This window comes from Theropithecus gelada, unplaced genomic scaffold (assembly GCF_003255815.1).
Source record: "Theropithecus gelada isolate Dixy unplaced genomic scaffold, Tgel_1.0 HiC_scaffold_16072, whole genome shotgun sequence".
In the NCBI taxonomy this organism is placed as follows: domain Eukaryota; kingdom Metazoa; phylum Chordata; class Mammalia; order Primates; family Cercopithecidae; genus Theropithecus; species Theropithecus gelada.
This window is the reverse complement of record NW_020257849.1, coordinates 1-64,836: the sequence shown is the minus strand read 5'-3', so window position 1 is coordinate 64,836 and position 64,836 is coordinate 1. Positions and strand designations below refer to the sequence as shown.

At 52.1% G+C, this 64,836-nt stretch overlaps 5 protein-coding genes across 10 annotated transcripts; 3 read left to right on the top strand and 2 right to left on the bottom strand.

The window, feature by feature from the left end:
* Positions 1-2,052: 2,052 nt before the first annotated feature.
* Positions 2,053-5,516, top strand: LOC112617350 (U4/U6.U5 tri-snRNP-associated protein 1-like; the record flags this gene model as incomplete). Its single annotated transcript, XM_025374112.1, has 8 exons — positions 2,053-2,226; positions 2,306-2,416; positions 2,665-2,752; positions 3,243-3,333; positions 3,444-3,579; positions 4,250-4,339; positions 4,443-4,564; positions 4,670-5,516. Coding segments are annotated over 8 exons (831 nt in total), but the record flags the coding sequence as incomplete, so codon positions are not given.
* A 20,082-nt stretch (positions 5,517-25,598) lies between these two features.
* On the bottom strand, positions 25,599-28,824 carry LOC112617346 (probable RNA-binding protein EIF1AD). 3 transcript variants are annotated; one of them, XM_025374105.1, is made up of 6 exons: positions 28,569-28,824; positions 27,482-27,660; positions 27,238-27,346; positions 26,742-26,850; positions 26,526-26,573; positions 25,599-25,917 (listed from the first exon to the last, which is right to left on the bottom strand). In XM_025374105.1, exons 2-6 carry the CDS (start codon positions 27,566-27,568, stop codon positions 25,773-25,775), a joined length of 498 nt encoding a protein of 165 aa, XP_025229890.1. In that variant the 5' UTR covers positions 27,569-27,660; positions 28,569-28,824; the 3' UTR covers positions 25,599-25,772. The 3 variants fall into 3 exon arrangements, with proteins under 3 accessions (XP_025229890.1, XP_025229889.1, XP_025229891.1); XM_025374104.1 differs by having other exon boundaries at positions 27,482-27,684; positions 28,569-28,813; XM_025374106.1 differs by having other exon boundaries at positions 28,699-28,813.
* A 97-nt stretch (positions 28,825-28,921) lies between these two features.
* LOC112617348 (barrier-to-autointegration factor) lies at positions 28,922-30,838 on the top strand. 4 transcript variants are annotated; one of them, XM_025374108.1, is made up of 3 exons: positions 28,922-29,240; positions 29,924-30,062; positions 30,315-30,838. In XM_025374108.1, the coding sequence occupies exons 2-3, from the start codon at positions 29,940-29,942 to the stop codon at positions 30,459-30,461; spliced, it is 270 nt and encodes an 89-aa protein (XP_025229893.1). In that variant the 5' UTR covers positions 28,922-29,240; positions 29,924-29,939; the 3' UTR covers positions 30,462-30,838. The 4 variants fall into 4 exon arrangements, with proteins under 4 accessions (XP_025229893.1, XP_025229894.1, XP_025229895.1 ...); XM_025374109.1 differs by having other exon boundaries at positions 28,930-29,183; XM_025374110.1 differs by lacking the exon at positions 28,922-29,240 and adding an exon at positions 29,251-29,757.
* Positions 30,839-39,007: 8,169 nt separating this feature from the next.
* On the top strand, positions 39,008-40,505 carry LOC112617347 (cystatin-M). Its single transcript, XM_025374107.1, has 3 exons — positions 39,008-39,295; positions 39,826-39,951; positions 40,317-40,505. Exons 1-3 carry the CDS (start codon positions 39,032-39,034, stop codon positions 40,398-40,400), a joined length of 474 nt encoding a protein of 157 aa, XP_025229892.1. The 5' UTR covers positions 39,008-39,031; the 3' UTR covers positions 40,401-40,505.
* Positions 40,506-43,420: 2,915 nt separating this feature from the next.
* Positions 43,421-52,911, bottom strand: LOC112617345 (cation channel sperm-associated protein 1-like). Its single transcript, XM_025374103.1, has 12 exons — positions 51,618-52,911; positions 49,350-49,562; positions 48,240-48,353; positions 47,970-48,117; positions 47,570-47,661; positions 47,288-47,431; positions 47,041-47,104; positions 46,795-46,867; positions 46,618-46,678; positions 45,376-45,451; positions 43,720-43,834; positions 43,421-43,585 (listed from the first exon to the last, which is right to left on the bottom strand). The coding sequence occupies exons 1-12, from the start codon at positions 52,777-52,779 to the stop codon at positions 43,559-43,561; spliced, it is 2,289 nt and encodes a 762-aa protein (XP_025229888.1). The 5' UTR covers positions 52,780-52,911; the 3' UTR covers positions 43,421-43,558.
* Positions 52,912-64,836: the final 11,925 nt, after the last annotated feature.

The window sequence follows — 64,836 nt, the reverse complement described above, 5'->3', positions numbered from 1 at the left end:
CCCGCCTCGGCCTCCCAAAGTGCTGGGATTACAGGCTTGAGCCACCGCGCCCGGCCTAGTTACTGTTTTAAGAAGCACATCAGCGACCTGGCGCGGTGGCTCACGCCTGTAATCCCAGCACTTTGGGAGGCCGAGGCGGGTGGATCATGAGATCGGGAGATCGAGACCATCCTGGCCAACATGGTGAAACCCCGTCTCTACTAAAAATACAAAAAAAAATTAGCTGGGCATGGTGGCGCATGCCTGTAATCCCAGCTACTCAGGAGGCTGAGGCAGGAGAATCACTTGAACCCGAGAGGCAGAGGTCGCAGTGAGTCAAGATGGTGCCACTTCACTCCAGCCTGGCCAACAGCGAGACTCTGTCTCAAAAAAAAAAAAAAAAAGCATAGCAGCTGGGTGTGATGGTTCATACCTGTAATCCCAGCACTTTGGGAGGCCAAGGTGGGTGGATCACTGGAAGTTGGTTTCGGGACCAGCCTGGGCAACATGGTGAAACCCTGTGTCTACTAAAAATACAAAAATCAGCTGGTCGTGGAGGCATGTACCTGTAGTCCTAGCTACTGAGGAGGCTGAGGCAGGAGAATCACTTGAACCTGGGAGGTGGAGATTACAGTGAGCCGAGATCACGCCATTGCACTCCAGCATGGGTGACAGAGTGAGATGATCTCAATAAATAAATAGCATATGATGCATTACATATACCCCCTTTTATGTTTACAATGAAATTCATTAAAAAAATAAATGTTCCTGGATGTCCTGGAAGATTTTTTTTTTTTTTTTTGAGACAGTGTATTGCTCAGCCCAGGCTTGAGTGCAGTGGCAACATCACGGCTCACCCTAGCTTCGACCTCCAGGCTCGAGCGATCCACCCACCCCAGCCTCCCAAGTAGCTGAGACTACAGGCATACACCACAATGCCTGGTTGATCTTTGTATTTTTTGTAGAGACTGTGTTTCACCTTATTGCCCAGGCTGGTCTCGAACTCTTGGGCTCAAGTGATGCTCTAGCCTTGGCCTCCCAAAGTGCTAGGATTACAGATGTGAGCGACCACACCCAGCCCCTGGGAGATTTTTTTTTTTTTTTTTTTTGAGACAGGGTTTCACTCTGTTGCCTACTCTTGAGTGCAGTGGTGTGATCTTGGCAGCCTTGATCTCCCAAGCTCAAGCAGTCCTCCCACTTCAGCCTCCAGTAGCTGAGACTATAGGCGTGTGCGACCACAATGGCTGATTTTTATATTTTTTGTAGAGATGGGATTTGGGCATGTTGCCCAGGCTGGTCTCGATCTCCCAAACTCAAGCAGTCCACCTGCCTCAGAAGATTTTTTTAAAAAATGAATGTCATATAAAATGGAAGAGGGATGCAGAAGTGGACATAGTGACTCGAACCTTCACTAAGGAGTGAGGAGTTTGCTGTTGGGGCTGCAGGGTTGAGGAAGGAGTTTTTTTAAGAGGGGAGATAGTGGGTAATCGTTGCGTGTGGCTGGGCATCTGTGACAGGAGGGAAAGCAGAGGGTGCTGGTGCCTGTGTGGGGGTCACTGGATTCAGTGCTGGCAGCACGAGCGAGTTCTCTTCCCATGTCACGGAACCTGCTTTCTTGGTGAAGCAGGAAGTGAGAAGCTAGGCTGTGGGAAGTCGAAAGAGTGGGCCACCTCACCGCCCTGCGGGTTCTAGAAGTGCTGTCTAGAGAGTCCTGAAACGAGTTTGTTGGGGGAGGGGCGAGTGGCAGGAGGGACCCTGGAGGAAGGAGCTTGAGGCTGAGGTAGTGTGCGAGGGGCTTTGGAGGGGGATCGGCACAGGCCTGGTCAGGAAGGCCCTGTAGGATGTTGGGTGTTCATTTAAAGGGCATCCAAACCCATTGACGGGTTTGGAGCAGAACAGTGACCCCAGTGAAAGAGGTGCAGAGTGGAGTCAGGAGGCAGAGAGCAGCTGGGCCTGCATGGGCTGTGGGCGTGGCCTGTCTTGCTGCTGCCAGGGAGGACCCTTGGGTTCTTGGGTCTCAATGGCATCACCCCAGAAACTGCTGGGTTTGCCCACAGCTGCTCCCTCCCCCAGGTGGTGGAGATTGTGAAGAAGCTGGAGTCTCGCCAGCGGGGCTGGGAGGAGGATGAGGATCCTGAGCGGAAGGGGGCCATCGTGTTCAATGCCACGTCCGAGTTCTGCCGCACCTTGGGGGAGATCCCCACCTACGGGCTGGCTGGCAACCGCGAGGAACAGGAGGAGCTCATGGTGCGTCTGGGGCGGCCCCACCCTGCGCTTCCCTGGGCTGGCTGGGCGCCTGCACCAACCCTGGCCTTTTGTGCCCCAGGACTTTGAACGGGATGAGGAGCGCTCGGCCAACGGCGGCTCCGAATCTGACGGGGAGGAGAACATCGGCTGGAGCACAGTGAACCTGGACGAGGAGAAGCAGCAGCAGGATGTGAGGGCTGCGCCGCTGGCGGGTGGGCATGGGGGTGGCGCTCAAACTAGAGATGAGCACTGGGCTCAGTGTCCAGAGCCTCAGCCTCCTCATCCGAAGTGGGCTCTGTAGACCTCTCAGGGCTATCTGAGGAGTAAATGAGGAAATTAAATGTTGTGGAGGCCTGGTGCCTGGTGGGTGGTGACCAGTGGGTGGGGCTGAGAAGAGCCGGTGTGGCCTGCTAACCACTTCTGTCACGTGTCCCCTAGTTCTCGGCCTCCTCCACCACCATCCTGGACGAGGAACCGATCGTGAATAGGGGGCTGGCGGCTGCCCTGCTCCTGTGTCAGAACAAAGGTAGGGAGCTCAGGGCAGCCCTAACTTGGGTGGGCCTGGGTGCTGCAGCAGGAAAAGGGCTGGTGAGGGCCTGCGGTGCGGCAGGTGCAGGCAGGGCCCCCTCCGGTCCCCTCTGCTGCCCCTTTCAGTCCCAATGCTGGAGCCAAGTCCCTGGCCCAGAGCTACTCCTTCCCCTCCACCCCGGCGTCTGTCCGTCTGCTCTGCCTTTGAGGCTCCACACCTGCTCCAGGAAGGAGAGCGGAGTTGAAACTGGTCCAGCTGTGGCACAGAGAGCCCTGGTGTTAGGACCCCAGCTCTGCATTTCCCTGGCCAGTGGCCCTTGGCATGGGGCGCGTTTCTGGCATCTTTGCTTTGCCTGTAGAACAGGCCTGACGGCTTTCCAGAGACAAGGAAAGGGAGGTGCCCCCGCAGGGCCTGCTCTACGTTCTCAGGCGGCCCTGGAGCTGCGGCCCTCAAGGGGTTGGGAGTCTCACAACCCCTCCGTCCCTAGGGCTGCTGGAGACCACAGTGCAGAAGGTGGCCCGGGTGAAGGCCCCCAACAAGTCGCTGCCTTCAGCCGTGTACTGCATCGAGGATAAGATGTGAGTGTGGCGGGGTGTGTGCAGGGCTGATGGGCCTGTGCCAGCTCGGAGCTGCAGGAACACAGCAGGCAGCAGCTCCTCACACTAAGGCCCCCTCTGTCTCGGGCCAGGGCCATCGATGACAAGTACAGCCGGCGGGAGGAGTACCGAGGCTTCACACAGGACTTCAAGGAGAAGGACGGCTACAAACCTGATGTTAAGATCGAATATGTGGATGAGACGGGCCGGAAACTCACACCCAAGGAGGTGAGCAGGGCCTTTTGCAGGCGGAGGCCCAGCCTGCCACAGGGAGGCCAAGCCCAGGGCCGTGCAATGCCCCAGGGTCCTGGCTCCATCAGCCTCTGGCCGGGGGCCTGGTGAAGTGCCACGGATAGGGAGGGGGCCCTCAGGGCCGAGAAGGGCTCTGCCTCAGTTTGTCTCTAGTGGGCACAGCAGTCCTTTCGCAGGCCAGGCAGGAGGGTCCAACAGGCACTCGGGACCTCTGCCCTCCTGTCCTCACCTGTGTGAACCCTTCAACAGCTTTCCTGGCCCGCAGGGCCATTCCAGCATCCAGACCCTTCCATCACTCTTGTAGGCTGCCCGACCCTCCTGCCCCACCACTCAGCTGCCCCCATGCTCTCTGGGGTTTGTCTCCCTCCAGCCCCAGCGTCCAGGCCCCGCCCCTGCGTGGCAGGTCTCCAGGTTCCCTGTACTCTGCCACCATGGCAGCACATCTGCTAGCCAAGCTGGTCTCCCGGCCTCTGCTGGGGCCCTGCAGAGTGCCAGGGTCTGTGCCCTTTTCCTATCCCCTTCCCATCACCCCAGGCCTGGCATTGGGGTGAATCAACACCCGCCCTGTTACTACACACCTTGTGGGCACAGGTGGCTCCGGCCCCAGCCAGGGCTCTGCAGCTCCCCTCATGCCCTGTGTCCCCAGGCTTTCCGGCAGCTGTCCCACCGCTTCCATGGCAAGGGCTCAGGCAAGATGAAGACAGAGCGGCGGATGAAGAAGCTGGATGAGGAGGCGGTGGGTGCTCTTGGGGACGTGGGGGGCCTTGCGCCTGGCGGGGCAGGGGTGGCTGGTGTGTGGGGCCTACTGCAGCCCTTGTTGAGTGGCCCTGACCCCGCAGCTCCTGAAGAAGATGAGCTCCAGTGACACGCCCCTGGGCACTGTGGCCCTGCTCCAGGAGAAGCAGAAGGCTCAGAAGACCCCCTACATCGTGCTTAGCGGCAGCGGCAAGAGCATGAACGCGTGAGTGACTCGAGGCTGGTGGGGTTGGGTGTGTGGGGTGGGGAGGGGAGAGGTGGCGTGGCCTGTGCCCGCCTCTGCAGCCTCACGCCCTGTTCTTCTCTGCAGGAACACCATCACCAAGTGACAGCGCCCTCCCTCCCCAGCCCCGCCGCAACCTTCATATTAAATAAAGCTCCCTCCTTATTTTTTCCTCCCTGGTCGTGGTACAGATTCCAGGGTTAGATCCTTGGTTGGGTGTGGCACAGAGTCTGGCTCCTGCTAGGTGAGACCCGGCCATCAGATGACACAACTAAACGACGGAAGAGAGAGCGAGAAGGGTCCTCTGAGGCTCCTTCCTTCTCCCCTGGCTGTCGGTCACATCTCTGCAGGGCCGGCTCTCTGATAGAAAGTGGAAGGCGGTTTTAGAAACTTGTCACCCTGCTCTCTCCTGGCCTCGGGGGCTGCACAGGTCACTGTCCTGTAATCTCTCCCTGTCAGAGAGCCCAGGGCAGCCCAGGACTGCCCAGCCTGGTGGGCTGGGGATTGGGTTTTGGGCAGGGCACAGGTGCCACCTTCTGTCTTGGCTGTCCTGTGCCACTCTGGTCTGTGTGTAGAGGAGTGAAATTCCCAAGGTTGGGCTGGGAGTGTTTTGTGCACGCGGTACGGGGAGGGCTGGGAGTGTTTTGTGCACGCGGTACGGGGAGGGCTGAGCCCAGTGCCTCCTGGGAGACTTGCCCACGTGCAGTGACCCAGAACGATGGGATCCTTGGCCTGAACTCTGTGATAGAGCTTGACCGAGCTGCTGGGGGACATGTGAGCCTCAAATCCATAGAAAGACAAACGGCCACCTTGGGTGCCCAGGACACTGGTGCCCGGCCCCACGTACACTCACATACTTCCCAGGTGGCTCCCACGTTTTAAGATTTTAAAAATGAAACCAAAAAATAAATTGATGAAAACTGTGAACTTTAAAAAATAATCAACTGGGCACGGTGGCTCATGCTTGTAATCACAGCACTTTAGGAGGCTGAGGCAGGAGGATCGTTTGAGCCCAGGAATTTGAGACCAACCTGAGTAACGTGGCAAAACCCCATCTCTACCAAAAATACAAAGATTAGCCAGGCGTGGTGGTGAGCGCCTGTAGTCCCAGCTACTTGGGATGCTGAGGTGGGAGGATCGCTTGAACCCGGGAGACAGGCTGCAGTGGGCCCTGATTGAGCTACTGCACTCTAGCCTGGGTGACACTCAGACCCTGTCTCACAAAAAAAAAAAAAAAAAAAAAAATTTAAAATAATCTTGGGGTGAGAAAACTGTAGACAAGGTGCAAAACCCAGTAGCACGGTTGGCACTGACGCTATTGCTTTTGTGTGACTGGAGCTGCAGGGCTGAGTCTTTGGGTGCCCTTCCTTGAGCTCTGTATTCTCTGTAGTTTGACGTCTGACTCTTGATTCTGTTTTCATCTTGGCTGCTTCGTGGGCTTCTTCAGGAAGGGTGTCCTGGGGTGTCTAGGCTGGGACTAGGACTTGGGGCAGTTTCAAAAGCCTAGGAGGAAGCTGGGAACAGTGGCACACGCCTATAATCCCAGCCCTCTGGGAGGCTGAGGCGGGTGAATCACTTGAGGCCAGGAGTTTGAGACTAGTCTGGCCAACATGGCAAAACCCCATCTTGACTAAAAATACCAAAAAAAAAAAAAAAAAAAACATGGTGTGATGGCGGGTGCCTGTAATCCCACCTACTCAGTAGAATCGCTGGAGCCCAGAATGTCGAGGTAACAGTGAGCCGAGATGGTGCCACTGTACTCCAGCCTGGGCAACAGAGTAAGACCTTGTTTCAAAAAAAAATAAAGGAAGCCTAGGAGGTGCTTTCAGGGTTGGGACCGGGCAGTCAGTTGTCCCTGGCATGGACCCCAGGCCCCGGCCTAGTGTTCAAGTCACACCTTGACATCTGCAGGAAATGGTCCTTTAGGAGGCTGTCAAAGCTGCTGGCACAGCTGAAAATGACCGCAGCCTGGACTAGGGCCCAGGTGGAGCCGGGGTAGAACAGGCTGGCGTCAGCTCTGAGGCTGACTCACTTTCTGGCGCTAGTAACGGGGCAGAGTACGTGGTGAATCAGGGGCCTCCTCATTCGCGCCATCTTGCTTCCTCTCTGCATCTCTGGCTCTTGGTCCCAGCCCAGAGACTTCCCTTCTCTGCCCTGGCATACTCTACTCCGCTCCCCAGCTGTGTCCTGCCCGTGTGCCCAGGGCTGGGAGTGGCTGGGAACTACCAAATCCCTGGAGGCCTGAGTGCCCGGGGAGACAGAACCCAAGGAGGCTTCCCAGCTCTGCTGCTCAGTAGCCAGACACCAACAGTGCTTCCCCTGCCCTCAAGTACCTGAGGGGCAGTGGTGGCTCAAAGGCTGCCCTGAGGGTCAGTGAGCCCTCAGCTAGGACCTCAGGAGCCAGGCGGGTGGCACTCAGGGAGGAGAGGGTGCTTATGTTTGTCCTCTGTGTTTCCCTTCACTGGGAAGGATGACCTGGGGCAGGTCATCAAGTCTCTGTCTCACCTACAAAATGGTGGGGGGAGGGGGGCGTGAGCTCAGACTTCTAGGGCCACCCTACTGTATAGTTGAGGACCGATCCTTCCACAACTTCAACAAAAATGTGCTTAGCATTGGCAAGCACTGTCCAAGACCCCAGAGCAAAGCCGGACAGGCTACCTGGGCCTGTGGGGCTTGGTCCCAAGAGCAAGCAGCCACTGCGCAAGGGCATAGCCAGGTGTGAAGGATGGGAGGAGGCCCAGCTCCTGCCCTCCCAGGGCCCATCTCTCCTCCGGATGGGATTTCCGGGTTGGTGATGCTGACCCCAGCCCACAGGCCAGTGGTCCAGTGCTGTGTGGCCTTGGTTTTGAGCAAGGCCAGGACAGGGTCCTCCTCTTGCTCTTCGGGCCTGCCCCTTCCTGTGCCCACATCCTACCCGGGTCCTCCAGGCTCCTCCAAGCCTCAGCCTGTGGCCCCAAACCTGCCTTACCCAGCCCCAGGCAGGGCCCTGCCTCTTCCTCCACAATTCAGAGATGCTCTGGAGGGCCCAGGCAGGCCCTGCCAGCACGGGCTCCCTGTGGACCTGGGAAAAGGTGCCCTTCTGTGCAGTGGACGCAGGCCTCAGGAGCACGGCCTGGTAGGCAGATTCGCCCCCATTCATCCTACAGCGTGGTCCCTGGCGCCCCTCAGTGCCAAACCCACGATTGCCCCAGGGCTTTAATTTCCTGCCCTGCCTTCCCCAGCTGGTCCTGTCATTGTCCCTTGGCTTCCTCAAGAAGGGCTCAGCCCAGGTGTACATTGGGCAGTGGCTGAAGGTGACAACCAGGGTGAGGACCTGGCTCTGCTGGTGTGGGGTCTCTGGGCTCCAGTGCCATGGGTGGGAGGGACAGGCTGGTCCCAGGAAAGTGGGGATTTCGCAGTAAGAGTCCCGGAGGAGCAGGACTAATTGGCTGGAGTTCCCAGAGAGATCCACCAGCAGCCACGTGGACAATGGAGAGCAGGGTGGGGCTGAGGACCCTGACAATGCAGAGATTGCTAAAAAGAGTTTCCAAAACTGTGATACTGTTTAGAACCCACAGAAAAAGTTGCAAGCAATACAAAGTGTTCCCCTTGAGGCATTTGACAATCATTGGACAAGGGGATTCTGTACTGCCCCAACTAAGTGTGTGTTTCGTGCAAACAAGGGCGTTCTCCCACATAACACCACCCAGGACATTGGGAAAAGTACACTGATGCATCACTTCCACCTCATTTTAGACCCCAACTGTCCTAATGTCTATTTTTTTTTCTTTGAGTTGTGGCCTTATTTATAAGCACTGGATGAGTCCCTGGCCACCCCAAGGACAGAGCAACCCTACCCAGCCCCAGCCCAGTTAAATGCTACAGTTGGGAGCTAGGGGGCTTGAGGGAGGAATTAAGGGAAATACAGGCCTAGGGACATGTACTCTGTTAAATGGTCACATATAGGCCAGATCCTGTGGTCTGCAGAGCCACGGCTGTCACCACCCCCACACCAGGACGTGGAAGGTAGGGAGAAGAGCCTGAGGGAGCCGAGGCAGGCCCAGGGGTGCCCACCCGTCGTGCTCTGGAATGTGGAAGGGACAGGAATGGCTCTCAGGGAGTGTATGGGAAGGACGAGGTTAGAACTGTCTTCTTGTGGGACCCAGTGTTAGGAACAACACCTGGTTTGCTTCTCTGTAAACACAGCAGCCTTGAGGGAGTGGCTGGCCAGCAGAGGCTCTGCCTACCCCAGACCCAAACACAGCCCGGCTCCTTCCCACCTCTACCCAGAAAGGATGGCAGCTGCTGGCTCCCTGCTCCCTTGAAGGGGCCAGGCACAGTCTGTGAATCCTCGAGGGGCTCAGGAGAAGCTCTGGACAGGGTGGCTGACCTTCAGGCAGGCCCAAAAGAGGGCCAGGCCCAAACAGCACAGCCGGCAAGATGACAGACACCAGGCTGCGTGGAGGCCTCTGTGTCGCCCTGCGTGCTTCCTTGCACCAAAGTAGGCAGCAGATACGTCACTTCCATGGATGTCTGCACCCGTAGGTGACACTTTCCTGCAGCGAGGGTGACATGTGAACTCTGTCCACAGAAGAGTACTCCTGCAGTGCCCACGGATGGCCCTGACACCCACCTGAGGTTCTGGACCCCACAGTGATGATTCCTTTGCAGTAGGGCCGAGGTCAGGTAACCCTCCGGGAAGTCACTTTGCAGACGAGACAGCTATGGTGACTTCAGACATATTTCTCCCCTGGGTGCGTTCTGGATTGGAGCAGCTTTGTTGCAGGCACTGCATTGACTACAAGCTAATGAATCCTGCCTTCCACCTTGATAAGCAGTGGGCACGCTTGCTCGCCGGGCTGGGCAGTACCTCATAGAAGGGGGTATGCCTGGGGTGGGGCAGGTTTACTGGCTTCACTCAATGGTACAAAGGGGGTCAATTCCTCTGGGCCCAGCCCCACCTCCATCCCACCCCACTAAATCATTGCTGAGGGAAGCCTCTCCATCTGCAGCCACCACTAGCAGGTCACCAGCCTAGTAATGTCCTTTTTACTTTTTTTAAGACAAGGTCTCGCTGTGTCGCTCAGGGTGGAGTGCAGTGGTACGATCATGGCTGGCTGCAGCCTTGACCTCCTGGCTCAGGTGATCCTCCCACGTCAGCCTCCTGAGTAGCTGGGACCACAGCCACATGCTGTCATGTCTGGCTAATTTTTGTTAATTATTATTATTATTATTATTATTATTATTAGAGACAGAGTCTTGCTCTGTCGCCCAGGCTGGAGTGCAGTGGTGCCATCTTGGCTCACTGCAAGCTCCGCCTCCCGGGTTCACACCATTCTCCTGCCTCAGCCTCCTGAGTAGCTGGGACTACAGGCGCCCGCCACCACACCTGGCTAATTTTTTTGTATTTTTGTAGAGACGGGGTTTCACTGTGTTAGCCAGGATGGTCTCGATCTCCTGACCTCGACATCTGCCTGCCTCAGCCTCCCAAAGTGCTGGGATTACAAGCATGAGCCACCATGCCTGGCCAATGTCTGGCTAATTTTTTTGCAAAGATAGGGTCTTGCTATGTTGCCCAGGCTGGTCTAATTCCTGGGCTCAAGCAATTCTCCTGCCTCAGCTTCCCAAAGTGCTGGGATTGCAGTATAAGCCACACCCAGCCAACTGTCTGTTTTAGCAAAAGGATTCAGTTCAGGCAACTGCACCTATTGCAGTTCTGGCCGTGAGCCACCACATCCAACCAGAATTATTTCAAAAGACTTTACAATAGAATGTTTTGACCTCACATCCCTAGTAGGATGTCTATAGAATATTTTGACCTCACATCCCTAGTAGGATGTCTATTAAAATAATTTTTTAAATTAACATAATGAATTCTTAAACACATTTAATAGTCTTATTGTTAGTAATAATGATGATGATATTGGCTGGGCATGGCGACTCGTGCATGTAATCGCAGAACTTTGGGAGGCTGAGGCAGGAAGATTGCTTGAGGCCAGAAGTTCAAGACCAGCCTAGGCAACATTGTGAGATCCCCATCTCTACAAAAAAATTTAAAAATCAGCCAGGCATGGTGACATGCACCTGCAGTCCCAGCTACTCATGAGGTTGAGGCAGGAGGAGTTGGAGACTGCAGTGTTCTAGGATCATGCCACCTCACTCTAGGCTGGACAACAAAGCACGACTGTGTCTCAAAAAAAATCCCCAAAAGATACAAACAAAAGAAAACTGAAGCTACATAACAGGTACAATGGGGTTCATTATTCCATTCTATCTACTTTTGAGTATGTTTGAAAATTTCCATTATAGAACTTTGTTTAAAAAGAGAGAACAAGAACATGTTGGCTTAGCAACAGAAAAGTATACATATGTTCAGCCAAAGACATGAACAAGAATGTTCTTAACAGCACTATTTATAACAGCCCCAAACTGGAAACAACCCAGATGTCCATTAACAGAAGAAGAAATAGCTGGGCATGGTTCTTTGTGCCTGTAATCCCAGCAACTCGGGAGGCTAAGGATCCCTTGAGGCCAGGAGTTCAAGACCAGCCTGGCAACCACCTCTAAAAATATTTTTTAAATTTAGCTGGGTGTGGTGGCTCATGCCTGTAGCTGTAGTCCCAGCTACCCAGGAGGCTGAGGCAAAGGATTGCTTGATCCTAGGAATTTGAGGCTACAGTGAGCTATCCTCACACTTGTGAATGGCCACCGCACTCCAGCCTGGGTGACAGAGTGAGACCCTGTCTCTAAAAAAAAAACAATCAACAAAGGGTAGACATTCATATAACCGAATGAGTAACATGGATAAACCTCACAGATATGAAATTGTACCTCCTGTCTGCTTCCATTTAATACAAAAACTGGCAACATTATTTTATTCTGTTAGAAGCAGTATAGAAGGCCGGGTGCAGTCACTCATGCCTGTAATTCCGACACTTTCAGAGGCTGAGGTGGGAGGATTGCTTGAAGCCAGGAGTTCTAGAGCAGTCTAGGTAACAAAGCAAGACGCTGTCTCTACAAAAAAATTCTAAAAATTAACTGGGCATGGTGGTGTGTGCCAATAGTCCCAGCTACTCAGGAGGCTGAGGTGGAAGGATTGCCTGAGCCCAGGAGGTTGAGGCTGCAGTGAGCTCTGATCACACCACTGTACTCCAGTCTGGGTAACAGAAAGAGACTCCAGTTCTTAAAATAATAATGATGATGATGATGATAATAATAATAATAATAGGGGTTTGGGGCAATAGTGCAAAACCTCACGGGGCTTTCTTTGGGGGGCTGTTTTGTCTCTTGATCTGGGTGCTGGATAAGGGAGTGCTCAGTTTGTGAGAATGTATTATTTGTGCACTTTCTTGTATACATAACAGTATTCAAGAAAAAAAATTGATGTTGAGTTCATGTTAAGATATAACAAGCATTGGCTGGGTGCAGTGGCTCACGCCTGTAATACCACCACTTTGGGAGGCCATGGTGGGCAAATCACTTGAGGTCAGGAGTTTGAGACCAGGCTGGCCAACATGGTGAAACCCCGTCTATACTAAAAATACAAAAATTAGCCGGGCTTGGTGGCATACACTTGTAGTCCCAGCTACTCAGGAGGCTAAGGCATAAGAATCACTTTAACCTGGGAGGCAGAGGTTGCAGTGAGCCGAGATGGTGCCATTGTACTCCAGCCTGGGCGACTGAGTGAGGCTCTGTCTCAAAAAAAACATCAAGCATCATTTTACATAATGACATAAATATAAAAAATGGCCAGCATGGCTGGGCGCAGTGGCTCATACCTGTAATCCTAGCACTTTGGGAGGCAGAGGTGGGCAGATCATGAGGTCAGCAGATCAAGACCATCCTGGTTAACACGGTGAAACTCCATCTCTACTAAAACTACAAAAAATTACTCAGGTGACGTGGCGGGCGCCTGTTGTCCCAGCTGCTCGGGAGGCTGAAGCAGGAGAATGCTGTGAACCCGGGAGGCGGAGCTTACAGTGAGCTGAGATTGCGCCACTGCACTCCAGCCTGGGCGACAGAGCAAGACTCCGTCTCAGGAAAAAAAAAAAAAAGGCCAACATGAGAATGAGTGAAAGTTCATAAACTCTTCCTATGGTGACTCACATATGGCATAAGGAACTAGCTCACTGGTTTTGCCTTCTCCTTCCTCTCTTCTCTAAAGTTCTTCATTTCCTAGGCCTGTAACTTGCTGTCTTCCCACTACGGTGCCTTCTAATAAAGAGCTATCCATTTTCCAAAGCTAAAAACAATGTAAATCTTTGCTGTGGTTATTTTTTGACACATCAAAAAAGGCACCAAGCCTAGATGTTTTTAAAACTTCAAAAGTTTATTGATCGGCACGGTGGCTCACACCTTTAATCCCAGCACTTTTGGAGGCAAAAGTGGGCAGATCACCTGAGGTCAGCAGTTTGAGACCAGCCTGGCCAACACGGCGAAACCCCGTCTGTACTAAAAATACAAAAATTAGCCGGGCATGGTGGCGGGTGCCTGTAATCCCAGTTACTCAGGAGGCTGAGGCAGGAGAATCACTTGGGGTCTGGGAGGCGAAGGCTACAGTGAACTGAGATTGTGCCATTGCACTTCAGCCTGGGTGACAGAGTGAGACTCCATACCAAAAAAAAAAAAAAGTTTATTATCTAAAGGCTTTACCTTTAGATAATACACCATTCAAATGCTATTTAAACTACTCCAGATCAGATAGAAAGATGGTAAGCGCTCTTAACGTATTTTGTGATATTAATAAAATACTGATAGTCAAATCTTTTCATTGTTTCTGAAGTTTGTTCCCTTCTGTCTCTTGGTGATTAACTCCTATATTCTGTTGGTCTGAATGTCTTCACTGTGGTGTAGGGAGGAGACAGCCATCCTGGCCCCCACGGCTATGGTGAGAATCAGTGCTGTCCTGCCTTGGGCATGTCTCCAAAGCCCAAACACACTGGGAAGACGGAGTTGGCCCTACTCAGGGTCTCCACTCAGGCCAGGCTGGGTCCCACTTCCCTCTCCCTGAGCCCCAGACACACCAATGCTGTCATTGCATGTTGATTCTCTGAGTCCCTGAGCCCCGTACCTCCTGGCCTTAGCGAGCCTTGCCAGTGTTCTCCCCACCTCACCACTGCCCAACAGACACAGCATGCCACCTGCTCTGCCTCGGGTCCCAGACCTTTCCCTCCCCAGGCACCTGTTCAAGGGGAGTGAGAGAAGCAACACAGCCCTTCTGTGCCAATGCACATTCCACCTGGGGGAGGAGGCAGAGAGGAGGGGTCCTCAGAAACGGCTGATTTGTCAACCCTGGACAAAATGAAAGGGAGAAGAAGCAGGAGGAAAGATGGACAGGTCTTTCTGCGGCCCCGCCCCCACAAAAGGAATGTGTGGGCTGGGTGCAGTGGCTCATGCCTGTAATCCCAGTACTTTGGGAGGCTGAGGCGGGTGGATCACCTGAGGTCAAGGGTTCAAGACCAGCCTGACCAACATGGTGAAACCCCGTCTCTACTAAAAATGCAAAAAATTAGCTAGGCGTGGTGGCGGGTGCCTGTAATCCCAGCTACTCAGGAGGCTGGAGAAGGAGAATCTCTTGAACCCAGGAGCTGGAGGTTGCAGTGAGCCGAGATCGCGAAGCAAGGAAGGAAGGGAGGGCAGGAGGAAGGAAGGGTGTGGCCACAGATCATGAGTAGGATCAGTAAGACAGACCTCCATTCCCAAAAGCTAAATTATGGCAGACATGAGGTGGCTGGGGGACCCACATGAAAGAAGGCACTTGGAGCCTTCAGAGAAGAATGCAGGGAGGCAAAACCCCCAAAGGCCTGAAAGCTTCAGCAGTCACTAGAAGGGGAGCTGAATACATGTGCTGAGGGGCGCTGGGGAGAGGACCCCTTCAGAGGCCACAGTTCTTAGGTCTCACCAGCCCCTCCTTGCTGCCAACCTACCAGGTCCCAGGCTCCCTGAATCCTCAGACAATAACTACAGGGGTACCTCATCCTTGTCCAGATACCGATACCGCCATGTGAGTCCTCCTGCACCTCAATTTGGGTGCTTTCTAACTGAAAGAACCAGGGCAGCCAGGCGTGGTGGCTCACGCCTGTAATCCCAGCACTTTGGGAGGCCGAGGGAGGCAGATCACCTGACGTCGGGAGTTCAAGACCAGTGTGACTAACATGGAGAAACCCTATCTCTACTAAAAATACAAAATTAGCCAGGCGTGGTGGCACATGCCTGTAATCCCAGCTACTCGGGAGGCTGAGGCAGGAGAATTGCTTGAATCCAGTAGGCGGAGGTTGCGGTGAGCCATCGCGCCACTGCACTCCAGCCTGGGCAACAAGAGTGACAATCCCCCAAAAAACAAAACAAACAAACCAGGGCAGTTCCCCACCACCCTCCAAGCACTGTACTCCAGCTTATAAATGCTGCTGGGGAGGAAGGCCACTTCTGACCATGCCTGGTGAGTGAATCCATCTTTGCAGGCATGGAGCTTCTGTTCACAGTGGTCTACCAGCGTCCTAACTGCTGTTGGGGCATGTGGACCTTTTGATTGGACCAAGAATGCAGTTCCTTTAGGAGACTGTGTTACTAGGTTCGATGTTTTAGGGTTCTGTAGCCCGAGGCAAGGTGCTGACTTGCTGGTTTTACGTGCTTAGGGTGACCTCTGCTGGTGGCTTCTCTAAATGTCAGTTGAATACACAGCCAGCAACTGCCTGTACCTTCTTACATCAGCCAGTAGTTGGAGCCACATTGCTACCAGGAGGAAAAGACAGTGCTCTTCTCATACAAGAGTTATTAAAACAAAGTGATGCCCCAATGCTGTTCAAGAATGAACAGCCTTGGCCGGGCGCGGTGGCTCAAGCCTGTCATCCCAGCACGTTGGGAGGCCGAGACGGGCGGATCACGAGGTCAGGAAATCGAGACCATCCTGGCTAACATGGTGAAACCCCGTCTCTACTAAAAAATGCAAAAAACTAGCCGGGCAAGGTGGCGGCGCCTGTAGTCCCAGCTACTCGGGAGGCTGAGGCAGGAGAATGGCGGGAACCCGGGAGGTGGAGCTTGCAGTGAGCTGAGATCCGGCCACTGCACTCCAGCCTGGGCGACAGAGCCAGACTCCGTCTCAATAAAAAAAAAAAAAAAAAAGAATGAACAGTCTGGTCTATTAGTAACAAAGGATTCTGGTACTTGGCAACTTTTTGTGGATTAGCAAGGGTTAAATAACAAAGTGAGTATTTTATCGTCATGAGAATCTATCACAATAACTGAAAGAATTGCTGCCAGTACTGGCACCTGGTGTACAGCCCTGGGCACTGCTAATATATATATTTTTTTTGATGGATTCTTGCTCTTGCCCAGTCTGGAGTGCAGTGGTGCCATCTCGGTTCACTGCAACCTCTGCCTCCCTTCCTGGGTTCAAGTGATTCTCCAATCTCAGCCTCCCGAGTAGCTGGGATTATAGGTGTGCACCACCACACCTGGCTAATTTTTGTATTTTTTTTAGTAGAGACAGGGTTTTACCAGTTGGGCAGGCTGGTCTCGAACTCCTGACCTCAGGTGATCCACCTGCCTTGGCCTCCCAAAGTGCTGGGATTACAGGCGTGAGCCACCGCGCCCAGCCTCTACTGCTAATTCTTCATTCTTCAGTGTCACCAAGTGAGGCACGCGGCATGCCTCCACACCTCCCACAGGGACTTTTGGATTCTCTTGCAAATGTCGCCAGTGGATCAAACACATGCACAGCATGAACTGCTGGTGGTGTCCATGGTGTCCTGACTTCTTGCTTTATCAGTGATTTTCTGAGAGCGGCTCCCACTGAGGAAACCACCCAAACTTCTCTGCATGCTTCTCAGACATAGGTCAGTAGAGATGGTTGGGCCTTGAATGAAGACAAAATCCAGGGTTCTGTGATCCAAGTCACTTTCCTGGGGGACAGCTGGGCAACTACTGAAGATGAAGCACCAGGCTGGGCACGGCAGCTCACACCTGTCATCCTAGCACTGTGGGAGGCCAAGGCGGGTGGATCACCTGAGGGCAGGAGTTTGAGACCAGCCTGACCAACATGGTGAAATCCTGTCTCTACTAAAAATACAAAAAAATTAGTCAAGTGTAGTGGTGCGCACCTGTAATCCCAGCTACTTGGGAGGCTGAGGCAGGAGAATCACTTGAATCCAGTAGGTGGAGGTTGTAGTGAGCCAAGATCACACAATTGCACTCCAGCCTGGGTGACAAGAGCAGGACTCCATCTCAAAAAGTAAATAAATAAACAAACAAATAAGTAAAATAAGGAAAAATAAAGCAAACCATGTAAAAAGAAAACAAGTGCACATGGAACTCGGACGATGGTTGCCTTGGGTGGGACAGCAGAGAATGGGATGGTCAGGGTAGGTTGGGAGGCAGAGTATGTTGCTTGGGTTATTGTTAAAGTCCTAGCTTTTATTTTGTGGTGGTGGGTTTGAAGCTGCTCACATTATTAAAAATAACCAACTAAATATTTAATTATTCTTGACTTTTAATTTTTTATAGAAATGGAGTCTCACTATGTCACCCAGGCTGGCTTTAAACTCCTCAAGGGCTTAAGCAATCCTTTCCCTTCAGCCTCTCAAGTAGCTGGGATTACAGGCATGTGCCACCACGCCCAACCAAAATGTTTAAATATAGGCCAGACTCAGTGGCTCATGCCTGTAATCCCAACACTTTGGTAGGCCAAGGCGGGTGGATCACCTGAGGTCAGGAGTTCGAGACCAGCCTGGTCTCGAAACCCCGTCTCTACTAAATAAAAAAATTAGCCAGGCATGGTGGTGGGCGCCTGTAATCCCAGCTACTCAGGAGGCTGAGGCAGAAGAATGGCTTGAATCCGTGAGGCAGAGGTTACAGTGAGCCAAGATCGCACCATTGCACTCCAGATGGGCAACAAGAGCAAGACTCTCAAAAAAAAAAAAAAAGTAAATAATTTATAGACCAAAACAGGAACCATAATCGAAATTAGAAAATATTCAAAACTAAGCTATAAGTAAAATACTAGATACTCCATACACATCAGAATGGCTATTGTGAAAACAAAAAACAGAAAACAGCAAGTGTTGGCAAGGATGGGGAGGAACTGGAACCCTCGGATGGGGAGGAACTGGAACCCTTGGATGGGAGGAATTAGAACCCTCGTGCGCTGTTGGTGGGAATGTAAAGCGGTGCAATTGTCATGGAAAACAGAATGGTGATTCCTCAAAAAATTAAAAATAGAATTACTATATGAGCCAGCAATGCCACTTCTGGATCTATACCCACATGAACTGAAGGTAGGGTCTCAGAGAGATTCGTACACCCATGTTCACAGCAGCATTATTCCCAACAGCCAAAAGGTGGAGGCCACCCTAACATCTATCAGTGGATAAATGGATAAACAAAATGTGGTCTGTATGAATTATTCAGCCTTAAAAAGAAAGGAGGCCAGGTGCAGTGGCTCATGCCTGTAATTCCAGCACTTTGGGAAGCCAAGGCGGGTGGATTACCTGAATTCAGGAGTTTGAGATCAGCCTAGCCACAGGTGAGATACCCTGTCTCTACTAAAAATACAAAAATTGGCCGGGCGCAGTGGCTCATGCCTGTAATCCTAGCACTTTGGGAGGCTGAAGCCAGCAGATCACGAGGTCAGGAGTTTGAGACCAGCTTGGCCAACACAGTAAAACCCTGTTTCTACTAAAAATACAAAAAATTAGCCGGGCATGGTGGCAGGCGTCTGTAATCCCAGCTAATCAGGAGGCTGAGGAAGCAGAATCACTTGAACCCAGGAGGCAGAGTTTGCAGTGAGCTGAGATTGCACCACTGTACTCCAGCCTGGGCAACTAGAGCAAAACTCCATCTCAAAAAAAAAAAAAAAAAGTAAAAACTGTATGCATGTGTGCATGTGCAGAGAAACAGAACACGGCAAAATGTTCGACTGGTGACCCTGCTGAAAGGCAAACAAGACTTATTTCACAATTCTTTCACCTTTTTCTTTAGGTTTGAAAATTCTCTAAAACAGTTTGGGGTGAGGGGGAGGTAAAGCTGAAAAGTAACCGAAAGGGATAAAAAAAGAACTACAGGGGTTGGGCACGGTGGCTCACGCCTGTAATCTCAGCACTTTGGGAGGCCGAGGTGGGCAGATCACCTGAGGTCGGAGTTCGAGACCAGCTGGCCAACATGGTGAAACCCTGTCTCTACTAAAAATACAAAAATTAGCCGGTGTAGTGGCAGACGCCTGTAATCCCAGCTACTCGGGAAGCTGAGGTAGGAGAATTCCTTGAACCTGGGAAGCAGGGGTTGCAGTGAGCTGAGATCACACCACTGAACTCCAGCCTGGGTGACAGAGCAAGACTCCATCTCAGAAACAAAAGAAAAGAAAAGAAGGCCGGGCGCGGTGGCTCAAGCCTGTAATCCCAGCACTTTGGGAGGCCGAGATGGGCGGATCACGAGGTCAGGAGATCGAGACCATCCTGGCTAACACGGTGAAACCCCGTCTCTACTAAAAATACAAAAAACTAGCCGGGCGAGGTGGCGGGCGCCTGTAGTCCCAGCTACTCGGGAGGCTGAGGCAGGAGAATGGCGTGAACCCGGGAGGCGGAGCTTGCAGTGAGCTGAGATCCGGCCACTGTACTCCAGCCTGGGCGGCAGAGCAAGACTCCGTCTCAAAAAAAAAAAAAAAAAAAAAAAAAAAAAAAAAAAAAAAAAAAAAAAAGAAAAAGAAAAAGAACTACAGGATAAACCCAGAGGGATTGGTTTGTTTCCCATTGGTTATGAGAGAAAAACAAAAACAAACAAAAAACAAAGGGAGTATAAGTGGGAAATACGGTAAGAGCAGCAATTAATGAAATACCAATGACAAAGAATGACAACAAAAAGCTGGTGCTTAGAAAAGACTAATAATGACCTTCTGCCAAGATTGACCAGCTATAACAGAGAGAAAGCACAAATAAACAATATTACATATAAAAAGGGGGACATAACTTTGGATACAGCCAAGATTACAAACATAAGGCAATCATACAAATATCTCTGTACTAGTAAATTTGAAGCCATAGCAAACATGAGAAAATATGGGGGCTGAGTGCGGTGGCTCATGCCTGTAACACCAGCAATTTGGGAGGCTGAGGTGGACAGATCACCTGAAATCAGGAGTTTGAGACCAGCCTGGCCAACATGGTGAAACCCTGTCTCTACTAAAAATACAAAAATGAGCCGGGCATGGTGGCACACACCTGTAATCCCAGCTATTCGGGAGGCTGAGGCATGAGAATCACTTGAACCTGGGAGGCGGAGGTTGCGGTGAGCAGAGATGGTGCCATTTCACTCCAGCCTGGGTGACAGAGCAAGATCCTGTCTCAAAAATAAATAAATAAATAATATAAACATTTTTTCCTTGAAAATATGACTGAAGAACAGAACACCTGAGTAATCTATCACCACTGACAATTTAGTTCCAACCTACCTACCCACCCACCTAAAAAAAAAACACCAGGGCATGGTTGGTTTTACAGCAAGCTTTACCAAAAATTTTAGAAATGCAAAATTCCAATCTTATACAAACTTGTAATTAAAATAAAGGGAAAACACTTTTCAACTTATTTTATGAAGCTGGTATAACCTTGATACAAAACAAAGGGTGGGGGCACTACAGAAAAGGAAAAGTTTAAACCATTTCACCTACACACCTGGATGCCAAAATACCAGAGAACCAAATCTGGCAGTATAATAACAAATCCATCATGACTATCTTCTTCCAGGAATGCAAGGATATTTTAACGTGAGAAATTTATGATATTCCATCACATTTACAGATTAGAGGAGGAAAACCATGTGGTGAGCTCAGATTGCCATCTGTGCTCCTTGGCACACACACAGGGGTGGCTGGGTGGCAAGGGAGGAAAGTGCACTGGGCCACACGGGGAAGCCGTGGTGGAAATGACCTGGCTGTAGAGGTTAGTCCTGAAGTGACAGAGGTGCACAGTCTGAAGGGCCACAAAGTCTCAAGCATAACTGCAAGAGAAGCCAGTAAGTACTATTAGGCAGCCAGTCACAGGGACTGGCCATGACATCAGGACAAGGGGCTCTTAACGTCAGATCTCAGCTCACTCTGGGAGATCTATTCATACATGGTTGGATCCCACCATTCAGTTGGGAGAACAGAGGTGGAATTCAGCTTCAGAGAATGACACAGGAAAGTATCGTGCAGAATACAAGGACCCTACCTCCATCAGGACCCTTAGTTACAGCCCATAGAAGCTGAATGGCTGGTAAGAGATGAAGAAGTGGAAACAAAAAGGTTTTAGGGGGAAAAGAAAGATGTTACTAGGTAGATCACAGTATCACTGAGAGAGCTGAAGAAAAACATAAGACCAAGCTTACAGATACAAGGCCAAAAAAAAAACACACACACAAAGTGGGCAACAAAGGACTATTTAGAGGAAAACGTATAGCCCTGAATATATTAGAAAACAAATTGAAATTAAATTAGCTAAGCCCACATCTCAAGAATCCAAAATGAGCAAATAAACCCACAGAAACGAAGGCAAAGGCCAGTAAGGAAGACCTCTTGCAAAGCTAGCCAAATAAAATACACAATATAAACATGTGTTTCTTGATTTCACCTGCCCTCACCCCTTGCCCCACTTTTTCTGGTAAGAGAACCTCTCTATTCCATGGGAAACATATAAGAATTACTTGTGGCTCATCCTGCCCCACCCCAGTCCTCCACACCCTCCTACCCCCAGCCCTGGCTGCAGTGACTGCTTCAGCACAACAAGTGACCTGAGGAAGACCCACTGCTCTTCACTGAAATACAGGGATCCTCAAGAACAGGCTCTGTGTATACACTCAAGCTTCCTACAGAAAACGTCTGTAGGAGGGAAAGACATTGATCAGCTGGGAGCAGAGATGACAGAGATAAATGAGAGAGCCTGAGGAATCGTGCTGCTGGCATTGGCTTACCCTGTCCGAAGCGTGCCACTCAGAGACCTCAGGTCAACAAGCCTTGTTTACTTCTGAGTTCAATTTTGTCATTCATAAGAAAGTTCCATATAGGCCAGGCATGGTGCCTCACACCTGTAATCCCAGCACTTTGGGAGGCCAAGGGGGGCCAATCACCTGAGGTCAGGAGTTCGAGACCAGCCTGGTCAACATGGCGAAACCCCATCTCTACTAAAAATACAAAAATTAGCCGGGCATGGTGGTGGGCGCCTGTAATCCCAGCTACTCGGGAGGTGGAGACAGGAGAATCACTTGAACCCGGAACATGGAGGTTGCAGTGAGCCAATACTACACCACTGCACTCCAGCCTGGACAACATGGCGATACTCTGCCTCAAAAACAAAACAACAACAAACAAAAAAAGAAAGTTCCAAATAATACAAATATTATGCAAGACCTTTTGCCCAAAAAGTTTAAATATATATGAAATATGATCCTAGAATGATATGAATTATCAAAATTGACTTAAGGATAGAAAACTGTAGACAGAACACAACTGAATAAACTAAAAGGCAAAGATCAACCCGTGAAAAAAGTATCCAGCACAGATGTTTTTGTAAACAAGTTCTACAAAATGATAAAGAAACAAATACCTGGTCTATAAACAATTCAAGCCTGAAGAAAAAGACGTCTCCAAACCCATTTGCAAGGCTAGCATAAAGCTAATATCGAAATAGAACAGGAAGGTCATTTTTTAAAACAAGGGAGGGGACTGGCACAGGGACAGAGACAAAACTCGTAAGTTAATAAGTAATATACTGTAAAACTAAGCAAGGTTTATATCAGAATGCAAGGTGTGTTCAACATTAGGAAACCTATTACTGTAACTCAGTACAATCACACAATAAAATCTTTTTATTTTCTCCATAGATGTCAACATTCATCACTGTTAAACAAAAGGGAAGGGGAAAAAAAGAAAAAACCCAATAAGCTAGAACAGAAGAAAACATCTTCAGCCTAATGAAGATCATCTACTGGAAGCCCAGAGCAAGTGTCCTACCTCAGGACGCAACGTGAAAACCATTCCCACTGAGAAAGGGGCAATCAAGGGTGCCATGCAACATCACACTGGAGGTCCTGGCCTCTGGGAGTCACAAGAAATAGACATGAGTGTAAAGGAGGAGATGAAACTGCCATTAGTGGGATACAATTTGGCTATCTAGAAAGCCACAAGATCAACTGAAGAACTGCGCATTCGACAAGGTGGGCAACACAAAGATGGACACACAGGTGGATGCCAGGGATGGGCAAAGGTGATTTCTGCAGATCCTTCACTACCAGTAACTAGGACTTTCATAAAACTCCTAAGACTAAATCAAATTGGAAGTAAAAGCCCATGTGAAGACCACACCACCTTCCCAAAGAACATACCTCATTTCTGGATAGGAAGATGAAAAACTGTTAATTTTTCTACAATATTTATTTAAAAATAAAATAAAAAACAGGGACGGGCATGCTGATTCATTCTTGTTATCCCAGCACTTTGGGAGGCCGAGGCGGGCGGATCACAAAGTCAGGAGATCGAGACCATCCTGGTTAACACAGTGAAACTCTGTCTCTACTAAAAAAATACAAAAAATTAGCCAGGCGTGGTGGTGGGCGCCTGTAGTCCCAGCTACTTGGGTGGCTGAGGCAGGAGAATGGCGTGAACCTGGGAGGCGGAGCTTGCAGTGAGCCGAGATTGTGCCACTACACTCCAGCCTGGGTGACAGAGCGAGACTCCGTCTCAAAAAAAAAAAAAAAAAGATATTTCCAGTGAGCAAAGAATGAACCGTCCAAGAAATAGTATAGGGACAAGTGACTTTCCCTTTAGGAGAAGTTTGCTACCTCTCAGAAAAACAACTTCAGATGAATTATAGATACACACACATACGTATCTTTAACCCATATTGTCTATTTTTGGTATATACATCTATATATTTTATACATGTATATTCATACATACATATATACAGATGTATATATGTTTAAAGCCACACTATAAGAGAAAGCAAATGAGAAACAGATAAATGAAGTGATAGCTGGAAGACGTGGGAATCAGTACAGGTTTTCACGCCTGTTTCTGAAATGGGAGATTCTACAGCACGCTTGGCACTAACACATCATATCCAGTAGACAGGACGGCCAAAAACACAAAACAAAAAAACAAAAGAATCAAACACCCAAACCCAAACAGAACAAAACCCAACAACACATATACCCGACCAAAGTCTTTAAGAAAGCAAAAGAGGTCGGGCACAGTGGCTCACACCTGTAATTTCAGCACTCTAGGAGGCCGAAGTGGGTAGACCACTTGAGGTCAGGAGTTCGAGACCAGCCTGGCCAACATGGCAAAACCTTGTCTCTACTGAAAATACAAAAATTAGCCAGGCATGGTGGCACGCACCTGTAATCCCAGCAGTTTGGGAGGCTGAAGCAGGAGGTTCACTTAAGGTCAGGAGTTCGAGACCAGCCTGGGCAACATGGCAAAACCCCATCTCTCCTAAAAATAGAAAAAGTTAGCCAGGTGTGGTGGTGCACGCCTGTAGTCCAAGCAACTTGGGAGGCTGAGGCAGGAGAATTACTTGAACCCGGTAGGTGAAGGTTACAGTGAGCAGAGACTACACCACTGCACTCCAGCCTGAGCAACACAGGTAGAATCTGTCTCAAAAAAAAAAAAAAAAAAAAAAAGGGGCTTCGAAGCACAAGAGGTAAGGTTTAAGTCCCACTGGCTTACAACGGGAAGGTATGTGAGCACATCTGCAGAGTTGGTAACGGGGAGGCAGGTGTTCCCTCTGATAGCTGCTATTTCTTAATGAGGCATGGGTTGTGGTAACTACCACAAGAAGGGGGAATTGATAGATAAGAGAAGTTTTGAAATAGACATCCCAGAGTAGATCCACTGGGCAGTGCTTAGTGTCCATCTGAGGTTTGTAACGATAAACTTAAGGTACAACGGCTGGCCAGGCTGGCTGTTTTCTCACCTAATGACGGTGACTTGGGTTTGGGCAGAGTTGAATGACTGGGTTTACCCAGGGTTAGGGTTTTACTAGCTGAACAGAATGGAGGGACACGGGGGTGTAGGGTGGACCATGGAACTGATGCTATGCAAGAGGGAAGTGAAGACAGAAGGTTAATCATGAGAATGTCAGGGCTGGTTAGAAGGATGAAGGGTCAGGGTGGAAAAGCAGCCTCCATTTAAAAGGTTACAAGACAATCAATGTCCTCAGGGAATACTCAGGTTTCAATTAAAGTCAGATGGCCGGACCATTCAAAACAAAGGTAAGGGCCGGGCGCGGTGGCTCAAGCCTGTAATCCCAGCACTTTGGGAGGCCGAGGCGGGTGGATCACAAGGTCAGGAGATCGAGACTATCCTGGCTAACATGGTGAAACCCCGTCTCTACTAAAAATACAAAAAACTAGCCGGGCGCGGTAGCGGGCGCCTGTAGTCCCAGCTACTTGGGAGGCTGAGGCGGGAGAATGGTGTGAACCCGGGAGGCGGAGCTTGCAGTGAGCCGAGATCGCGCCACTGCACTCCAGCCTGGGAGACACAGTGAGACTCCGTCTCAAAAAAAAAAAAAAAAAAAAAAAAAAAACAAAGGTAAGGACAGAAAGATTTGCCAGCCACCTTCTGGAGCTGACGGATGGTGAAGAGTGGTGGGAGAGACGGGATGGCATGTGGGGATGGACACAGTAGCTGGAGGTGAGCACTCCCGTACGCAGGGTGACTAGAAAGGCGGGGAGAACAGCATGAGGCACCATGGGCTCCTGAGCGTCTCTTAGAGGCAGGTGGGTGTTAGGTCCTAGGGCTGTCATCCTGAATGCTTGAATCGGTATGAACTGCAAGCAGGCAAGGAAGCAGGAGTGCTCCCAGCTGTTACACACATGCAAGGAGGCCCAGCGCAGGGCCTGGCACTTTCTAAGTGCCCAGTAAGAAAGAACAAACAACCGGGGAAAGACTCCAGCCATTTCCCATTTCCTTCCCATTCAGCCCACCCAGTCACAAGGTCTCTTTACCAGGGAGCAGTTCTTCACCTCACCACAAGTCTCCGTCCCCCGAGAGAGCCACTCAGACACCAGAACAAGTCACCAACCCACCAGGGGTTTAATTCTCCTAATCAAAACATCAGTTCAGAGAGGGGCCCTGCTTTGTCCCCATCCAGGGGTGAAGATCTGCAAAGCACCCTGGGAATGTCCAAGCCCAGAAGAGCCAGGGGCCCATCCCTGAGCAAGTGGAAAAGTGGGTCCTGGAGTCTCAGGCGGCCTCCTCCTCTTCGCTCTCCTCCTCACTCTCATGATACTGTCTGCGGTTTGTGTTAACAAACAGGTCAGAATCATCTTCTGAGCTGGACTCCTCTCCTGATAACTGTGGCTCAGCTGGGAGTTCTGGCTGAGTTTGTCTGCACGAAGGGAAGAGAGCAGAGTTAGCCCAGCACCTTCTGAGAAAACCAGATCTACAATCAAGGAGTTCCAAAAAAAGGAGGACCATCCGGCCCAGCAGTCAGGGCCCTACAGGACCCTTTAAAGACTAAAACAAGGGACAGAGGCAGAGCAAACAGTGGGGAAACTTGGCTAGAGAAACAGGCTAAAGACTGACCCCACTCCCCAAACATGTGCCACAGCCATTTGTTTCAGTCAGGAATAATGATTCTACGACCACCAACTAATGCTTAATGAACCCGCATCACACACCAGATGCTGCACTAAGCAATTTTACAAGCCATCCACTTCTTTAATCTTCACAATGCTCCCATTTTATATATAAGGAGAATAGAGTTTGAAGGAATTAAATGACGTGCTTAAAGTCATTCAGCTTTAAGTGACAAAGCCAGGATTTTAACCCAGAGAATCTGACCTTCAAGCCACATTCATAACTATGTACCACATACGTAGAAGCTCTCAACAGATACCCTATGTAAGGAGGAAAAAAGGCTCTATTTTTCCCTCAAGGCACCAAAGCATGAACCCCTTATTTTCCATGTGTCCCACCGCAAGGCTTGTTTCTCACCTGTTCCTGTTGTTGTGTTTCTCAGCCACTTCAGAGAAGGCCTCAGGCCTATGCCAAGAGATAAGCAAGGTCAGGGAGGACAAATCACTTTCTCACAAAAGAGCTGTTTCCAGCTGTCTCTGCCTGGGATGCCATGACCTTCCCTCCCCTAATTCCCAAGCTAGGAAGGCAATGCCTTCAGAAGCCAGAGAGTCAGTGATCAAGGGGACCACTTACCAAAAGCCCTCCTTTTGCAGGGAGCGCACGTGGTCCTTGCAGAGCACAAACGAGATCTCAGCCTTCACCTTTTCTCCCTCTTCAATGGGGTCAACAATGAGAAAGTCTCCTGTAGGTAAGAAGAGAAAAGGCAAAGTCAGGCCTGCCTGCAATAAGGAAAGCCAAAGCCATAAGAAGTGGTTCTATCTCCTAGAGAGGGCTGCCTCTCTCACCTCCCTGTCTCTCTTTTTTTCTTTTTTTTTTTGAGACAGGGTCTTGCTCTGTTGCCCAGGCTGGAATGCAATAGCATGATCATAGCTGACTGCAGCCTCCACCTCCCAGGCTCAAGTGATTCTCAGGCCTCAGCCTCCCGAATAGCTGGGATCACAGGCACGTGCCCAACTAATTTTTTACTTTTTGTAGAGACAAGGTCTCATTATGCTGCCCAGGATGGTCTCAAGCGATCCTCCCACCTCAGCCCCTCAAAGTGCTGGGATTACAGGAGTGATCCTCTCACCTCTTTTGATCCAGATGTTCTTGCGGTATTTAGAGGGCATGCTCACCAGGAAGCGCTGCCCTTGGGCTGTCTCCACCTCATGCAGATTGTTCCCTGGGGTCCTGAGTACCTGGTTCAGGAGAGACCAAGAATCAGTCTCATCGGTCAAACACTCTCTCAGCCACGCGCACCCTGCCACCACCCCAGGGGCCCTCCAGGGCCGGAGGGGTGGGGAGCAGAGCAGCTTGTGCCCAAAGCCACTCACCCTGACAATCTGCTGCTGGTCGGAGGGCACGATGTGCTCCCCCAGCACCTCCTTCACCACATGCTTCCTCTTGGTGGCCTGAGACATGCTGAAGTTGTCCCAGGGCGGTTAGGAACGAAGAGACTGTCAACTCCTCCTCCTGAGTTCCTTGGATGGCAGGCTCAGAACCCAGGACTGTTCTGAAGATGGGGAGGGGCCTTTTACTGAGGGGTGACACGGTGTCTTGGTTAAGAACATGGGCTCTGAAGTCTAACTGCCTGGATTCAAATCCTACCCTCATTTATTTCCTAACTATTCAACTTCTCTAGGTCCCAGAAAAATAACAGCTAACTCAGCACTGTTACAGAATGGGACAACAGTGCATGTCATGTAAAAGTAACTCTGGCAGGGAGCTGTGGCTCACGCCTGTAATCCCAGCACTTTGGGAGGCCGAGGCGGGCGAATCACGAGGTCAAGAGATCCAGACCATCCTAACACGGTGAAACCTCGTCTCCACTAAAAATACAAAAAATTAGCCGGGCGTGGTGGCGGGCGCCAGCTACTTGGGAGGCTGAGGCAGGAGAATGGCGTGAACCCGGGAGGCGGAGCTTAGAGTGAGCCGAGATCGTGCCACTGCACTCCAGCCTGGGGAACAGAGTGAGACTTGGTCTCAAAAAAAAAAAAAAAAAAAGTAACTCCTACAATCTTAAGTCCTGGTGTAATGTAAAACTATAGGAAAGTTCCAGAGAAATCATCCTGGCAACCTCTTTGGAAGGAGTCTGAAATAAACCGTATCTTTCTCAACACGCTTGTACACCCCAAGTCTGGCATAGTCACACAACAGAGAAGTTCAGTCTGGCAACACACTACAGCCGGAGACAAATTAGGTGGCCACCGTGATGGTCCAAGCCAGGAATTAGTTAATTAAAGGTTGAGGTGAGCAGGCTTGTCTGCGACATCTGCATTTTTCTGACTTGCGTACTTAGAAGACGAGGGCCAGTACCCTTAAGACTGATGGTTTCCGAAGGAAACACTGTCATCTCTAGTTGCCGTTCTCCTTCCTCCTCCCTGTCTATCCCGGAGAAAAGACCCTCAGAGAAACACCCACACTCAGTCTCTGGCCCTGGGCTCCCAGGGATGCTGCCGGAGCAACCCCGCTGTCCAGGCTGGACGCTGAGAGAGGATCGTCCACGACTCACTTCAAGGCTGAGCCAAGAAAACACAGTAAAGGAACTTGCCGGCGGCCGCGACGGTAGCGTCACCTCGAAATCAGGTCTCCAGCGTTCCCAGTTCCCACCAGCCCCACTGCGAGGAGTGCGACGTGAGTCTGAGTCGGATCCCTCCGAAAACCGTCTTCCGGCGCTGTCTCAGAGGCCTCCCGGCCACCCGTCCCCTCCCTTGTCCGTCTTCTAACTCTTCCCTACGCCAGGTCGGTCAAGCCTAAGTCCTTGAGTTCCGGGTCCGGGCAGCACAGAAAGGAAGTTCTCTCCCTGTAGGCCTCTCTCCCTCAGAACTGCTCGAGGAGCGACACCTTAGAAAACAGGGCTTCCCGCGAAGAACCGGAAAGGAGCGACTACTAAGGACGCCCTCGAGGTCCGTGGCGCCTCAACTCTATAGCTCTAACTGGCTAGAAGGGCCCAACGTGGAAGGTTTTTTTTTTTTTTTAAAAAGGCGGCTGAGGCGACCCGGAAGCGGAAGTGAAAGAAAGTTCTAGTGGCTTGAGGTATCCGCGGGAGCAGCAGGGTGGCGGGAGGAACCGTTACGGGAACTGAAGCTGCCGGTGAGCGCGAGCCGCGGAGCAGGGCCCTGGCTGGAGGCCAGAGGGATTGCAGGGAGAAGGGGAGGAGAGGGGCGGCAGGCGCTGTGGCTGGCCCTGGGGGAGAGCTTGGCCTTGCTGCGGGGAGGGGGCGGGGTGCGGCGCGTGGAAGCCGGGCCGCGGGAGGGGGCGGGCCGCGGGAGGGGGCGGGCCGCGGCTGCGCGCGGTGGGGGCGGAGCTGGGTGCGGCGTGTGCCCCGTGGACGCGTAGCGGGTGTTTCGTAGCGCTCGGTGTGCGCTTCGCCCTGTAGGTAGAGAGACCCTTTGGTTAGCTTTCCACGCCAAGTGGCTGTTCCAGGCAGTCAGTACCTTCTTGGCTCAGCCAAGGTCACAGAGGGAGTGACAGCTTCCGGGCAGCCCTGGCTACTGACTCTGGGAATCTTCCCACTGCCCCGCTTGCGCCACCTGTTAGGCAAGATTGTTTTTCTTCTGGGGCAAGATCAAAATCCAGGTCCTGCAGGAAGAAACTCCTTTTCAGAATAGTAGGGAAGGGTCTCCCTGGATCTCGGTTTTCTCCTTTCAGGATGAGGGGGATAGAGCAAGCCACCGGAACCCCTGGCTTGGCTGCCTCTTACTGTGAGATTGCTAGTGGGCTCTTAGGAGTTCCAGGTCTTCAGCCCTAATCTGCCTTTCTTTTGGGATTCCTAGATTAAGCCTGATCAAGATGACAACCTCCCAAAAGCACCGAGACTTCGTGGCAGAGCCCATGGGGGAGAAGCCAGTGGGGAGCCTGGCTGGGATTGGTGAAGTCCTGGGCAAGAAGCTGGAGGAGAGGGGCTTTGACAAGGTGTGGGGTGGCCGCCTGTACCTGGTGCAGGCGGGGGTGGGAGGGAAGTGAGTCCATCTGCTAGGGGGTGGACAGTGGGGTATAATCTGAAGAGGCTGCCAGAGCCTGGGCACCTGGTGGAGAGGAGATGGGGGCAAAACCCACGCTGCTTCTTGGGCTTGTGTACTCTGAATGGCACAGGAATGGCCGCCTTGCTCTTATCCCTCACTGAACACTGAGCAGCACACCCCTTCCTTTTTCCCTGTTTTGCAGGCCTATGTTGTCCTTGGCCAGTTTCTGGTGCTAAAGAAAGATGAAGACCTCTTCCGGGAATGGCTGAAGGACACGTGTGGCGCCAACGCCAAGCAGTCCCGGGACTGCTTCGGATGCCTTCGAGAGTGGTGCGACGCCTTCTTGTGATGCTCTCTGGGAAGCTCTCAATCCCCAGCCCTGATCCAGAGTTTGCAGCCGAGTAGGGACTCCTCCCCTGCCCTCTACGAAGGAAAAGATTGCTATTGTTGTACTCACCTCCGACGTACTCCAGGGTCTTTTGGGAGTTTTCTCCCCTAACCATTTCAGCTTTTTTGGATTCTCGCTCTTGCATGCCTCCCCCGCCCTTTTTCCCTTGCCAGTTCCCTGGTGACAGTTACCAGCTTTCCTGAATGGATTCCTGGCCCCGTCCCTCACCCACCCACCCTCACTTTCAGTCCGTTTGATACCATTTGGCTCCTTTTTGGGCAGAACAGTCACTGTCCTTGTAAAGTTTTTTAGATCAATAAAGTCAGTGGCTTTCATGACTGGGCTTTGTGCACTGAAAAGCAAGTGGGCTGGGAGTTGCCTCTCCTCCAGGGACGGACCATGTTTCCCTCACTCCTTATCAGTAGAGACCGAAACTGGCAGCTTCCCTTCCATTCTCAGAGGGCAGTCATGCTAGCCATGTAGGCCTCAGGCAGGTGACTTGTGTCTCAATCCCCGAGTGATGTGGGAGAGGGTGTGGGTGGATCTTTTCCTGGGAGCCAGATGGACTGTGTTCCAGATGTTAGTTAAGTCAACAGCTGGGCTAGGCAGCACCTGGTGGAAAAGTCAGTGGGAGTCAGAGGTACCAGGGTGGGCCAGATGTGGGTGAGAGTTCACCTGCCAGTCAGCATATCATCTGCTCCTCTGACCTCGGCAAGGGTGGGCAGGGCGCTTGCCATCTTCCATGATCTCTTAGGTAGGAGAAGGAGCACAGGCATCACAGCTGGAAGGATGTGAGGGGAGTACACCTCAGTACATTTTAGTCCTATTCTTTTTGTTTACTTTTTAACTTAATAGAGACGGCCCTTCTGTGTTGCCCAGGCTGGCCTTAAGCGATCCTTAAGCCTCTCAAAGCGCTATGACTATAGGTGTGAGCCACCATACGCGGCCAGCCCTGTTATGTCTTGAACACTTAGTATGAACCAGGCTTGAAGCTAAAATCTTTGCAAACATTTTTTTCTTTCACAATAATAATTATTTTCTCTTTTACAGGTGAGGAAACTTGAGGCTCAGAGAGGCGAATTTGCCCGTGGACTTGCTCCTGGGAAGTAGCCAGACTGGAACTCAGAACTAGCTTGGAAACGCATGGACCGGGCCCTGTGTTCCTTGGTCATATGGCTTATCCTCTCTGAGTCTCAGTTTTCCCACTTGGAAAATGAGATGGTTGTAGGGAAAGGATATTTGCAGCAGTGTGAACAACAAAGGAGTATTTCCGTAGCACAAATACAACTGCAATCAAGAAAAAGGTGGACTGGCTGGGCGTGATGGCTCACGTCTGTAATCCCAGCACTTTCAGAGGCCGAGGTGGGTGGATCACCTGAGGTCAGGATTTCAAGACCAGCCTGGCCAACATGATGAAACCCCATCTCTACTAAAAATACACAAATTAGCCCGGTGTGGTGGTGCACGCCTGTAATCCCAGCTACTCAGGAGGCTAAAGCAGGAGAATCGAATTTGGGAGGCAGAGGTTGCAGTCAGCCAAGATCATGCCATAGTACTCCAGCCAGGGTGACAAGAATGAAACTCTGTCTCAAAAAGAAAAGAAAAAAAAAGGCAGACAGCACAACAGAAAAATAGGTAGAAGACCTAAGATGGCCACAGAAGAAGGTTCCCTCCCAGTAAATAAGCACAGGAAAGGTGCTCCATATTGCTAGTAATAAGAAATCACATGCCATTAATACCCATCTGACTGGCAAACACTTTTAAGTTGGACAATACCAAGTATTGATGAGATGGTGAAACAACAGGAACTGATACCCAGCTGGTGGGAGTATAAATTGGTCTAAACAATTCGGGAAGACAGTTGGGTGTTATTTAGTAAAACTGACACACCCTGTGACCAAGCAGTTCCACTCTCAGGACTGTGCCTTGAAGAAAGTCCCCAACACCTGCAGCAGGACTGAGGTGAGTTCGCAGCTGCAATGTTGGGAGCAACGCTAGCGGCTGTCAACACTGGAGCAGATAAATACGCATTCATGCCACCGGGCACTGAACGGAGGTGAAAATGAACAAATGATAGCTGTGTACAACACAAATCTCAATAGCAAATGAAGCCAAACAAGTTCGTAGGAATTCCTACATAGATAGGAAAACAAAGGAAATGATTATGGTAAATGGTAAAGGAAAAAGTCTACAGTGATTATCTTTGGGGGAGGATGTGGAAGGGCTTAAGGGTAGGCTTGGCCTACCCTGACCTGTGTTTCTGGCCTGTGGGGGGGTGGTACAGGCATTGACCAAAAGAGTGTGTTCTGCGCCCTTCTCTGTGTATTAGCTACATCTCAGAACAATAAAAATATAAAAGGAAAACCAAAAATAAAGACCTGAGGCTGGAACGATCGTGTGACAGGTCAGAAACTAAATTGTTATTTGTAGGGATGAGAGTTCTGGGCAAGGCTGGGACCGGGAAGTGCGAGTGGCACAGCCTGAAAGGGACACTGGGTGGCTGCAGCAGGGCCTAGCTTGTGCTTCCTGCCGCTTCCTGGGAGGCTGCTGGTCCGAGGCCTGGCTGAGGTCACGAGGGCTCTCTCTTGAGTTTCATACTGTTTCTGATGTCTTCCTGGGTAAGTCCCCTCAGCCTTGACCCTCGTGCTGTGATGCTGTCGCAGGCCTGGTGTGCTGAGGTGGGGACTTTGCAGGGCCCTGGCCTCACCCACACCTCAGCCCTGATGCTGCCAGATTGTTGCTGGTGCTCTGTGAGGTCATGGAGACTCCCTCCTCCTCCACGAAGCCCTTGCCTGGGCTCCTGCCCACACTGGCTTCCTGATTTGGCCTCGCCTGACTCTGGCACTAGGAGCCTGCTGGAAGCCTGCGGCTCATGCTGTCTGCTTTATTTCCTTGTCATCTGCCTTTCCCAGCTCACCCACAGGCTTTGCCTTAGAAGGGGCTGGAACCTGCCTTCTCACCTCTCCCTTGGGGCTCGGGCAGTGCGTATACCAGGTGGCAGGCCACAAACCCTTTATTAGGACTCCATATTGCATCCCACACAAGTTCTTGGCTCTGTCCTGGGACAGCAGTAGACAAAGGGTATCTAGAATGTACCTTGTGACAGTGTGGCCTCTCAGATCCAGCCTGACTCAGCCAGCAGGACAAAGGGACCACAGCTTGGAATGCTGGTGCAGAAAGCAGACCTGGTGGTGAGGGGTGAGAGTCAGGTTGTCTAAGTGTCAGCCCATGGTACCCAACAGGACATGCCTGGCCATCCGCTAGCCTGGGACATGGGTGGGCCCGGAAATCAGCAAATACTGACCCCGTGCCCCCATGCCCTCACACCCAGCCAGAGCTTGACACCCCTCAGCCGATCTAGTCATGAGTGCTCAGAGCCCGCCTAGAACCTGGTGTGAACACAGCCCGTGCACTCCGGGGTCCTGAAGGGCTCCTGCTGCCCCCGGAAAGGAAGTAAGGGGAGGCTACCTGGAGCACCACAAGCCCTGCCCCGCGGAAGCCTGCTGAGCATGGAAGGCTCCCAGCAGGTGCTTGTGACGGCTGATCCCCTTCCAGGCTGGCCCCTCCCTGCAGGGACCAGGGCTCTTTCCTGTCACTCCCAACCTTGACTGATGGCAGCCTTGAAGAGCCTGCCAGGCCCGATTCTGGGCCTTTGCTCCCCATGCAATCTGGAGCAAGTTGCTTCACTCCCTTGAGCTACAGCCTCCTTGCCAGCTGGTGCAGGGTTGTGAAGATTCAACCAGTGAATCAGCAGCGCTTAGGAGCGCTCCTCCCCAGAGGGGAGCTTTAATCCCTGTTGGATTACAGGTTTCCTTGCCGAAGGATCTCCTTTTCAGGATATGGGACTGCAGAGCCCTGGGGGAGGACAATATCCTCTGTCCAACTGAAGGTTCAAGGAAAAGGGTTCTGGGGGAAGCACCAAGGCCTTGGAGGGCCTGATCCCAGAGGGAAGGAGATGTCAAGAACCTGCCCTGGTCATCTCTACCCATCAGGCCAGGGGCAAGAGAGGGGTGCTGTGGACAACCTGGGTTGGGATGTCTGGGCCACTGCAAAACTGGAGGCTGTGCCCTGTGGCCAGTACATTTGACCGACCTCAAGCTCACATTTGGCCCAAACCTCCTGGAAGCCAAAGTGGTCCAGACAGGATGGAGTCAGGCCCCAGGAAAGTCTACTCAGGGACACCCCACCTGCAAGAAACAACCCTACACCATGCACAGTAGACCTCATACCCCTGTAGAGCAGCCAAGGACTCATGCGCCAGGACCCACCACTACCCTTCCCCTTTGACCTCCCATTTCCTCCTTGTAGGAAGAGGTGATAATCATTGCCTCTGCAGCTGCTATGGGAAAGAAAGAACATACATTGAATCCCTGGCGCAAGGCCTGGCACACAGCAAGAGCTCTTATCATTGTTAACCCCACTCCCCACCTTTTCTCACCAAGATACCAATTCTAGCTGTGTGACCTTATACAAGTGTCCCAACCTCTCTGATTAACTTTTTCATCTGCAAAGTGAGGATAATGTGTGCTCCCTCAGGGTGCTTGTGAGAATTAGTGGGTGAAAAGTGCTCAGAAATTGCTAGGTTGTACTGCAAAAGAGTCCTTGGCATCAGCACAAAGCAGTGGCAGGTGGGGTGAGTGCCCATGGTGAGTCAAGTCGCAGACAGGCCTTGGCTAGTTTTTGAGAGAGTGTTGGAGGTACCTGGAGCTATGGCTAAGCTCCAAGTGATGAGACAGCAGGCCTAGGGGAGCTGCTTCTCCCACCTTGCCCCTGTGGCACAATCCTGGGCCTCTTCCTCTACCCCTCCCAGGCTCTCAGCTCAGAGTCCTGGCCAGGCGTCATCCTCCTGATCAACTCAAGCTCAGCCAGCACTTCCACAAACTGGAGTCTGTCCCCTTAAGCCAGACACCTGAGGCTGCCAGGAACTTGTGACGGTTCCTTAGAATCCCAGGAAGATGGCAGAGTTGGTTTTCCACAGCTGGGCTGAGGAAGTGAGGCAGGTAGCAGGCTGGCAGCTGCCCTGGGCAGTGAGTGACTGCTCTGGTCTAGGTCTCTGTGTGGGAAATCACTTCCTTTTGTGGTCCTGGAATTCTAAGGCCCAGAATCAGGAAGGGAGGGTGACACGCTGGATGCCTATACACAATATCCATCCCAATGAGGGCTGCCGGCTGCTCTTTATGTACTGTGACCTAGCACCTCTTCCAAGCCCCAGTGAAGCCCCTGGAGGCTCTAAGCACTGCAAGATCTTAGTGCCGGCCGGGCGCGGTGGCTCAAGCCTGTAATCCCAGCACTTTGGGAGGCCGAGGCGGGTGGATCACGAGGTCAGGAGATCGAGACTATCCCGGCTAACATGGTGAAACCCCGTCTCTACTAAAAAATACAAAAACAACTAGCCCAGCGAGGTGGCGGGCGCCTGTAGTCCCAGCTACTCAGGAGGCTGAGGCAGGAGAATGGCGTGAACCTGGGAGGCGGAGCTTGCAGTGAGCTGAGATCCGGCCACTGCACTCCAGCCTGGGTGACAGAGCAAGACTCCGTCTCAAAAAAAAAAAGATCCTAGTGCCCTAGGGACAATAAGCCTCTGCCCCCCAGCAACATGGAATTACAAGTACAAACTACAGTGAACTCTAAAATGCAGACAAATAATTCCAGCAAGGCCTGCCTGTAATCCCAGTGCTTTGGGAAGCTGAGGTGGGAGGATCTCATGATCTCTTGAGGCCAGGCATTCGAGACCCACCTGGGCACTACAGTGAGACCCCCATCTCTACAAAAAAATTTAAGAATTAGCCAGGTGTGAAAAAAATTAACCAGGTATGGGGGCATGCACCTGTGGTTCCAGCTACTTGGGAGGCTGAGATGGGAGGATTGCTTGAAGCCAGGAAGTTGAGGTATAGTGAGCTATGATAGTGCCACTACACTCTAGCCTGGCTGACAGAGCTCTGTCACACATACAAAAATTTTTTTTCAACAAAATCCAGACTTTTCCTGAGTTGACTACTTCAACACTGCTTTTCATCTGTTTTTTTTTTTGTTTGTTTGTTTTTTTGAGACAGGGTCTTGCTCTGTCACCCAGGTGGAATGCAGTGGCACTATCACTGCTCACTGCAGCCTCAAACTCCCAGACTCTAGTAATCCTCCCACCTCAGCCTCCCGAGTAGCTGGGACCACAGGCGTGCACCATCATGCACAACTAATTTATTTTAGATCTTTTGGTAGAGATGAGGGCTCACTATGTTGCCCAGGCTGGTCTCAAACTCCTGGCCTCAAGTGATCCTCCTGCTTCCGACTCCCAAAGTCCTGGGATTACAGGTGTGAGCTACCGTGTGATTAATAGATCACCACATGATTAACAGATCACCACCCTGATCTATTAATTATTGGAGTCTTTTTTTTTTGAGACAGAGTCTTGCTCTGTCACCCAGGCTGGAGTGCAGTGGCGTGGTCTCAGCTCACTGCAACCTCTGCCTCCCGGGTTCAAGTGATTCACCCACCTCAGTCTCCCAAGTAGCTGGGACTACAGGTGTGCACCACCACGCCCAACTAATTTTTGTATTTTTAGTAGAGATGGGGTGTTGGGAGCCAAAAAGGCCAAAGGGATCGTGACCAACTCGGCATTCCACTCAAGGCTATATGATCAAACAGCAAACTGTTTATCACGAATGCAGGATGTGGGCAAACTCCCACTGTCCTGCCACCAAAAGGTTTGCTGAGGGCCTCACTCCCTTGCGCTGTGCTCCTTCAAGTTATCTACTGAGAAAATTAGCACCTATTGTTCAAAGGATGCAGTCTCGCAAGCCTGCTATGGGCCAAATGGCTGACTGACAACTACCTGACATACCCGACAAACATCCCCCGTTTCTCGCTATCTCTTTTGCCTGATAAATACGGAGGGCTGGGTAAAGCTCAGGGCCCTTGTCCACTGGAGGCAAGGTGCCCCCTGACTGCTTCTTCCAAATAATACTCTTTTGTCTCTTGTCTTTTATTCCCGCGTTTGCCTGGCTTTGTTCAGTCCCCCTAGGTCCCTGCGGGCTACAATGGGGTTTCACCCTGTTGGCCAGGCTAGTCTCGAACTCCTGTCCTCAAATGATCTGCCCACCTTGGCCTCCCAAAGTGCTGGGATTACAGGCATGAGCTACCGTGCCTGGCAATTATTGGAGTCTTTAAAAACACAGTCATGGACCTTGTTTGCTGGTACCTCCAGCACATGCTCACTGTATCTATAGGAGAGCCAGATTCGGATTATCAATATCAGAGCAAACTTAGGAGATAAGGTGTCTTTCAGACAAGGACACAGAGGCTCTGTCTGGGAGGTTGAGGGGCTTGCCCAAAGCCATGCGGTCAGTAAGATGGCAGACCTGACATGACTGACACCCCCTCCTTCTGGGCAGTTTGTGTCCTTTGGGCTCAGTCTGGTTTAAGATCACAGATTTGACTTAGACTGCCAGCACACCGAAACCAGTGTCACCATTTATTTTCCGCCGGTGTCTTTGGGCAAATCCATTTTCCCTTCTCTGTAAAGTGAAGACTTTTTTTTTTTTTTGAGACAGTCTCTCTCTGTCACCCAGGCTAGAGCGCAGTGGCGCCCTCTTGGCTCACTGCAACCTCCGCCTCCCAGGTTCAAGCAATTCTCCTGCCTCAGCCTTCTGAGTAGCTGGGATTACAGGTGTGTGCCTCCACGCCCGGCTAATTTTTGTACTTTTAGTAGAGAGGGGGTTTCACCATGTTGGCCAGACTGGTCTTGAACTCCTGACCTCAAGTGATCTGCCTGCCTCAGCCTCCCAAAGTGCTGGGATTACAAGCGTGAGCCCTCACACCCAGCCCTCTTTTTTTTTTTTGAATCAGCATCTAGCTCTGTCGCCCAGGCTGGAGTGCAGTGGTGAGATTGCGACTCACTGCAGCCTTGAACACCCTGGCTCAAGTAGTCCTCCCACCTTGGACTCTCAAAGTGCTGGAATTACAAGCATGCCTAGGCGCCTGGCCAGGTGGAAACATTAGTCACTGGTGCTCCAGGAAGGTTGTCAGGCAGCGCTGAGCAGTAATGTGTCCTACTCACCTGCTGTTTATGCAGCACCAGGCCGCTTCTAAGAACTTTACCTGTTTCAGCTCACTGAATTCTCACAACACCCATTGTACAGAAGAGGAAACTGAGGCAGCGAGTGGTTAAGTGACTTCTCCGAGGTCACACAGCTAGGAAATGGTGGCAACAGTAAGAGCCCACGAAGAGCTGCGGTTGGTAGTTCACTCTGGACAGCCCTCCCGTGAACCGTCCCTTTACTGGCACTTGTTGCTGGGGACCTTCGTTGTCCTCTCCCTCCCTGGGCCAGGTGTGTCCTGGAGGGCAGGGAAGCGTCTTGGCACGCGGGTGCGCGCCGCCCCCTCGACCTCCTGGGCTCCCTGAACCTCGCAGGACCCCGGAAACCGGCAACTTCGAGCCCCGCCCCAGCTCCTGGCCGCGGGGGCGCACCGCGGGCGTCGGGCGGGGCGGCCCAGCAGGTAAAAGCTGCGCGGTCGCAGGCTCGGCACTCACAGCTCTGATGGCTCCGATGGCACTGACGGCCATGGCGCGTTCGAGCCTCCCGCTGGCGCTGGGCCTGGCCCTGGTCGCATTCTGCCTCCTGGCGCTGCCCCGCGACGCCCGGGCTCGGCCGCAGGAGCGCATGGTCGGAGAACGCCAGGACCTGTCGCCCGACGACCCGCAGGTGCAGAAGGCGGCGCAGGCGGCCGTGGCCAGTTACAACATGGGCAGCAACAGCCTCTACTACTTCCGAGACACGCACATCATCAAGGCGCAGAGCCAGGTGCGGCGGGCGGGGTGCTGGCAGGGGATACTGGCCCAGGCGGGGGAGGCCACAGGCGCTGCCCGGGCTTGCATGGAGGGGGCCCGAAAGCGCTACCGGGATATTTTCATGCAATATTTAAAAAATCGAATTAATGCCAAAACTCCACAATGGGCAGCCATCTAAATTTCAAGGAAAGACATCATTCAATCCTGTATTGCATGCACTACCTGCCTTCCTGGCTTGCCTGGTCCTAGTCTCTGCCCTGATGGGGTAGATCGGGGAGAAGGGAAGGCAGATGGGGACAGTGGGCAGTTCCCCAGGTGGGGCATGTCTGATGTCTGCCCAGGCTGCTGGTGGGGCTCAGCCTCCAGGCCTCTCCTCCCTCCACACCCACCAGAACTTCCACCACCCCGGACCCCAGGTCTGAATCATCCCTTCCCCCTCTCTCCCCACCTGAGTGCCTGGGGGCAACAGGAGAATATGCTGGGAGGTGAGAAGTGAGGATCAAGGGTCAAGACCCCTGACCTGCCCCTACCCTATGTCCCCAGCTGGTGGCCGGCATCAAGTACTTCCTGACGATGGAGATGGGGAGCACAGACTGCCGCAAGACCAGGGTCGCTGGAGACCACGTGGACCTCACCACCTGCCCCCTTGCAGCAGGGGCGCAGCAGGAGGTAACAGCTGGGCTCCTCCAGCCCCAGCCCTCCCCAGAGCCTCAGGCACTCAGGTTGTCCAGCCTGAACTGGTTTGGCTGGACATGCAGATGTCCAGATGTCTGGCTGAACCTGTCGGCCTTCTGGATGAGTCAGCCTCTGGGCCAAGATGGGGTGCAGAAAGGAAGCTGGGGCTTCCTTGGGGAATGGAGAAGTTGGCTACCAAGATCTGGAGTCTAGTCCCGGCCATGTGGCTTGACATCCATTGGGTCAGTGATTGCCCTTTTCTTGCCCTGGATTGGCCTGGCAGGCAGAGGGCTGGCTATTGGGAGGAGACAGGTCGAGGCTGGGCTCACCCCTCCTTCTCCCCTATATTCTCTCTACAGAAGCTGCGCTGTGACTTTGAGGTCCTTGTGGTTCCCTGGCAGAACTCCTCTCAGCTCCTAAAGCACAACTGTGTGCAGGTGTGATAAGTCCTTGAGGGCGAAGGCCATTTGTTTTGGGGCCACGGTGGAGGGTACTTCAGGTCCATGGGCCGTATCTGTCACAATAAATGGCCAGTGCTGCTTCTTGCATTGGTTTCTTCTCAGTGCTTCACTTCTGCCCCCATCCCCCACCCCCACTTCTGGCAGCTCCCAGCTCCCCCGCCCAAGCTGAGAGGTCACCCTGCCACCTGCAGCAGAGCTGCTGCTGTCCCAGCCCAGACAGTGCTGAAGGTGCAGGGCTGAGCCTCCAAATGTGGAGCCCTCCAAACACCCCAGCATCACAGGCAGAGAGGAACAAACCTTGGAGCCCCCACACATAGCCAGAGACTCCCGATATTCTCAGAGGTAAGGGGTGGGGGCAGACTCACAGAGCAGGGGCGATGCCCGGAGACAAGAACAGGGCCGGCTGCCTGGGAGCACTCCGAGGAGGAGTCTGTGCTCTGCTCCTGCTCAGCCCCAGGAGGAGCTCATGGGTGGCATGTGGGGCTTCAAGCAGGCAGTGTCCTCACCCAGGACGCTGAGCTCCCGGCCTGTAAGATTCCTCCACCTGCATGTGGCCCAATGATGGCAGAGTCCCTGCAGGCCAAGAGACCATGAGGGCTAGGACAGTGCTTCTCAGTCCAGGCTGTGGGCTCCACACCACAAGGACGCCTCTCATGCCTTGCCCTGGGCAAGATGCCTGAAAGGGGCTAGACTGGGAGCCCTAGAGGGACAGAGCTTGTCTGCCACCCACAGGAGGGGTGAGGGGACAGATTCAATGTAATGTCATTTAAAGAAAACAGCATCGTGGCTGGGTGCAGTGGCTCATGCCTGTAATCCCAGCACTTTGGGAGGCTGAGGAGGGTGGATCACCTGAGGTCAGGGGTTCAAGACCAGCCTGGCCAACATGGTGAAACCTCGTCTCAACTAAGAATACAAAAATTATCTGGGTGTGGTGGCAGGCCCCTGTAATCTCAGCTATTCGGGAGGCTGAGGCAGGAGAATCTCTTGAATCCAGGAGGCAGAGGTTGCATTGAGCCCAGATTGCGCCACTGCACTCCAGTCTGGGAGACAGAGCAAGACTCCATCTCAAAAAAGAAAGCGGCATTGCAACATTTGCACACCTGAATTTGTGGCTGCAATTCATACTCCCCCATACATATACACACGCATACACCCAAAGCACAACACACCAGACATACACACACAGACACCCACAGCACACACTCAGATGCTGGCAGATATCACATGCATACCCAGAGAAACACAGCCTAGCAACTCATGAGCACAGAAGCAACACACCCTAGAGAAACAACCTGGAGATGTACACACAAAACCCAAACACAACCCAAGGACCCACGTGCCACACCCAGAGGTGTTCCTCAGATGCACCAGCACACACCCACACTTGGGATATGGGCCTTGGGGGTGCTAGGTGTCGGTACCATCAGGCCCAGGCAGGCAGCACCGCAGTGGCTGCGGAGAGCATCCCACGGCCCTTCCTTTCTGACAAGGCCTCACACCCTGCTTGTGCCTGCCTAGTCCCCTGCCCAAGGCTAGGGCCTAATGAGCAGCAGCCCCAGCTCCCAGGCCCTGCCATCTGCCTTCGGAGCCCATATTGGGATAGGGATGAGGAAACAGGAAGTAGATCCTGGGTCCCACCTGGGAGTGAGAAGCTGAGGGGTGGCATTTGACAGGAGCTGGGGACCCGGGAGACGACATCCAGCCCTGTTTCTGCTCAAGCTTGTCAGATGTGGCAGCTCAGACAGCCCAGGGTGTGTGGGGGGCCTGCTGCTTAGAAGGGCTCCCATCTGCCACCAAGCAGGGGCTCCCAGCATTGGGCAGGCAGGGGGTGGGGGGCAGGAAATGCCTGCTGAATGAATGTGTGAGGTGTGAGGTGGTGGAGAGAAGCAAGGCCCAGAGACACCTGCCCGGTGACCTCTCTGCCCCTGGCATCTGTGCCCAAATCCCATATGGCATTTCCTCCACACAGTCTATTCCTGGGTCCTGGGCCAGCCAGTGCCTTCAGCCAGACCAGGAAAGAGAGGTGCTTATTCTGTCCTGGGGCCCTGGAAGCTACAGCACTGACTGGTCTGGCCCAGAGATGGGAGGGTTGGCAAAAAACTATTGCCCTTCAGCTCCCGCTCCTGACTCCCTCTGGCCTGAACTGCACCCTGGATTCACCTCTACTAGAGGTGAGATGGCTATTGTAGATAATGGAAAACCCTCCACTCAAGGAGAGACCCCTGGGGCCAGGGCAAGGCTTGCACTTTACTCAGTGCTAGGTTTCCAGCACCCAGCATAAGCCAGTGTCCCACTGTCACCCCCAGCCATGGGGACAGGGGCTCTGGACATCCAGCCTAGGCTCAGGCTATCAGTCCGGAGGTCATCTAAGTCCTAGAGCAGGCTGTGGGGCACAGCCTTCAGCCTCATTCCCTGCTTCCCTCTCCCAGCAGCAAGGTCCTCCACACATCCCTGCCCGCCCCTTGCCCTGAGGCCAGAAGGACTTGAGAAGCCCCGACTCCACCTCCCCTCAGTGGGCTCTAGAGTCTGACCCCAGGAAGGGCAGGATATGACAATGACCTCTGACCTCTGGGTTCATGACATCCCCATCTGGTTGGTGCTCTTCTCCTGGAGCTGAGGGTCCTGGCAGGATTGAGTTCCCGGGCTCTGAGTCCCCATTCCTGGAGCCCATTGGGCCCCCAGGCCCTGGCAACCCTGCGGTGTTCAGGCCTATTCTTTTTCTCCTGACTCTTGGGCCAGATGGGCCTTCCTCCCCAAAGCAGGGTTACTGCCTCCTCGGCTCTCCCGGCACCACCGACACCTGAGCTCAGCCCACGTTCTGCCTCACCCCTCCAGCTGCTGTTAATGCCCTGCTGGGCTGAGTTAGCATGTGGGCCCTGGTAGGGCTGGAGGGAATCAAGAGCAGCCCCTTTCATAGGGAGCACCGGCTCACACTCGTTCGTGAATGTGCACCAATTCCCTTCCCTGCGCCTTGGCCTAGCCAGTGAGGACATGGAGCCTCCTGGGGTTTAAAAACTCTATTGGGGCCCCCGCTCTGCAGGGCCTGGACAATCCTTCCAGCAGATTTGGGGATCCGTCCCAGTGCACCCAGGTGGGCAGACTGCCAGGGGTTGAAGTCTGTATCTGGTGTCCTCCTGGGGTCACTGCCTGAAGTCCTCTTCTCCAGCCTGCAGGGGTTAGTGGGGCACGGGTGGGTGAATGAACCAGCCTCTGCCCTCTCCGATCCCCATGGGGCTGTTACTTGGGGACACTTCTGGCTACAAGCCCCTCGCCAGCACCTTCCCGCTCCTGCCTGGTTCACCTCAAATGTGGTGTCCACAATCTCATCGATGACAGCTGCCTGGGAGCGGAACTTCTGCTGCTGCTGCTCCACGCTTGCCACCAGCTGCAGGTAATGGAACAGGAGCTGCTGTTGCCTGCGGGTGATGGGTGGGGGTCGCAGAGATGGGCTGGGTTGACCTGCTGGCTGGGCCTGCTGGACCCCAGAAGCACCCAGAGGCTCTTCTTGCCTGCCTCCTCCCCGCAAAATTTATATGACTGCAGACCTTTATTTCCAGGAGGTCTCCTTTTCCAGATATGAGAAAGTGCCCAAGTCTGCCTGTAGCGTAGAGGCTTCTGGCTTTGTTTATCTTCCTAACCACCCATCCCTCCACCCACCCATTGATCTGCCCCATTCCTCCCAATACGCCCACTCGACCATCTGTCCATCCATCCACCCACTTTATCCAGTCACTCACCATCTGGCCCTCTAGCCACTCACAACTCACCTCCCCCTCCATCCACCAGCTCTTCCCTGTAGCCACCCCCCACCCACCCATTAACACCTTCACCATGCAGTGTAGTCAGTCATCCACCTGTCCATCCACCCACTCATGCGCCCACTACATTACTCATTGTCCCATTCACACCCTCCCGGCCATCTTGTCAACCCATTCATCAAAGAACACTGGAAACAATGAACACAGCAAGGTGCTCTGAGGAGCTGGAGATGAACAAGAGACAGCTTGGCCTCAGAGGAGATGGAGATTAACGAGAGACAGCTTGCCCTCAGAGCCAGACAGCTGCTGACACCTTGAGATGTGAAGTTGGGTTCTGAGGGGCCCAGAGGAGGGAAACCTTGCCCGGTGCTGGGGGCCTGGAAAGACTTCTGGAGGCAGCGTCAATGAGCCGAGTTTGAAAGATAAGTGAGAGGCCAGGCGCGGTGGCTCACGCCTGTAATCCCATCACTTTGTGAGGTCGAGACAGGCGGATCATTTGAGGTCAGGAGTTCGAGACCAGCCTGGCCAACATGGTGAAACACTGCCTCTACTGAAAAAAACCACGCACAAATAGCCGGGCATCGTGGCATGCACCTGTAATCCCAGCTACTCGGGAGGGTGAGGTGGGAGAATAGCTTGAACCCAGGAGGCAGAGGTTGCAGTGAGCCTAGATTACACCACTGCACTCCAGCCTGGGTGACAGAGTTCCCAGATGTCCTGGCCCAGCTGGCCACTCAAGTGGACAGGAATGGAGGTTGAGCATTTGGCTTCCAGGCCTTGATCTAAGCTGTTCCTCCAACTACCTCATTATCCCTCCACTTGGCTGAAGTCTACTCAGCCTCCACGGCCCAACACAGGGCTTTAGAGGTGGGGTCCTCATGGGCAGGGGCTGAGTCTGTGTCCTCTTTGGGTCCCTGGAGCCCTCACAGGGCCCAGACCTGACAAAGGTTGCGGATGGTTCTGGGGTGAAGGAATGGGTGGAATCTCTGCTGCTGGGATTAGCCAGGTGGCACACACACCTCTGGGCGTGCAGAAGCCACTCAGGGTCTCCACATTGCACCCACAGGCTCATCCGCAAGCCTCAGCACTCCATCCCGTTCTAGAGGGGCAGGCAATGTCCCTTTCCCTCCCAACCCTCCAGCCAGGCCCCCAGGCCTCACCCTTACACCCCAGGCCTCACTCCCTTCCTGTCTCCTCACTTCTCAGTCATGGTCCCAAACTTTTTCTCAATGAGCTGCTTCAGCATGGTGCCTTCACTGGCCACATCTTTGGGCTCTGGATGTAGAGAAAGAAGGGTGAGGTCAAGGCCTGGATTTGGAGAGGAGGCAGAGGAACCCCATGTGTCAGGAAGATAAGGGCTAATGGAGCTTCTGTACAGGCTGCTCCAGGAGGTTGCTTCCCCGGGCGTGCCGCATGATGCACTTCCCTTTGTTTGCTTGTCCAGCACCCACCCCACTTCTGGAAGAAGTACCCCAATTTTCCTGAGGAACAAATCACTTCTACCCCCTTTTAGTCCAAGTCCTCTGGCTGAGGTTAGCCCCATCCCCCAGCTTCAAGGACAGGTAACTTAGGCCTAGCCAATTAGAACGTATTTTTTCTTTTCTTCTTCTTCTTTTTTTTTTTTTTTTTTGTGTGTGTGAGACAGAGTCTTGCTCTGTCGCCTTGGCTCACTGCAACCTCTGCCTCCCGGGTTCCAGTGATTCTCCCACCTCAGCCTCCCGAGTAGCTGTGATTACAGGAGCCCACCACCACGCCCAGCTAATTTTTGTACTTTCAGTAGAGACAGGGTTTCACCATGTTGGCCAGGCTGGTCTCAAACTACTGACTTCAGGTGATCCGCCTGCCTCGGCCTCCCAAAGTGCTGGGATTACAGGCGTGAGCCACCATGCCCAGCCCCCAGTAGGTCTTTTAAGATTTGACAAGCACAGTCAGGTGTGGTGGCTCACATCTGTAATCTCAGCACTCTGGGAGGCTGAGGTGGGAGGATCATCTGAGGTCAGGAATTCAAGTTTGAGACCAGCCTGGCCAACATGGTGAAAACCCACCTCTACTAAAAAAACAAACAAAAAGTTAGGTGAGTGTGCTGGCGCATGCCTGCAGTCTCAGCTACTCAGAAGGCTGAGATGGAAGGATTGCTTGAGCCTGGGAAGCCGAGGTTGCAGTGAGCAGAGATTGCAGCACCACACTCCAGCCTGCGCCACAGAGCAAGACTCCATCTCAAACAAACAAACAAACAAACAAAAAAACCACAACGATTTGACAAGCAGTTTAAATGGCTTTGGGAGGATTGTCCTAGAGTCCTCTGGACTAAAGTCCTCCTGAGTCTCAAATTCTAAAACTCTAAAACTGAGTCTGGAATTCTGTATCTGTGGAGGGAGGTTAGGGGGATGGAGAGAATGGCCTCCACTGGCAGGTGAGGCCAGGGCGGGCTGAGCTGGTACCTGCGGCTCTGAGCTCCGTCAGTGAGTCTTCCAGCAGCTTCTCTTGGATCCTGGCGGCCCTCTGGGAAGAAGAGGCCTCAGATCTGTCAGAGTCCCAGGCCTGCTCAACCCTGGAGCCCCATGGCCTTACTCCTCCAGCTTCCTGATCTGGTCCACCTGTCCCACCCCACTTGGTACCTCCTGCTTCATTTTCTCGAGGCCTTTGAACAGCGCCATCTGGAAGCTATCCACCAGGACAGTAATCACCAGGCTGGAGAAGGGGACAGGAGTGTGCCCTCAGTGAAGAGGCCAGAGGAGAGGGGCACCCTGTACTTCCTGTGGGTTCAGTGTGGCACGACCAGGGTGAGAGGGCTGGGGTGAGGGTCCCAGGGGGAGGAGGAAGCACGGGTGGTGCTGGGCAGCACAGCAGGGGCGAGTCCTCACTTGAGGAAGATGAAGTACTGGATGATGATGTAAATTATGAGGATGGGAATGATGTACCAGGCGCCTAGGGGGAGCAGGCCAGAGGGCACAGTCAGGCTGTGCTTGCCACCCCCAACCATGACCTGCTCCCTCCCCACACTCTGACATGCAGGCATCAGAAGCCCCACTTTGCCGATGGGGTCACCAAGCCCTGGCCGGTCCACCCCCCCAATCCCTTGCCCTCCCTGCCGCCTGGGGCCTGCCCTACCCTGGGCACGGCTGTCTATGTAGATGAGGGACCAGTCATCCAGCGTGAGCAAGGTGAAGAGGGTGAAGATGGTGGTGAGGATGTTCTGGAAGCGCTTGGGGTCAGATTTGCGGAACAGTGCTCGGAGGACCGCGGAGAAGAGCACTGGCTGTTCAGGGCCAAACTGGGCTCTCAGTCCTATCCCTGTCCCAGCACCCCTCCTCCTGCCCCATCCCTGCTCCCCGCACCCCTTTCACCGCAACCCCTCAGGCCCCCACCCCAGCCCCTGCAGCACCAGGATACAGAGGCAGGTAAACATGAGGATGAGGATGGCTGCGATGGATGGCAAGGACTGGCCCAGGGTCCCTGTCACTTCCTGGACGCTGGTCAGGAATCTGTGGGCAGAAATGGAGCGGGGGCTGAGTCATCAGTGGGGCAGGGGGGTGTTTATGCCTAGCAGCCACAGCTGGCGCTGAAGGCAGGAGGCTCCTGACTTGCTGGTGACTTGGGTGAGTCCCGGCCCCTCTCTGGAAAAATGAAGGGGCTGATTCCAGTGCATGGCAGGAGGCAGAAGCAGGCTGGGGTCAGCAGCCTCCGGCGCCCCCATCCCTTGAGCAGGTCACAGTGGATTTCTTGGGGGACCCGGTCTGTGTCCCCTCTTCCTTTGGAGTCCCCACCCCAGGTGGGAGCCGTGGCCACTGACCTGAGCCTCCGCAGGACCCGGATGGCCCTCAGCGCTCGCAGGCTCTTGAAGACCTTGAGGATTCGGAAGAGGCTTTGGTGGTAGATGGCGAAGGAGTGGGTCTGCATCAGCAAGAAGTCCAGCACGGCCATGGCCATGATGAAGAAGTCTGAGGGCACAGGGTTCCTGAGCCTGGCGGGCTCCCAACACCAGCGCTCCCTTCCCCACCGTTCTCTCATCCTGAGCCTCCCTGAGACTAAACACACACGGCCTGGCCCCAGCCCCACCCACCCAAATTGTTCCAGAAGTCATAGAAGTACGAGAGACCCAGGGTGATGATCTTGAGCAGGGCTTCCACCACGTAGATGCAGAAGAATATGGAGTCCAAGGCCATGAAGTACCACTCTGCAGGGACACAGGAGCGCGTTCAGAGCTGTCCCGAGCACCCAGTGTCCTCTCTCTCCTTAGCATGAGCCTCATACAAGCCCAGGTTCCCAGGCTCTCCCCGGCTCTACCTAAGCAGCTCCACGACTTCACTACTGCTCTGTGTCTCAGTTTTCTTGTCTTTAAAATGGGTTTAATTGTGTCCGGCAGCAATGGTGCACGCCTGTAATCCCAGCACTTCGGGTGGGTGAGGCGGGCAGATCACCCTAGGTCAGGAGTTTGAGACCAGCCTGGCCAACATGGTGAAACCCTGTTTCTACCAAAAATACAAAAATTAGCTGGGCGTGGTGGCGGGCACCTGTAGTCCCAGCTACTTGGGAGACTGAGGCAGGAGAATCACTGGAACCCGGGAGGCAGAGGTTGTAGTGAACCGAGATCACGCCACTGTACTCCAACCTGGGCAAAAGAGCGAGACTCCGTCTAAAATAAAATAGGGATAACTGAAGTCCATTCGATAAAGTTGTGAGAATTAAATGCATGAACACAAGCGAAGTGCTTAGACTGGAGCCTGAGACAACGAGCCGGGCAGCTCCTGTCCTTCACCCTGCTCCATGACATTAGAGGGCCCAACCTTCCCTGGCCTTCCACCCTCACCCCTCCAGCGCCTTCCACCCTCGCCCCTCCAGGGCCTTCTCGGGTTCCCGGCCCTTCCCGCGAAGCTCAGGCTGCAGGCGCCCGGCCGCCCTCAGTCGCACATTTGGAGCAGATGCGTTCCCTAGTGGCTGCGGCGCGAACAGCACCGCCTCCCGCCTAGCTGGTCCTCCTGTCTCGGGCTGGCTGACCTCAGCGGAGTCTTTATGAGACGCTCTCTAAACGCTGGGCAATGCCATCTACTTCCCAGGGGTGAGGATCTAGTGAGCTGAGTCCTGTGAACCGCCCGGCACTGAATCAGGCCCATGGAGGTCCTGGAACAGCATCGGTGGCTTCTCCATGGGAACAGGGCTCCCTGGCTCTTACCGCCCCGGATCTCGACTTCAGCGAAAGTCTGGGCCACCAGCATGAAGGTGTTGAGGCAGACGACGACGAAGATGAAGGTTTCAAAGGCCAGGGATTGGGTCAGCTTCCGGATCATTTCCCGGAAGCCCTGAATGAGGAAGGTTAGCTTTTCCCACAGCCACTGCAAGAGATTAGTAGAGTGTCCCTTCTTGTGGGTCCGCTGGAGCCGGCCGGCTGAAAGGAACAGGGCCAGAAAGTCAAGTGTGTGCAAGTGGGGGACACGAGGTCCCGGGCACCCCCCAGCCTGGCTCAGCGTCCATAGTCACTCCCACCTGCTTGCTGGCCCTCCGCCTCCGGGGTTCAAGGAATTCTCGCGCCTCAGTCTCCCAAGTAGCTGGGACTACAGGTGCCTGCCCCACACCCAGCTAATTCTTGTATTTTTGGTATAAACAGGGTTTCACCATGTTGGCCAGGCTGGTCTCGAACTCCTGGCCTCCACGGCTTCCACCACATAGACGCAGAAGAATATGGAGTCCAAGGTTATGAAGTACCACTCTGCAGGGACACAGGAGTGCGCTCAGGGCTGTCCCCAGCACCCAGGGTCCTCTCTCTCCTCAGCATGAGCCTCACACAAGCCTGGATTCCCAGGCTCTCCCCGGCTCTACCTAAGCAGCTGCGTGACTTCACTACTGCTCTGTGTCTCCGTTTTCTTGTCTTTAAAATGGGGATAATTGTGACCAGAAGTAATGGCTCGCACCTGGAGCTCACTCCTGGAGACCAGGAGTTCGAGACCACCCTGGCCAATAAATCCCCAACAGGCTGGTCCTGTGCCTTCTGTGGCAGGGGCCAGCCTGTTGGGGATTTGGAGTTGGCTTCTGGGGATCCTGAGGGCTCCCACTCCTGTGTCTCCATGCCTTTCTTTGCTCACGTGGCAACTTACACATGGAAAACCCAACCTCCTCATCACCCCATCCTCTTGGTGCACTTATCCTCTCCCTTTAAGGTCCTGATGAAATGTTCCCTCCTCTGGGTTGCCTTTCCCACCCCCATTTAATAACACACTTGCCCCTGTCTGCTTGTTCCTGAGACTGTTGTCATGTTTTATTTGTTGTTGTTTTCTGAGATGGAGTCTCGCTCTGTTGCCCAGGCTGGAGTGCAGTGTCGTGATCTTGGCTCGCTATAACTTCTGCCTCCCAGCTTCAAGTTATTCTCCTGCCTCACCCTCCTGTGTAGCTGGGATTACAGGCACACACCACCACACCTGGCTAATTTTTGTATTTTTTTGGTAGAGACAAGGTTTCGCCATATTGACCAGGCTGGTCTCCAACTCCTAAACAATCTGCCCACCTCAGCCTCCCAAAGTGTTGGGATTACAGGTGTGAGCCACCGCGCCCGGCCTATTTGTTTGTTTTTTTTTTCTTATGGAGTCTTGCTGTGTCACCCAGGCTGGAGTGCAGTGGCATGATCTCGGCTCACTGCAACCTCTGCCTCCTGAGTTCAAGCGATTCTCCTGCCTCAACCTCCCGAGTAGCTGGGATTACAGGCACGCACCACCATGCCTGGCCAATTTTTGTCTTTTTTTTGGTAGAGACGGGATCTCACCATGTTGGCCAGGCTGGTCTCGAACTCCTGACCTCAAGTGATCCGCCTGTCTCGGCCTCCCGAAGTGCTGAGATTACAGGTGTGAGTCACCACGCCTGGCCTGTTGTCACGTTTATTGAACTACTAGGAAGAAGGTTCGGTGGAGTGAGAGCTAAAGCCCATGGTCCCTCCTTGCCCTCCAATAAGGCCCTCATTCAGGCATTAGCTCCTAATCTCTGTCCTCAAGCAGCTCACAGTTGAGTGGGAGAAATCTGGACAGATAGGATCCACCATGGTCAATGTTCTGAGGACGGCAGGCCCCGAGCACAGGATGATCTGTGGTCGGCTAAGTGACCACCCCCAGTCTTGGGCCCCTCGAGGGCAGCGACTGTGTTGAATTTTTCCCTGTGCTGCCATGGTGCAGGCAGGTGACACACCCACACTGAATGAGTGTCAATGTTTGACTGGTGGACATACGAATAAAGAAGGCAGTGACTGAATGAACAAACACCTCATGGCCTAAAGAAGTGCATAATTCAAAAAATAAAAGATGGGACCATGAACAGTCAGGAGAATGAATAGCCAATGGGGGACATATGCAGGAGGTTCAGGCCTTATGATCTGTGGAAGGTCAGTGCGGGCCCGAGATCAGGTCTGGAACCTGTGCCAGGCAGCAGAGTTGGCATGGGGGACCCAGCAAAGACTCACTTTTGCGTCTCCGAAACTGCCCCTCTTCTTTGCCCCAGTCTTCTGAATCTTTGGTGGAGGTATCCCAGGGATGAACTTTTTTGGACCTCTGGGCGGCACGTGAGTGGCTGACAGACCGAGTCATGCTGTGGGCCGAGCCCCGTGGGTGTGCCATATGAGGGGGGAAGGCTCCTGTATGAGAAGCAGCAGGGCCGGAGGCGTCATGAACCAGGCTCCAGGACGTTTGTGGGATGGAGAGCTGGGAAGTGCTCTGGACGCAGTCCCTGGACTGGTAGTCGCCATAGAGGTGACTGGAATGATGCGTACTGTGGTGGTCTCGGTGCCGGTGGGTCCGGTGGTGGTACTGTGTGTGGTGGGAATGCTCACTATGGGGGTACTCGCTGTGATGGTCAGATATCCCATGCTGGTAGGACCCCACAGAGGAATAAGGGGAAAGGATCTCTCCGTGATGAGAAGGCCTTCTATGCTGCTGGGCTTCGTGATGATGCGACCTGCCATGGTGGTGGCTTTGGTGGTGGGTGGACCAGCCATGGTGGGAGACTTGGTGATGCTGGGACTCGTCGTGTTGGAGCCCGCTAAGGTAGGAAGCCTCGCTGTGGTGGAAGGACTCACTGTAGGGATTGGCTCCATGGGGCAGGTAGGACCCACCATGGTAGGAAGCCTCGCTGGGGTGGTGGGGCACGCCAGAGGAATAGTGGGATAAATTCTCACCGAGATATTGGCGTCTGCCATGGTGAGACGCCTTACGGTAGTGAGAATCATTCTGCTGATGGAACCCACTGTATTGGGACCCGTCATGATGCCTTCTGCCAGCACGGTGGAGCTCATTAAGGTAGTCCTCACCGTAGGAATGGTGGGAGGGGACAGCGCCTTGAGAGGGAGCCAGGCCAAAGCCTGTGGGGCCGTGGGCTCTGCCATGATTCCACGCCTCACTGTGGTGTTGAGATGGGTGGATGTGGGAGGAGAAGGCTTGGTCGTGGAAGTCTTCGAACTCCGGAGGGTGGTGAGATTCACCACGTCGCTGAGGCACGCCATGATGGTGGAGAGCTCCGCTGTGGCCTGGCCTGTGGTGTGGCGGTGATGAGTGGGAGCGAAAGAACGTATCTGTGTTATTGGTGTCTGCCTCATTCTGAGCCTTTTCAGGCACTGAGTTTTGATCCATGACTGTGCTGGGAACTCTGGAGCGAACAGAACTCCAGACCTGGGCCCAACAGGCCCCGCCTGGATTTCCCTTCCTTCCTGAGCCGAGCTCAGTGCAGACTGTGGCCCTGGGCTTCCAGAAAGGCCTGACTATTCTCGTGGAACTCCCCCTTCTATGATGTCACCAGCAGGCCAGGGCCTCATTCCCAAATGTCTCTTCCTGGACTACAGTTCAGAATCAAGAATTATTGTGTCAAACTCCTTCATTGTAAATGAGGAAACCGAGGTCAAGAAAAGGGAAGGACTGGACCTAGGGGACCCCACAGGTCACTGGCAAAGCTGGACCAAGAAGTCTATGGGGCACCATGGCTTCATCAGCTGCTCTAGCCCTGTTATTGGAAAGAAAATGGTCCAAGTGGTCCAGTCTCCAGTCCCATCTAGAGGTCAGTTGGCTCTGGGGTGAAGACTGCCTGACTCCCTCCTAAATAAGTGTGTGACCTTGGGCTTGTTGCTGAACTTTCCCATGCCTCAGTTTCTTCCTCTGTAAAATGGGAATAAGAACACCTAGCCCACAGGATCAAAAAAGTTAAGATATGTAAACCTTATATTAACAGCATAATACCTAGTTTTTGTTGTTGTTGTTTGTTTATTTCTTACTTTATTTTTGAGAAGGAGTCTCGTTCTGTCGCCCAGGCTGGAGTGCAGCGGCACGATCCCGACTCACTGCAACCTCCGCCTCCCAGGTTCACGCCATTTTCCTGCCTCAGCCTCCCAAGTAGCTGGGACTACAGACGCCCGCCACCATGCCCGGCTAACTTTTTGTATTTTTAGTAGAGACAGGGTTTCACCGTGTTAGCCAGGATGGTCTTGATCTCCTGACCTTGTGATCCGCCCGCCTCGCCCTTCCAAAGTGCTGGAATTACAGGCATGAGCCACCACACCCGGCCTATGTGTTTTTTTTTTTTTTTTTTTTTGAGACAGTCTCACTTTGTCACCCAGGCTGGAGTGTAGCAGCACGATCTCCACTCACAGCAATCTCTGCCTCCCGCGTTCAAGTGATCCTCCTGCCTTAGCCCCCTGAGTAGATGGGATTACAGGCACCCACCACTATACCCCACCCTGGCTAATTTTTTTTTTTTTGAGACAGAGTCTCACTCTGTCACTAGGCTGGAGTGCAGGGGCGCAATCTCCCTCACTGCAATCTCTGCCTCCCGGGTTCAGGCAATTCTCCTGCCTCAGCTTTCCTAGCAGCTGGGACTACAGGTGCGCACCACACCCAGCTAATTTTTGTATTTGTAGTAGAGACGGGATTTCACCATGTTGACGAGGCTGCTCTCGAACTCGTGACCTCAAATGATCCACCCACCTCGTGCTCCCTAAGTGCTGGGATTTCAGGTGTGAGCCACCATGCCTGGCCAATACATGTTAATTGGCATTATTGTTCTCTTCTTGATCCTGGAAACCTCCTGTTAGGGTTATTACCAAAATAAAACTATCAGCCATCATTTATTGAGGACTGCTTTATACACATTTTCTTTTCTTTTTTTCTTTTTTCTTTTTTTTTTGAGACAGAGTCTTGCTCTGTCGCCTAGGGTGGAGTGCAGTGGCATGGTCTCAGCTCACAGCAACCTCCACCTCCTGAATTCAAGAAATTCTCCTGCCTCAGCCTCCCAAGTAGCTGAAATTACAGGCGTGCACCACTACGCCCAGCTAATTTCTTTTGTATTTCTAGTAAAGATGGGGTTTCACTCTGTTGGTCAGGCTGTTCTCGAACTCTTGACCTCAAACAATCTGCCCACCTCGACATCCCAAAGTGCTGGGATTACTGGCCTGTGCCACCGTGCCCGGCCCATACACATTTAATTTAATCCTCACAATAGCCCCACATGGTGGATATTGTTTATCCCCATTTGACAGACAAAGGTGCTGTGGCTCAGAGAGTATAAATGAGTTGCTTGATGAATGAAAACTTACCATCAGTGCTATCTTACTCCAAGTCTGTATCCGTAACCTTCATGCTTTCCTGTGTTCCTCCTGGAATCCACCGCAGAGCTTGCCCTGTAGGCTGAATTCATTGTGCACAGCACAGCTCTTCTGGAAGCTTATGGGTGTCAGCTTCTTGAATGCTTGGTCAGAGCCATGTCCATAGCGGCTACTGGCTTCCCAGCGATGAAAGAGACATGGCTCCTGTTTTAAGGAGCTCACTATCTGTTGCCAGCAGCAGACAAAGAAACAATTTGTGCAGGCCGGGCGTGGTGGCTCACACCTGTAATCCCAGCACTTTGGGGGGCCAAGGCAGATGAATCAGCTGAGCTCAGGAGTTTGAGACCAGCCTGGGCAACATGGTGAAACTCTGTCTCTACTAAAATACAAAAAAAATAAGCTGGATGTGGTGGTGTGCGCCTGTAGTCCCAGCTACTTGGGAGGCTGAGGCACGAGAATTGCTTGAGCCCAGGAGGCGGAGGTTGCAGTGAGCCGAGATCACACCATTGCATTCCAGCCTGGGTGACAGAGTGAGATCTTGTCTCACCAAAAAAAAAAAAAAAAAAGGAAAAAGAAAGAAAAGCAGGACTGTGTTCATTCAGTTGAGTCTTTCTCATTTTTTAACATGACATCAGGAAGTCTGTTGATAGTATGTGAGCACGCATGGCCTGGGGAGGAGGTTGAGGCTGATGATATCGTCCTTGCTCTACTGAATTCCCTCCCCAACCTCCCTTTATGCACCAGCAACTGACTTATGGGAACAAACAAAACTCAACTGGTGTGACAGAAAATCAGAGGAAAATTTCCTTCTAAAGAAAGAATTTGTAAGTGCTGTGACTCAGCTGCTTCCCTGCTACTTTGCTGTTGATGTAAACATGATAAAACATGAATTAGGCAGGTTAGTATTATAGTAAAAAAAAATTTTTTTTTTTTGAGACAGTCTTACTCTGTTGGCCAGGCTGGAGTGCAGTGGCGTAATCTTGGCTCACTGCAACCTCTGCCTCCCAGGCTCAAGCAATTCTTCTGCCTCAGCCTCCCAAGTAGCTGGGATTACAGGCGCCTAGCACTGCACTTGGCACATTTTTGTATTTTTAGTAGAGATGGGGTTTCACCATGTTGGCCAGGCTGGTCTCAAATTCCTGACCTTAGGTGATCCTCCTGCCTCAACCTCCCGAAGTGCTGAGATTACAGATGTGAGCCACCGTGCCCAGCCCAAATAGATATTTTTTAAAATGGCACATTTACTTGTCAAGTGGCTGTGATTTGCAGTTAGACACGTAGCAATGGCTCCAGCAAAATGGAAAAGAACCTAACTACAATTAGGTTGTAACTCTTTATCACTAACCAACCTTACCAGATTTGTCCATGGACCTAGGCCTAGAATTCTCCCCTTTCATTTCACAGCCTATGTTTTAAAAAACCCCACGTTAACCCGTCAGACTCATTTGTAAAACACAGAGGCTAATAAGGTATAAAACAGAAGGGCAGGACAGATGACTAAACAAGAAACTTGCAAAAAATGTGAAATCCTCACAATTAAATGTACTATAATAGGCCAGGCACAGTGGCTCCCACCTGTAATCCCAGAACTTTGGGAGACCAAGGAGGGAGGATCACTTGAGGCTAAGAGTTCAAAACCAGCCTGGAAAACAGAGAAAGACCCTCTCCATAAAAAATTTAAAAATTAGCCGAGCACAGTGGCATGCTATGGTCCCATCTACTCCAGAGGCTGAGGCAGGAGGATCACTTGAGTCCAAGAGGCTGAGGCTATAGTGAGCCGTGATAACTCCACTGGCTTGGTGACAGAGCAAGACCTTGTCTATTAAAAAAAAAAAAAAAAGAGAAAAAGAAAAAAGGCCAAGCATGGTGGCTCACACTTGTAATCTCAGCACTTTGGGAGGCCAAGAAGGATGGATCACCTGACGTCAGGAGTTTGAGACCAGCCTAGCCAACATGCTGAAACCCCGTCTCTAATAAAAATACAAAAATTTGCCAGGTGTGGTGGCAGGCGCCTGTAATCCCAGCTACTTGAGAGGCTGAGGCAGGAGAATCGCTTGAACCCAGGAGGTGGAGGTTGCAGTGACCTGAGATCACGCCACTGTATTCCAGCCTGGGCAACAAGAGCGAAACTCCGTCTCAAAAAAAAAAAGAAAAAGAAAGAAAGAAAGAAAAGACTCTATCCTGAGAGAGAACAGCAACCTCACATATTGACGACATGATCTCTGATACTGAACAGGATTTTATTTTTGTTTTCTTTTTTTTTTTTTTTTTGAGACGGAGTCTGGCTCTGTCGCTCGGGCTGGAGTGCAGTGGCCGGATCTCAGCTCACTGCAAGCTCCGCCTCCCAGGTTTATGCCATTCTCCTGCTTCAGCCTCTGAGTAGCTGGGACTACAGGCGCCCGCCACCTCGCCCGGCTAGTATTTTGTATTTTTTTAGTAGAGACGGGGTTTCACCGTGTTAGCCAGGATGGTCTCGATCTCCTGACCTCGTGATCCACCCGTCTCGGCCTCCCAAAGTGCTGGGATTACAGGCTTGAGCCACCGCGCCCGGCCTATTTTTGTTTTCTTGATAATAAACTGAAAAACGACTTGATCTTTTTTTTTTTTTTTTGAGAGAGAGTCTCGCTCTGTCGCCCAGGCTAGAGTGCAGTGGCGCGATCTCGGCTCACTGCAAGCTCCACCTCCCGGGTTCACGCCATTCTCTTGCCTCAGCCTCCCGAGTAGGTGGGACTACAGGCACTCACCACTGTGCCCAGCTAATTTTATTTTTGTATTTTTAGTAGAGATGGGGTTTCACCGTGTTAGCCAGGATGGTCTTGATCTCCTGACCTTGTGATCCACCCTCCTCGGCCTCCCAAAGTGCTGGGATTACAGGCGTGAGCCACTGCGCCGGGCTACAACTTAATCTTTATCCTGGTTGATGAGTCAACTGATTTCATCAATAAAATGGTGAATGCTTACCACGCTATAGTACTAGTAAGATCTGTAAATGGTCAGCACGATCATCAAGAAAATTTTTCAGCTTTCCCAAACAAACAAAAAGCCAAGATAGATTTAATGTCATTTCATATGACGAATCATCAAAAAGTCTGTCTTGGAAGAACTACCTTGGCATTTATACTGATGGTTCAAATCAATGGTTGGCTCCATAAGAATTTTTACTGTCCTTGGAAAAAAACAAAACCAACAAACAAAAACTTGATGTTATCACAACACACTGCTTTCTTCACAGAGAGGCACTGGTGTCAGAAACTCTTGGAGATGGAAAGTAATGATGCAGCAAAATGTTTGCCTTTATTCAACAAAGACTAGCTAACCTGAAAATGTTTTAAAAACTGGCCAGGCAGGCTGGGTGCGGTGGCTCACGCCTGTAGTCCCAGCACTTTGGGAGGCCGAGGCAGGCGGATCATGAGGTCAGGAGATCAAGACCATCCTGGCTAACACGGTGAAACATGTCTCTACTAAAAGTGCAAAAAATTAACTGGGCGTGCTGGCGGGTGCCTGTAGTCCCAGCTACTTGGGAGGCTGAGGCGGGAGAATGGCGTGAACCCGGGAGGCAGAGCTTGCAGTGAGCTGAGATTGTGCCACTGCACTCTGGCCTGGGTGGCAGAGCAAGACTCTGTCTCAAAATAAAATAAAATAAAATAAAATAAAATAAATAAATAAATAAATAAATAAATAAATAAATCTGGCCAGGCAGGCTGGGTGTGGTGGCTCACGACTGTAATCCCAGCACTTTGGGAGGCCAAGGCAGGCAGATCACCTGAGGTCAGGAGTTCGAGACCAGCCTGGCCAACATGGTGAAACCCCATCTCTACTAAAAATACAAAAATTAGCTGGGTGTGGTGGTGCATGCCTCTAATCCCAGCTACTCGGGAGGCCAAGGTGGGAGAATCACTTGAACTCGGGAGGCGGAGGTTGCGGTGAGCTGAGATTTTGTCACTGCACTCCAGCCTGGGCAACAGTGCTGGTATTACAGGCGTGAGCCACCAGGCCTAGCAATATATTTCTTTTTAATTTTAAAAACTAAAAGAAATGTCGGCATGGTGGCTCACGCCTGTAATCCTAGAACTTTGGGAGGCCAAGGCAGGTGAATCACTTGAGGCCAGGAATTCGAGACCAGCTCGGCCAACACAGCAAAACCCTAGTTCTCTACTAAAAATACAAAAATAAAAACAAAATATAGCTGGGCATGGTGGTGGGAGCATGTAGTCCTAGCTACTCAGGAGGCTGAGACCTGAGAATTGCTTGATCCCAGAAGGTGGAGGTTATAGTAAGCCAAGATTGTGCCACTGCACTCCAGCCTCGGTGACAGAGCAAGACTCTGTCTGGGGAAAAAAAAAAAAAAAAATCTTAAAAAAAAAAGAAAATGAATTAAAAACACTGTATAAAAACTTAGACAAAGGCATTCCTTTTTTGTTCTTGAGATGGAGTTTCACTTTTGTTGCCCAGGCTGGAATGCAATGATGTGATCTTGGCTCACTGCAACCTCTGCCTCCCGGGTTCAAGTGATTCTCCTGCCTCAGCCTCCCAAGTAGCTGGGATTACAGGCATGAGCCACCACACCTGGCCTGAGCACAGCCATTTTCTTTTTCCTTTCTTTCTTTCTTTCTTTTTTTTTTTTTTTTTTTTTGAGACGGAGTTTCGCGCTGTCGCCCCAGCTGGAGTGCAGTGACACCATCTCGGCTCACTGCAAGCTCCACCTCCCTGGTTCAAGGGATTCTCCTGCCTCAGCCTCCTGAGTAGCTGGGACTACAGGTGCCCGCCACCACGCCCAGCTAATTTTTTGTATTTTTTTTTAGTAGAGATGGGATTTCACCATGTAGGCCAAGATGGTCTCCATCTCCTGACCTCAAGTGATCCGTCCGCCTCAGCCTCCCAAAGTGCTGGAATTACAGGCATGAGCCACCACGCCTGGCCAATTGAGCACAGCCATTTTCTAGCACGCACAGACATCTGGTGGTGGAGCACTCTGTGTATGGGACCATTGAGAAAGCATGGGTCTGGCCACGTAAAGAGGCTGACACAATCTACGGCGAGTCATCGTATCTCATCACTGAGGGCTCCTCCACCGATTGCTCTCTGATGGGCATTTCATATGGGAATCTTCCCACCCTGTGACTATTTTGAGAAGCTGTTCACAGTCCTGTCTCCTAGGCCATCGGATTGCCAGTTGTGCTCTTTTCAAGTCTCTGCAGCTGGCTAGCCTATCAGATGCTGCTCACGAGTCTGTGTAAATCTGTACCTTAGGCCACCTTTCCTCCACAGAAAGCATCCACAGATGTATTGCCCCAAGGTTCCACCCACTGGGAGAATTTTCCTTCACCACTGTCTGTAACCTCAAACTCCTGGGCTCAAGCAATCCTCCCTCCCCCTTTAGCCTCCCAAGTAGCTGGTACTACAGGTATGCACCATTACACCTGGCTAATTTTTAAAACTTGTTTTTGTAAAGACTGGGTCTCACTATGTTGACCAGGCTGGTGTGAAACTCCTGGGCTCAAGTGATCCTCCCATCTCAGCCTCCCAGAATGCTGGGATTACGGGCATAAGTGAACATGCCTGGCGCGCTTTTCTCTCTTCCTTTTCTTCTCTTCTCTTCTCTTTTCTCTCTCTCTCTCTTTCCTTCCTTCCTTCCTTCTTCCTTCCTTCTTTCTTTCCCCTCCCTCGCTCCCTCCCTCCCTCCCTCCCTCCCTCCTTCCTTCCTTTTTTTTTTTGATGGAGTTTTGCTCTTGTTACCCAGGCTGGAGTGCAATGGTGTAATCTTGGCTTGCTGCAACCTCCACCTCCCGGGTTCAAGCAATTCTCCTGCCTCAGTCTCCCAAGTAGCTGGGATTACAGGTGCCCGCCACCAAGCCTGGCTAATTTTTGTGTTTGTAGTAGAGACGGGGTTTCACCATGTTGGCCAGACTGGTCTCGAACTCCTGACCTCAGGTAATCCACCTACCTTGTGCTCCCCAAGTACTGAGATTACAGGCATGAGCCACTAAGCCCAGCCTCTTTTCTTTTTTTTAAAAAAACTGAGTTTCACTGTGTTGCCCAGGCTGGAGTGCAGTGGCACAATCTTGGCTCGCTGCAACCTCTGCCTCCCAGATTCAAGCAATTCTCCTGCCTCAGCCTCCCAAGTAGCTGGGATTACAGGCACCTGCCCCAACGCCCAGCAAATCTTTGTATTTTTAGTAGAGATGGGATTTCACCATGTTGGCCAGGCTGGTCTCGAACTCCTGACCTCAAGTTATCTGCCTGCCTTGGCTTCCCAAAGTGCTGGGATCACAGGCATGAGCCACCGTGACTGGCCCCTCCAGTGTTTTCTTAAATCCAGGCTACAGGTCAGCAAACTCCTTCCATGAAGTGGTAAATGTTTTAGGCTTTGGGAGCCATATGATCTTATTGCAGTTACTCAACTCTGCCAGCGTAGTGCATAAACAGCCTTAGACAAGACGTAAATACATGAGTGTGACTGTGTTCCAATAAAACTTTATCTAGGCTGGGCGCGGTGGCTCAAGCCTGTAATCCCAGCACTTTGGGAGGCCGAAACGGGTGGATCACGAGGTCAGGAGATCGAGACCATCCTGGCTAACACGGTGAAACCCCGTCTCTACTAAAAAAAATACAAAAAAATAGCCGGGCGAGGTGGTGGGCGCCTGTAGTCCCAGCTACCCGGGAGGCTGAGGCAGGAGAATGGCGTGAACCCGGGAGGTGGAGCTTGCAGTGAGCTGAGATCCGGCCACTGCACTCCAGCCTGGGCGACAGAGCGAGACTCCGTCTCAAAAAAAAACAAAAACAAAAACAAAAACAAAACAAAAAAAAAAACTTTATCTACAAAAACAGGTGGTAGTCCAGATTTGCTTATAGTTTGCTCATCCCTGGTCTAGGCAGTCAACAAATCAATAAAACTTCTGATGTATGATGTTTGTCGATTTGTAGTGTAAATACTCTCACGATGGCTGATTTCAGGTTACCAATGTAACACCACCAAGTGCTGTCCTGGAAGAGATAGGCCGTAAATAACACACCACTGACTGGGCGCGGTGGCTCATGCCTGTAATCCCAGTGTTTTGGGAGGCCAACGCCAGCAGATCGTTTGAGCTCAGGATTTTGAGACTAGCCTGAGTAACACAGTAAGATCCTGTCTATTAAAAAATAATTAGCCCAACACGGTGGCACCAGGGGTGCCAGGTTGAGGTGGGAGGACCACCTGAGCCCAGGGAGGTCAGGGATGCAGTGAGCCAAGATCGCACCACTCTACTCATCTGGGCAACAGAAGTGAAACCCTGTGTCAAAAAAAAAAAAAAAAAAAGTAAATTGTAGTAAACTAATTAGTAAGTGATGAGTTTTGAGTATTTATTGTCTTTACTATTTGTTTGTTTATTTATTTGAGATGGAGTCTCACTCTGTCGCCCAGGCTGTAGTGTAGTGGTGTGATCTTGGCTCATTGCAACCTCCGCCTCCCAGGTTCAAGTGATTCTCCTGCCTCGGCCTCCTGAGTAGCTGGTATTACAGGCGCATGCCACCACACCTGGCTAATTTTTGTATTTTTAGTAGAGATGGGGCTTCATCATGTTGGCCAAACTGGTCTCAAACTCCTGACTTGAAGTGATCCATCTGCTTCGGCCTCCCAAAGTTCTGGGACAGGCGTGAGCCACCGTGCCCAGCTTGAGTCTTCCCATTTTTAATGCAGCATGAGAACTTGACTCCTTTGCCCTCTGTTGCCTGGGTGTTATAGCAATCCCATGAGATCAGGATGAATGTGGAGGATGGGAGTGGTGGAGGGTGATCCTGTCCTGTCCTTTGCCCACTGGAGGGCAACCAGGGGAACTCTTGCTGGGAAGAAGAGGATTGGCTGGCAGGGATCCTCAGATTTCTGTAGCCCTGCTGGGCCAGAGGAGCTAATCTAGAGTCTATGAGGTGGAGAAAGGGGCTCCCCTTCCTGTCCTCCATGCCCTCCTCTAGCTGGAACTGACTGTCTAGCCCCTTTCTTCAGGCACCTCTGCCCCACAGCCCCTCTCCACGCCTCTGGCCCATTCTGGGAAGCTGCCCGGTTGTGTTGGCGGAGCACCAGCTTCTCTCTCTGTGCCCCGCCTCACCTTGGGCTCCCAAAGCACTTGGGCTCTCTGCCCCTCCCTCCCACTCAAACCTGCTCCCAGGAGGCTTTTATAATGAGGCTCTTTAATAAAGAGGCTGCAGGGATGGCTGAGAGGGTGTTTCAGGGGGTCGGGTAATGTATTGTGGTGGAAAGACCTGGGCTTTGGAGCCTGAGCACTTTGGTTTCTGTCCTAGCTCAGCTTCTCCCGGCTGTATGAGCCTGGGCACTTCAACTTTTTGTATCTCAGTTTCCTCTTCTACAAGAGGGGATATAGCTGGGTGTTCAGTGGTACCTTCCTGTAATCCCAGTTACTCAGGAGGCTGAGGGAGAACTGCTTGAGCCTGGGAGTTTGAGGCTGCAGTGAGCCACGATCGCACCACTGCTCCCTCCGAGTAGCTGAGACTTGTCACTTGGGTGACAAGTGAGACCCTGTCTCTAAAATAAATAAAACAGGGAGAGAAGAGTAACAGCTACCTCTTAGGGTGTTGTAAAAATCAAGTAAGTTGGCTGGGCCTGCTGGCTCATGCCAGTAATCCCAGCACTTTGAGGGGCCAAGGCAGGTGGATTGTTTGAGGCCAGGAGTTTGAGACCAGTCTGGCCAATATGGTGAAACCCTGTGTCTACTAAAAATGCAAAAATTAGCCAGGTGTGGTGGTGGGTGCCTGTAATCCCAGCTATTTGGGAGGCTCAGGCAGGAGAATCACTTGAACCTGAGCAGCAGAAGTTGCAGTGAGCCGAGATCTCACCACTGCACTCCAGCCTGGGCAACAGAGCTAGACTCCATCTCAAAAACAAAGCAAAACGAAAATCAAATAAGTTAAAAAATACATAAAGTGTAGAGAAGAGCACCTAGCACAGGGGTCCCCAACCCCTGGGCCATAGACATTACCACCTGAGCTGTGCCTCCTGTCAGATCACCATTAGATTCTCTGAGGAGTGTGAATCTCCTATTGTGAACTGCATGTGCGAGGGATTTAGGTTGTGCACTCCTTATGAAAATCTAATGCCTGATGATCTGAGGTGAAACAGTTTCATCCCAAAACCATCCCCCTTTACCCCTCACACCATGGACAAATAGTCTTCCACAAAGCCACTCCCTGGTGCCAAAAAGTTGGGGACCACTGACCTAGTATATAGTAAGTGATATGGTTTGGCTGTGTGTCCCCACTGCCCTGCCCAGATCTCATGTTGAAATGTGATCTCCAGTGTTGGAGGTGGGGCCTGGTGGGAGATGTTTGGATCATGGGGTGGATCCCTCATGAATGGCTTGGCGCCATCCCCTTGGTGATCAAATGGCTTGGCCCCATCCCCTTGGTGATCAGCGAGTTCTTGCTCTGAGTTCACAGTGATCTGGTTGTTTGAAAGTGTGTGGCACCTCCCCCCAGAGGGCACTGACCTTGTTCCTGCTCTTGCCATGTGATAAGCTTGCTTCCACTTTACTTTTCACCACAATTGTAAGCTTCCTGAGGCCTCCCCAGAAGCTGAGCAGATGCCAGCACCATGGCTGTACAGCCAGCAGAACTGGGAGCCAATCAAACCTCTTTTCTTTTTTTTCACTTTGTAGCCCAGGTTGGAGTGCAGTGGTTGATCTCGGCTCACTGCAAGCTCTGCCTCCTGGGTTCACGCCATTCTCCTGCCTCAGCCTCCCAAGTAGCTGGGACTACAGGCGCCCGTCACCACACCCGGCTAATTTTTTTTTGTTTTTAGTAGAGACAGGATTTCACCCTATTAGCCAGGATGGTCTCTATCTCCTGACCTCGTGATCCACCCGCCTCGGCCTCCCAAAGTGCTGGTATTACAGGCATGAGCCACTGTGCCCGGCCCCAATCAAACCTCTTTTCTTTAATTACCCAGACTCAGGTATTTCTTCATAGCAATGCAAAAACAGCCCAATACAGTAAGTGCTCAGTAGAAGCTAGTATCATTGTTCTTATTAACGTGCCTTCTCTTAGTGGCATTTGCAGCTTTTTTTTTTTTTAGATGGAGTCTCGCTCTGTCACCCAGGCTGGAGTG

Coding starts and splice junctions, on each gene's coding strand:
- LOC112617345 (XM_025374103.1), bottom strand. CDS start 52,779: ATGGATCAAAACTCAGTGCCTGAAAAGGCTCAGAATGAGGCAGACACC. Junction 46,679..46,794: donor TCGAGAAAATGAAGCAGGAG/GTACCAAGTGGG, acceptor TCTTCTTCCCAG/AGGGCCGCCAGGATCCAAGA. Junction 43,586..43,719: donor TTGTGGACACCACATTTGAG/GTGAACCAGGCA, acceptor TAACCCCTGCAG/GCTGGAGAAGAGGACTTCAG.
- LOC112617347 (XM_025374107.1), top strand. CDS start 39,032: ATGGCTCCGATGGCACTGACGGCCATGGCGCGTTCGAGCCTCCCGCTG. Junction 39,296..39,825: donor TCATCAAGGCGCAGAGCCAG/GTGCGGCGGGCG, acceptor CTATGTCCCCAG/CTGGTGGCCGGCATCAAGTA. Junction 39,952..40,316: donor CAGCAGGGGCGCAGCAGGAG/GTAACAGCTGGG, acceptor TTCTCTCTACAG/AAGCTGCGCTGTGACTTTGA.
- LOC112617346 (XM_025374105.1), bottom strand. CDS start 27,568: ATGTCTCAGGCCACCAAGAGGAAGCATGTGGTGAAGGAGGTGCTGGGG. Junction 26,851..27,237: donor GAACATCTGGATCAAAAGAG/GTGAGAGGATCA, acceptor TCTTACCTACAG/GAGACTTTCTCATTGTTGAC. Junction 25,918..26,525: donor AAACACAACAACAGGAACAG/GTGAGAAACAAG, acceptor CCCTTCGTGCAG/ACAAACTCAGCCAGAACTCC.
- LOC112617348 (XM_025374108.1), top strand. CDS start 29,940: ATGACAACCTCCCAAAAGCACCGAGACTTCGTGGCAGAGCCCATGGGG. Junction 30,063..30,314: donor AGGAGAGGGGCTTTGACAAG/GTGTGGGGTGGC, acceptor CCTGTTTTGCAG/GCCTATGTTGTCCTTGGCCA.